The sequence below is a fragment of the Acipenser ruthenus genome, chromosome 1 (genome assembly GCF_902713425.1).
Source record: "Acipenser ruthenus chromosome 1, fAciRut3.2 maternal haplotype, whole genome shotgun sequence".
In the NCBI taxonomy this organism is placed as follows: Eukaryota; Metazoa; Chordata; class Actinopteri; order Acipenseriformes; family Acipenseridae; genus Acipenser; species Acipenser ruthenus.
In genome coordinates this window covers 55340925-55413013 of record NC_081189.1, presented here as the reverse complement: position 1 = coordinate 55413013, position 72089 = coordinate 55340925, and the positions used below count along the sequence as shown (strand labels likewise).

At 37.8% G+C, this 72089-nt stretch overlaps 2 protein-coding genes across 14 annotated transcripts in view; both read left to right on the top strand.

Annotated features, from left to right (window-relative positions):
* Positions 1 to 17217: 17217 nt before the first annotated feature.
* LOC117420826 (SH3 domain-binding protein 2-like) lies at positions 17218 to 59532 on the top strand. Of its 3 annotated transcripts, none has more exons than XM_034034497.2 (13): positions 17218 to 17373; positions 25800 to 25939; positions 26421 to 26523; positions 37851 to 37968; positions 40086 to 40156; positions 48947 to 49035; positions 49814 to 49882; positions 51231 to 51834; positions 55150 to 55261; positions 55423 to 55478; positions 56029 to 56110; positions 56900 to 56959; positions 57594 to 59532. In XM_034034497.2, exons 1-13 carry the CDS (start codon positions 17291 to 17293, stop codon positions 57732 to 57734), a joined length of 1728 nt encoding a protein of 575 aa, XP_033890388.2. In that variant the 5' UTR covers positions 17218 to 17290; the 3' UTR covers positions 57735 to 59532. The 3 variants fall into 3 exon arrangements, with proteins under 3 accessions (XP_033890388.2, XP_033890389.2, XP_033890390.2); XM_034034498.3 differs by lacking the exon at positions 17218 to 17373 and adding an exon at positions 22121 to 22402; XM_034034499.2 differs by lacking the exon at positions 17218 to 17373 and adding an exon at positions 23805 to 24741.
* Positions 59533 to 61611: 2079 nt separating this feature from the next.
* LOC117420406 (alpha-adducin-like) overlaps positions 61612 to 72089 on the top strand; it is a 78180-nt gene continuing 67702 nt past the window's right edge. For 6 of the 11 annotated variants that reach the window (XM_034033844.3, XM_034033843.3, XM_059026235.1 and 3 more), the window contains exon 1: positions 61613 to 61839. The gene's annotated coding sequence lies outside the window, so the exon portion shown is untranslated. Of the gene's footprint in view, positions 61840 to 72089 lie in introns of all 11 variants that reach the window. The other 5 variants (XM_034033841.3, XM_059026231.1, XM_059026249.1 and 2 more) reach the window with 1 other exon arrangement.

Below are 72089 nucleotides of genomic sequence, written 5' to 3'. Positions count from 1 at the left end.
AGGAGCGTCAAGCCAAAACCAGAGGAGCGTCAGACTAAAACCAGAGGAGCGTCAGACTAAAACCAGAGGAGCGTCAGACTAAAACCAGAGGAGCGTCAAGCTAAAACCAGAGGAGCGTCAGACTAAAACCAGAGGAGCGTCAGACTAAAACCAGAGGAGCATCAAGCTAAAACCAGAGGAGCGTCAAACTAAAACCAGAGGAGCATCAGACTAAAACCAGAGGAGCGTCAAGCTAAAACCAGAGGAGCGTCAAGCTAAAACCAGAGGAGCGTCAGACTAAAACCAGAGGAGCGTCAAGCTAAAACCAGAGGAGCGTCAAGCTAAAACCAGAGGAGCGTCAGACTAAAACCAGAGGAGCGTCAAACTAAAACCAGAGGAGCGTCAGACTAAAACCAGAGGAGCGTCAAACTAAAACCAGAGGAGCGTCAGACTAAAACCAGAGGAGCGTCAAGCTAAAACCAGAGGAGCGTCAAGCTAAAACCAGAGGAGCGTCAAGCTAAAACCAGAGGAGCGTCAAGCTAAAACCAGAGGAGCGTCAAGCTAAAACCAGAGGAGCGTCAAACTAAAACCAGAGGAGCGTCAGACTAAAACCAGAGGAGCGTCAAACTAAAACCAGAGGAGCGTCAAGCTCTAATACCATAGGAGCATGGTCAGAAATTACTGTACCACAATATGTACAGGAACAGACAAAAAGGAGTGATTTATTGTCAAGAAAAAAATGTCTATGCAGGAATATGACTTATTAGTTAGGGAGCATGTGAAGTACAGTGGGAATTTTGTGATGAATGCAAGCTGTTGGCAGTCTGGGAATCTGCTCTGGTGCCAATTGTCGATCTGAAGCCATTTTGGTCAAAGAGATAAACAGTTTTAAGTGTATAAAGTGGACCATTTATACCTTAAATATGTCAAAACAGCTATCAGAGTGACCACAGGCATTGGCTATGCCTTTATGAAAAGTGTTTATGAAAAACAAAATTGTCACTTTCATGTAAAACAATGAGCAGTAGTGTAGGCAGCAGTGTGGAGTAGTGGTTAGGGCTCTGGACTCTTGACTGGAGGGTCGTTGGTTCAATCCCAGGTGGGGGACACTGCTGCTGTAACCTTGAGCAAGGTACTTTACCTAGATTGCTCCAGTAAAAACCCAACTGTATAAATGGGTAATTGTATATAAATATAATGTGTAAAAAAAATAAAAATTAAAAAATAAAAAAAAATTTAAAAAATAATGTAATTGTATGTAAAAAATAATTTGATATCTGGATAAGGGCGTCTGCTAAGAAATAAATAATAATAATATAAGATACACGTGTTTGCAGGTTTGTACACTCTTAGTTTTAAAAGGAGATTATCAGAGGAGGTATAGTAACTGGTAAATGCGAGATTGCAAGATTTCATTTAATTGCACTGACGACGACCTGACTGCTGGAATAAACACAATCACACATTGCTGGAGGAACCGATGCGCTCAAGAGATAACATAGGTTAAGCACAAAGATCAAAGGGCCACACCAAGATAACACCATCTTAGGCAGCATAAAGGACCAAAGGGCCACACCAAGATAACACCTTCTTAGGCAGTGTGAGGCAGAACCAGTTTTCTTTACGACACAGACATGAGACTCTCAACAGTGGGTTGTCTGGGGTGATTGAACCCACAAAGAGAAGGAAGGAGGGTGGGGCTGAGGTCAGTGGCTACTTAATCAAGGTGCACTCAGCTCAGCTCACTTCTCTCTTTCATTAAGACTAGTATTGGAGACTTGTCGATCGAGAAGTCCTGGCGGATCAAACCTACAGTATTGCATTATATTATTTTGTTCTTTTATGTTTTGTTTTAAACTTAAGTTTTGCACCGTGCAGTTTGCATATGAAAGTATGATCTGTACTGTTTTGCTTTGAGCGTTCTTTTTGTTTCCGGAATTAAACCTGTATATATTGAATGAACCAAACTAATATCTGAAGAAAAGGACTGTGCATTTCTTTCATCAAGAAAACTACTCACTCTTTAAAAAAAACTACATCAAAATATTTTAATAGTATGGAACAGTCTGGCAAGAAGTACTGCTATCACACATGATATAAACTTTGTGTATTGATTGCTTTAAATTCTGATATTTACAGACCGATCTTTGTTGATAGACGTTACAGTGTTATAGGGAAACATTTATTGTGGGCTTAATATTTAAGAGTGTACTGCTACCACACAAGCAATGTCCACATTTGCAAGTACACCAGATAGTTCACAGGGACCTGTCACCATCTTCTCCCTCCTCCTCCTCCTCCTCCTCCTCCTCATGCACTGGGTTTGCTTGTTCCATGTTGTCACACACCTCCCCAATGTCGGAACAGGCACAGATGTCAGTGCAGCTCAACTCTGCTTTCTGACAGGTGTACCTTGCTGTTTGGCATCTCGTCTTGGTGCAGCCACACTTCACCAAGTGGAGTACAGACTTTGGTGCTGGAAGTTGCATGGTCATGACTGGAATCCACTCTTCCCCTTCTAATTTACAGCCACATTCTTGTGGTGATGGGATCTCAGGGTTTGCCACGGTTTCATTGTTCCAGATAATGGCCTGGTAGTGAGCCCGTAGAATTGCTTGATGTAGTGCATCTTGTGTAGGTGGTAGCCTTTCCGATTGTGCCTGCTTCTTTGTGAACAGCCACCACCTCAACTTCTCCACCTTTGAGATAGATCTGAGTTTGAGGTATGTACATGTGAACAGGCTGGCTGTAGGGGTGACGTCAGGCCAGGAAATAAATGTAAGACACACAGCAACTGTGGTCAAAACTGAGATGCTGTGGCACTCAGTGTTTTATTAACACAAATAAAATAAAAGGTTTGAACAAAACAGCACACAGCACTTTGGGCCAAAATAAATAGACAAACAAAACGGACTTACATTAAACAGTAACAAGTGTTGTGCTGGTTTAAGAACCAGCACGCTTAGCAATTGTTATTTACTCACGAACACACAACCCCGAGTGAGTGACTCGTGCATCTATATATACAGTTGTGCCGGGATTCAATTACTAATTAATTATTCAGTTGAATACCAGCACGTCAACTAATTTGTGCAATCCCAGTGCTCACATACTATTACATACTTTATCTGCACGTGAAGTGATTGTGCAATCCCAGTGCCTAAATACAACTATAGATTTTAAATCACTCATGCTACACAGACCCATTTATTATTATTTGTTTATTTAGCAGATGCCTTTATCCAAGGCGACTTACAGAGACTAGGGTGTGTGAAGTATGCATGAGCTGCAGAGTCACTTACAATTACGTCTCACCCAAAAGACGGAAAACAAGGAGGTCAAGTGACTTGCTCAGGGTCACACAATGGGTCAGTGGCTGAGGTGGGATTTGAACCGGGGACCTCCTGGTTACAAGCCCTTTTCTTTAACCAATGGACCACACAGCCTCCTTTATATCCCGTGCACCACTATATCCACATATACCAGACAACATGAAACACAAAGATACTCACAGGGGCGAGGCCTTCTCCAGCATCTTCTTAGCCAGGTAGCAGGTGAGTTCCATCTTCGTCTTCACATCTGACAGGAGTCGCATCATGGGTACCTTTGTTTGTTGTATCCGTTATATGATATTACTGGCTGGCTTCCTTGCCTCCTGTCACGGGTGGCCGTCTTCACTGACGGTTGAGGCTATCTGTCCTTCCACTCTCAGGAGTCTGTTGTATTCAACTGATATCCCAAACCTATGCAAGGTGTCGATGATTTTCTTGTTTCGAATGGCTTTACGAATGGCTAATCCAACTGCTAGCTGTTGTGGCATTTCACATGTTGACCTCAGGGTTTGTGATTTCTTGTTGCTGACCTGCTGCCGTGGCAGGAACATCGTCACTGTACTGGTAAATTTGGTAAATGTTCATCTGTAACATTTGTAAGTGAACCACCAAATGTCCATTTTTTAGCTTTACTGATTGCTTATCTCAGCACAGAAGCCGCATTGTACAGAACCTTCATGTCCATGTCACTGTCCACATTGCTGTTGTAGTGTGCAAGGTATATTTGTATTTGGACTAGTTTAAATTGTAATAATAAAATGCCTTGTTTGAATTCAAGTAATGTAGAACCCACCTTGGTCGAAATAATCAGACTAGACAACTGAACTGACAACTGCCAGCACCGTCACTGTTGGAGTGCCCCACGCCGTTGCCACTGCTAGCTGCATGTCGTGTGGAGCTAGCTTTTCCACTGCCAGATTGCCCCGTGCTGCTGCCAGGGGAGCTATGGTCAGCATTGCCACCCTCTGCAAAGAAGCCCCAATGGGGCAAAAGTCATTAGGGCTTAGGGGGTAGAAAGCGGGTTGAACGGGCATTCCCTTACAGAAGCCCAGGGGTCATCAGAGGGGTTAAACGGGGACCCCTGACAGAAGACCCAGGATAACCCCGGCAAAAGGAAGTGAGGAGACTGCCTCCATCACAGCAGTGCCCACCAACCCACCCCCCACAATCCAGAGGGGGGAAACCGGACATGAGGGGAGTGGGGTTGTGTTTCAAGGGTGGAGGCGGCTGATTATGGTCATGTGCTGCACTGCGCCCTGCAGACTTTTTGGGGACAAAAAGAGACTAAGGTCGGGGCAATGTAGCGATCTGTGTGTTTGTGTTTTTGTGCTGTATTTCCAGTGTGTTTGCGTACTGTAATTCCTGCTGTAATTGTCTTGTGCTGGTTTTGTGTGCCTTTGTCTGTATCAGTCTTGCAGTGCATGGTCTGTGTCTCCCCTGTGATTGGTCCTGTCTGTAAACCACTCTGTGTACACGTGTTCCGTGTGTGTTCCCATTGGCCCGAAGTGTGTGGCCAAGGACCAATGGGAGGTGTGTGTTGTTCTCCCCTCATCTACATACGGGGGGGGGGGGGGGAGCTAAGCATATAAGAAGACGCTACACCACCATTTTATGGGTTGCTGTTGTTGTGCTGGTTGCATGATTGCTGTGTTCCTGTGTGTGAATCCTGTGTTGCTGACAGCTGTGGTCTCTGGTCTGGGTGCTGAGCGAGCGTCCAGAGAAAGAAATAAAGAGAAAGGATTTGAAAAGGAACAAGCGTGTCTCTCCTGTTTTCTGCATCCTTGCTGAAATGCTACAATACAAAATGTTAAAACGTGTCATTTTAACATGCTCCCTAACCTTTTTTTCTGCCTCCTCGAAAAATGGAGGGAGAGAGAGAACACTGCATGGGGTATATGTAGCATCCCACTCGGGTGTGCATTAAATTCTCATATCACACTCTCTCTCTCTCTCTCTACATTTCTAAATGTTCAGTTTCCGCTAATGAAGAATATTTTACAATTGTGCAGCTAAAAAATACAGAAACCTCAAGTGCCACACCATGCTAGGTGACGAAGAAGCTTGGTATGTTCATTTATAGTTGTGGAATGTGGTGGTAAATGTTTGTAACAATGTTAAAAAAATGTGTTTTAATAGGAAACATTTAAAACTTCTCTACAAAAATTATAGTGTAAGGAAGGTAATAGAAAAAAATTAATAGTTTTTACTTTATTTTTTCTATAGATCTATTTGGGTCTTCACCTCAGCACATGAATATAAGAAATATGTACAGCTATGGCCAACAGTTTTGCATCACCCTATAGAATTAAGACATTTTGCTGTAATGCAGTTGTGGTGTTAGCAAGTGCTTAAACTGGAGTAGGTCTATAAAACCATCTGTCTGCTGATTAAATATGTTCAGATGCAATGTATTCAGACTTTAGACTAATTAGTTGGAATTAAGATATAAATATGCAAAGCAGTGCAGTATCAGTGGTTAAAAGGTAGTTTCCCCTGTCAGCCTTACAAAAATTGACTGTGAATTTAATGATCTTTGGTTTTAACCGATAAAAACCAGTAAACTCCAACGCCCCCCCCCCCCCCCCACGATACAAAAAATTTTACAGAAATAAGAGACCAGTGTGTGCGCTCCCCGTCACTGACTAAAATTAAGGTGAAATAAAGAGAGATAGACATATGTGATAGAGAGAGAAAGGATCAATGTTGTAAATCTCCCTCCCAACCAGAAAGGGCGCTGTGTAAGGGTGAGGGTATGCTGCCTCCTAGATGGACTACCTTGATGGTAGGTGGAAACCGGATGGTGACCATATTAGGGGGAGCATGTAGTTGCAAGTATTCAGGACGACTTCATTGCAGTCAGCTGCGGGGCGGCCCTCTACTGGAGAAACCATGGCGACGGGTTGATTGCAGGGAGGAGTTTGGTGGGTACAAAGAAGCAGCAGTTACATTAGTACCTACTCTTGCGCTGAGATGATGAGCGACCAGCTGGAGCGGTGTTTTTGTTGTTTTGTTATGTGCTGTCTGTTTTGTGTATTTTCACAGAGAAGGAGTAGGAGCGAGGGGCTGCAGCCACTGAACCAGCACAAACCCCAGAGCACGTCCCTCACAGCACGGCACAGAGCACTCACCACAATCCCTGAAGAAAGGAGCAAGATTTTGGAGAATTGTGGTTTAGGAGTCTCTTTCTTTTTGTTATTGATTATTATTATTATTATTATTATTATTATTGAACGGTGTTACAAAATAAATCACAGATATTTTTGGGAGAATCTGGTTTGGACATTGCATTTATTGCACTACGTCACTCGCATCCTGTCACAACATACCATCAATGTCCAATTGTTGTTATTTCTTTACATATGACGTCTTTCTTTTCATTGTCTTTATAACCACTGACACTGGCATCATAAAGAACATTATATTTTTCAACTTTAATAATTAAATTCTCATTGATGTCCATTTCTCAGTGACAGTATGACAGCCTCTCCTTTGACTCTGTCCGAGTAATGATGTGCTGTGTACAGAAACATAGAAGGCTTGCACTGAAAAAACATCAGTTTTAGACAACAAAGCAATTCTATCTTTGGAGTAAGGGGGGAGTTTACATAGCAGCTATAGGAATATAGGATGGTAATGTACACCTCTTCATGGTGACTTTCAAGCCATTCACATTCACATTACCACTAGCTCACACACTAATGTTCTGTGTAATGGGCGGAACAGTTATTCAAGAAGCTTTTTTTTCAAAAAGACCTATTTGTGGTTGCAGATTTACATCCTGTAATTGTTCAATAGAGACTTCCTGCAGCTCAGAGTATATGATGCAGAGCTAGACACTCTACATTTTTTTTTGTCTGCATATTTATTTTTTAAACTTCAGCCTTAACACAAGGGGTGTGAAATGTATTTTTTTCCCCAAATGTTAAACTTTTGAATTCTGTCTAAATGTTATCAGAAATAAGCACGTGAAATATAGATGTTGGCCTTATTGTTTATACAGTAGTAGTTGTACGGTTATTATTTAATATTCAGTAATTATTCATGGTCTATTCCATATACACGTTAGGGTTGTACGAATGTAGTCCTTTACACAGTACTTTTGCAGAAAATGACAGAAAATGAATCTAACACCCCTATGTGGCAGGCTGGCTGAGTCGTGATGTCAGGCCAGATGCAGGAACCAAACAAAACTGACACCAAATACTGCAGTTTGAAACAAAAGACGCGGCGTCACCGTTTTATTTAAATAATACAAAAATAAATAAAAGGTTTAAACAAAAAGAAACTTGCTCACAGAGTGAAATAAAACAGTTAAACAAAAACAAGTCACAAACACAAAAATACTAAACAATACAGGTCAGGCTGGGCAGTAGCCTTCACTGTTCCTGTATTATTATTAAGTTTCCTTTCATTTCGTTTTCGCTCGCTCTCTCCGCTCTCGTTCCTCCTAACACACACCCACCCAGAGCGCAGAGAGCTGCAGGCTTTTATGCAGGTGACCGTCTCCTGATTAGCAATAATTACACAACTAATTAAACTCGGGAGATGGTCACCTTCTGCACAAGGTTTTTAAATTATTCCTGGCAGAGGACAAGCACCAATCTCGCCTCTGCCAGAACACGTTTTAAAATAAAAACAAAAACAATAACAGACACGGCACATGGCTCTCGCTGTCATATTTACACAATGATAATAATAAATACAAATAAATCATACACCAAACACACACAGCTTTCGCCATCATTTAAATACAATAACTAAATCATAATACAGATAAGCAATAACAAAACATACGGTGCTTCGCCGACAAATATAAATACAATAATAAATCATAAAAACACAAATTACAAAATAACACAGGGGCAGAGGGGGACCCCGTTCTAAAATAAAATAAATTAATCAATGTACAGGGCACCTCCCCCTGTTACACCCTACTTCACCCTTTAAAACCTATATGTTCATTTTGCTACACACTTTGTGATCTATGATTATTCAGAATATATATAGACTTACTTTAATTAAAAACAAAACAAAAAAAAAAATCATAGCATTTTGATTTTCCTTTCAGCAAGACCAATACCTTAGGGAGAATATGAAGGCCTTCATAGAAGCTATTAAAAGACAACTCACTATAGCAAGATGTACTAGTAATTTATAAATAAGGAGCAGCTAAACAGTGTTTGAATGCATTAGCACCCACAGTCGTACACAAATTACACACTGAGTACCTTTGATTTGCAAAATTTTGTCTTCATAAGTGTGGACTCGCATGCAGCGGTCCAGATAAGCTGCGTACCTGCTGTTTTAACGCATTAAAAAATCCCAAATATGCAATCAGTTTTAATACATGCGTAAAAATGTGCATAGCAATTTTGTCTCATAGCTTGTCTGCCTCCCCTAAAACTTCCACTAACAACTACATCTCCCAGAATACAATGTTTTCAGTTACTAGGAAACTGTGCAAAAATGCATTAACCAATCTCTGGCTAGCCCTGATGTCTTTGCAGCCAATCACAGTAAGAATAAGAGAAATTCAAAGCTACATAGGTTGAAGCGTAACACCTCAGTCCAGCTACAAATCCAGCTGGAACCAACGTCAGAGGCAACCGCTAAAAAATGCTTTACTCTCTCATTGTTAAAATTAGAGGGTAAGGTACCCCCAGACCCAAACACCTAAACTGACTTCACAACAGCACACAAACTGGCAGTTAATGAAAATGACCACCAGATTTAAAAATGTTACTAATGAAAACAGAGCTGTGTTCCTTGAAAATCAGGAAAATGCTGCCACAAGAAAAAAAGACATTGAGTGACATTTACTAAAACTTTTAGTAAAAGCGTAACTGGAAGAAAATGGAGAAAACCAGTACAGCAAGTCGACAACATTACAGTATACTAGGAAACAAAGACAGGTATTTAACGCGACACAAATATGAAAGTTCAATTTATTACAGTAACCAAACGGACTTCACAAAAACAAAATTTTACGGCAAAACAAAAGCATTACAAAAAACAAGGGAAGGGAAATGGCCATATGTGGCACTCTTTCAAGCTATTGTAAATGGCTACAACTAATTATAACAAATAAAGTACACCAAAGTGTGCAATAAAAAGCCTGTAATTGTATCTCTGGCTTCTGCTGACATGGATCCTCCACCTTTGATCTCGTCATTTATCTGGCCACGAGAATGTATTCCTTATGTTATTATTAGGGCCCTATATTTAGACTTGTTCAACAGAAATTGATTTGTCAGATGGTTCAGTGGCCATATTGGATTCGAAAATATTCAAATGTCTTTCTCTGAAACCGTTTTGCCGATTTATGCAAAACTTTGTATACATAGCCTTGACAAAGTTGTCTATCAAGTTTATTCAAAGCAAGTCGCTACATAAAAAAACATGGCTGCTGCGAGCCAATCAAATTTGAGCTATATATATATATATATATATATATACTGTATCTCTGTGGCACTCAGGGCACAGGTAGCAGCCTGTGCTAGAGTCCTGCAACAGGTCGGGTACCCATGTGTGACCTGCAAAAGCAGGTCGGGTTCGGGTCAGATTGTTAACTTTTTTGTGAGCGGTTCGGGTGTGGGTCAAAAAAATGTAAATTTGAAATCAACAAAAATGTTTTCTGTCCTTTCAGTGTAGTTGTCTGTAACCCTTTTCCAAATAACCTATTAAAAGGTAAATGTACCGGTATTTCCTGCCCTAAAGCAGGAGGTGATTAGGGAGGAGTCAGCTGACTAAGCAGTGTTGTTCTCGCTTGTTTGATATGTCGCAAGATCCTTTTATCACGTCTGCTTTGTGTTATTAAAAATGTATGTGGACGAGGTGAAAAATATAATAGCACTGTTTTTTATATCATGTAGTGGATAATGGTTCGAGAGGTAAATCAGAAGTGTGAAATTAATTTGAAATCATAACGAATGAAAATAATGGACATGTACCTGTATTCGTTGCTTGTAAAACCTCTCATTGTGTTTTAGTGTACAACAGCCACAAAACTGGTACATCTCTGTGAAAGCACAGGTGCAACTCCCTTTCAACTGGTGGCACGAAAGGAATAGAATTTATTTTATAGTAAAGCAAGTAGAGATAGTTAATTTGTTACAATGTTAAAATATATTCAGACCACTAGAGAAAGCTATTACGCTGTGGTAGAGATATCTGTGTGTGATTTCAAGTATGTTAAAATATTTATATAGTCACCATGTACGTGTGATATTTAAGTAGGGTATTTAAATAGCTTTAAAATACACAAAGAATTATGGAAACCATAAAGGTCCAATAAATTAATGTACAGAGTGAGAGTTACTCTGCAGTCATAAATGCAAGCAATCAAACAACATCACTTTTCTAACATTAAAAAGTGACATTTTGTCAAACACCTTTTGAAATGTAAATAATAAATTTTAATTGACTGAGCGAGTGCTTTGCTGACTTTTGATTCATATTACAAAATAAATCAGAGGGAGATCAAGTTGAACAAACACATATGTATTTGATTTGCAGAGTTAAACATAAATGTTCCATTAACAATTACTTTCTCCGCTTTGACTGTCTCGCAGGATGCTGAGAGTCTTTGGGGCAAGCAAGACACCCACACCCACACACACCCACGCTCATTGTGACAAACTCAGAACCGTACTTACCTTTTCTTTATATACTATAATAAAGTCTGTGTAAACCTCATGTATAATTCTGCACTATGTGACAACTTGCAAATGAATCATTTAGCTCACTTTATTTGTGCATTGTGACAGGATGGCTCGCAGTGGTGAGGTGTGGTGACGTCACGGACCAGGAAGTAACTGAAACCAAAACAGTGGATGGGCGGGTGAAGCTGAATGCAATGGCACTCAGCGTGGATTTATTAACAAACCAAAAACAAAAGATTTAAACAATAACAAAACACAAAACAAAAAGGCGCGATGGCCAAACAAACAGAAACAAGTATATTTTTAAATATAGCAATTGTTCTTTTTCCTAGCTCTTTCTCTCCGCTCTCCCGTACTCTCTATACTCAACAACCAACCCCGCAGCATGGACAGCTGCCGGTTCTTATACTCTGGCCGAGGGGTTAACTAGTTGTTAATTATCTTATTACCCCTCGGCCACAGTCTGCACGCGTTTGGTAAGGATGCATGACTGTCAGCTAGTTACATAATCAGTAGCTGATCAGTCATGAATCCTCATGGGGTTTTTAAATATAAATAATAAAAGACGCAGCACTTTTAACTGCGCCGCAAACAAAAATACAAATAATAATAAATAGGGGCGGGACACTCTGCCACACATGCCCCCCCTTGTGCGCAGCACACATGGCCTTTTCGGCCACCTCCCCCCTTATTCCCTAAAGTCCCGGCTAGCAGTCCCGGCGCAGGAACAGGGGCAGCAACGGGCCAAAGGTGGCGGCCACGGTGGAATGTCCTCCTCCCACCCAAACAGCCGTAGCGTTCCAATGGCCCACGCACAGGCTGGCTCCTCTGGCCAAATAAATTTTGGGGGTGGTCTCCAGACCTGCCCCCCCTTCTTCATGGCCGATAGCTCCCCTCCATGGGGCTCCGGCCACCCTTTCTCCTGCAGCGAAATTGCTGCGGGGGGAGCTGGTCTCCTGACCTCCCCCCCCTTCTTCATGGCTTGCAACTGCCCTTCATGGGGCTCCAGCCACAGTATTTCCTGCCGCGAAAGTGCGGCTGGGGGAGTTGGTCTCCTGACCTCCCCCCCCTTCTTCGTGGCCAGCCGCTGCCCTTCATGGGGCTCCAGCCACAGTATTTCCTGCCGCGAAAGTGCGGCTGGGGGAGCTGGTCTCCTGACCTCCCCCCCCTTCTTCATGGCCGGCAGCTGCCCTTCATGGGGCTCCAGCCATATTATTTCCTGCCGCATGGCAGGACTGGTAGCGACCCCAGGCAAAACAGGACCCTCGGGAGGCGACAGCAGCAGCTGCGGACCCTCGGCAGGCGACGGCAGCAGCAGCGGACCCTCGGGAGGCGATGGCAGCAGCAGCGGACCCTCGGGAGGCGACGGCAGTAGCAGCGGACCCTCGGGAGGTGACGGCAGCAGCAGCGGACCCTCGGGAGGCGACGGCAGCAGCAGCGGACCCTCGGGAGGCGATGGCAGCAGCAGCGGACCCTAGGGAGGCGACAGCAGCAACAGCAACAGCGGACCCTCGGGAGGCGAACTCAGGAGGGGAGCCCCTGGCCATGGAGGCAGCAGCGGGAGCTCCACTTCTCCCTCGTACCCTGTAACTGGTGGCTCTCCAGTCGATGCGGAGCAACAGGCAGCACCAGGCGATGCGGAGTAACAGGCAGCCCCAGGCGATGCAGAGCAACAGGCAGCCCCAGGCGATGCGAGACAGGCATCCTTGGGCGAAGCGAGGCAGGCATCCTTGGGCGAAGCGAGGCAGGCATCCTTGGGCGAAGCAAGGCAGGCATCCTTGGGCGGTGCGAGGCAGGGCAGGAGCAGTCCTTCCCATGACGGTGGAGGTGGAACCAGCAGGTATTCACCCTCTGCTGGTGGAAGTGGGAGGGGCAAGCAGTCCTCCCACGGCGGCTGAGGCGGAACCAGCAGGCATTCACCCTCTGCTGGTGGAGGTGGGAGGGGCAAGCAATCCTCCCACGGCGGTTGAGTAAGAACAAGCAGGCATTCACCCTCTGCTGGTAGAGGTGGGAGGGGCAAGCAATCCTCCCACGGCGGTTGAGGCAGAACCAGCAGGAATTCACCCTCTGCTGGTGGAGGTGGGAGGGGCAAGCAGTCCTCCCACGGCGGTTGAGGCGGAACCAGCAGGCATTCACCCTCTGCTGGTGGAGGAGGTAGAGGCAGCTCCTGCTGCTCTGCTCCTGGCGGTGGAGGTGGCAGAGGCAGAGGCAGTTCCTGCTGCTCTGCCCCTAGCGGTGGTGGAGACAGAGGCAGCTCCTGCTGCTCTGCTCCTGGTGTTGGAGGTGGCGGAGGCAGAGGCAGCTCCTGCTGTTCTGCTCCTGGTGGTGGAGGTGGCGGAGGCAGAGGCAGCTCCCGCTGCCCTGCTCCTGGTGGTGGAAGCGGTGGAGGTGGCGGAGACAGAGGCAGCTCCCGCTGCTCTACTCCTGGTGGTGGAAGCGGTGGAGGTGACGGAGGCAGAGGCAGCTCCCGCTGCTCTGCTCCTGGAGGCCTAGGTTCTGAACCTATGGGCTCCCCCCTTCTGGGCGCTGGATGCACGGGCTCCCCCCTTCTGGGCGCTGGATGCATGGGCTCCCCCCTTCTGGGCACTGGATGCTCGCGCTCCCCCCTTCTGGGCGCTGGATGCTCGCGCTCCCCCCTTCTGGGCGCTGGATGCTCGTGCTCCCCCTCTTCGTATTGCGTGGGGCATATGGCCAACGTGTGCCCATATGCCCCACAGCCAGGGCATAACTCCGCCACGAGGTTAATAACACAAACCTCCCAGCCATCATCCCCAACCTCCTCCTGCTGTTGCTGCAGTTGCTGTTGCTGCTGCAGCTTACCTCTCCCCCTTCTCTTCCTGCTCCTTCTCCCTGCCTTCCTCTCCTGGGCCGGTTTCTCCTCCTCATCCTGGAAGGGGCAGATTGCTACGGTATGCCCGTACACCCCGCAAGCAAGGCACCAGCCTTGGTCTTCCAGACCACCGAGGAGGTCCTCCAGTTCCCTGCAGCCGTTTCTCCAGCCTTCCATTTTATTTATATTATTTTTTTCCCAAAACACAAAAAAACACTTTTTGAAAAAAAAACAAACAAAAAAGTCCTTTTCCTGGTCTGGCTCCTGGAGGCGTTGTTTGTCCCATGCAGGACACCATATGTGACAGGATGGCTCGCAGAGGTGAGGTGTGGTGACGTCACGGACCAGGAAGTAACTGAAACCAAAACAGTGGATGGGCGGGTGAAGCTGAATGCAATGGCACTCAGCGTGGATTTATTAACAAACCAAAAACAAAAGATTTAAACAATAACAAAACACAAAACAAAAAGGCGCGATGGCCAAACAAACAGAAACAAGTATATTTTTAAATATAGCAATTGTTCTTTTTCCTAGCTCTTTCTCTCCGCTCTCCCGTACTCTCCTCTCTATACTCAACAACCAACCCCGCAGCATGGACAGCTGCCGGTTCTTATACTCTGGCCGAGGGGTTAACTAGTTCGGCCACAGTCTGCACGCGTTTGGTAAGGATGCATGACTGTCAGCTAGTTACATAATCAGTAGCTGATCAGTCATGCATCCTCATGGGGTTTTTAAATATAAATAATAAAAGACGCGGCGCTTTTAACTGCACCGCAAACAAAAATACAAATAATAATAAATAGGGGCGGGACACTCCGCCACATGCATATAATCAGCTTAGTGAATAAAGCAACTACTGCTTCATTTCTGCATGCGGTGTGGCTTCTCCCTGCTACACGGTAATTCTTGTCATTCACCGCCGTTTAGTGAATGAGGCCCTTTGTGTTTCTCTTTTTCCTGTCGGCCTGCTTTAAACATTGGCTTCCCTGTCACACCTCACTGAGCCTCCTTTTATGCCTTAAAGTGTCCTCCAAAAAGATGACTTGGTCAGTACATGGAATTACATGAAAATGTCCATATAATTCAATAGCTAAACATCTAAAAACAGTGTGATACAAAGTTAGTGGATAGGCAAGGTGTTTTTGCTGAAATCAGCTTTCTTAGTGTTACAATTTGTGTTATAACATTGCAATAATGAAAGAGAAAATAAAATCCAGACCTGACAGACTTTGTAACTGATATTTTACAACAATATTGTAATGATTTTGTTAGTAGTTCTGGAAGAATTAAAAGCAGTAATAATATGGAATTTCCTTGTACTCTTCAAAAACAATTTAAATACTTATTGTAGCAGTCACATAATGTGTATCCTCCTATAAACCATTATATCCATCCATAAAGCACTGGAAATTCAAATGGCCTTTTTTTCTGAAAAGAGAAAATAAAACACAAATGTTACAAGCCAAGAAATAAGGATTTTAAGAATGCAGTGGCCCCTTGAATGAAATATTTTGGTTTTTGACTCAATGGGTGTTACTAATTTACCCTTTTATACATATATACTGTATAAGAAGTTAACAAACAGAACAGCTTATGTCCACTCCCTTTCAACTAACTCAGAAAGCAGTAAGAAAGAAGCCAAGTCTAACAGGGGTGGGAATTGCCTTCAGTGATTGCAATATGTTTATCCAATGTGTCTAAAATACTTTACAGATCTCTTGTAAAAACCCCTTCTGGATTATCTGAACTGGAAGGAAACATTCCACACCCAAATCCCTTATCTCAACCTCCTAATAGTGTCTTTGATGTTTACTGGAAGGAAAAAAACCTTGAAGAAAACAAAAATTCCACTTGCATTTTTAGATCCCTTTGATCCTTCAATTTTTCCTCGTCTAGTTAGTTAAAGTTCTATATATTGTAGACATGATCAGATTTAAAAATATTATAGTTTTTATTAATATTATATTAGGAGTTACTGCCTTATTTCTCCAAACCTCATACATGTGCACAGGTCACCTCTGAAAACAAAATGTTACAGCTCAGCTCATCCAAACCATTTATAAATATTTTAATGGGGAGGCAGCAGGACCGTTCAGCGCTGCGCAGTCAGAGACAGCAGCTGCAGCAGGTGTGGCCCCTGGACTGTGGACTGAGTGTGTTAGTTCTCATTGGTTGTGTATGACTGCATCTGTTTGGTGAGTTTTCTGTGCTCATTTCCATAAACATATTACTTTTTTTGTGATTTTATGTCTAATTGTCCCCAACCAGGTCCATCTGAGCTGTATATAAGAGAGTGGTGGCCTGGTTGGGGTTGTAGTGTGTCTACGGTTCCTGACCTGTGTGTATTGTAAATAGAAGTGCCCGTTTGTTTTATACGCTGACTCCTCATTCTTTCCTCCACCGCCATAATCCGCTACAATACATTATTGTACACACTCTTTTCATGTTGAATTACAGAAAATATATAACTAAAATATATAACTAAAATATATAACTTTTCCATCAACAATACATATTGAATTTAAGAGCACCATCGGTTATTATTAAGTAGTTCTAGAATATTATCATAACAAATACACAAACTGAAAAACAATAGTATTTGTGAGGGTTAGACCCTCACTGTAATATTGAACTACCTGTTATTGTGATTATTATTATGATTGTTATTCTAAAGGCGATAGAGCCGTGAGTTCATTATGTATTTTGCATGCTGTTGATCAAGTGTGTTGCTGTAATTAGATTAGGGTGCTTCCATTAATGAAGTTACCGTAGCTATACATGTGGAACAAGTGTTTTGTTATTGCCATATGTTTGGTAATCTTCCACTAGAAGGGATAATGCTAATTTTCAGTCTTTACTGGTAATAGTTAACGACTAAAGAATATAATGACAATGATAATGATAATAAGTAAGCAATATAACAGTTTATCGGTCGTGGATTTCATGCAGGTTAAACAAATATGTATAAATGAGAAGAAACATGTGTATTGTAAAAGTATGAATGTTTTACTGTTTCCAGGACCATATTTTGGTCAATATCTATCATATGCTCCCACTTAAAGCCACAAAGCTCCTGACTTTGCATCTTCAGTCATTTAAAATTTAACATGATTGTTGGGAACTGCAGATTTAAAAGGCCGCAATGCCTGTAGAAAAAAATCAACTATACTGTGTTGCAAAAAGTCCCTACAGCAGCCGACTGTCTGGGTAGCTGGTCAGGTACAAACCTATGTCTTTCAAAACAGACTCTATCTCTTTGGAAACTCAGGAAATATATGACAGTTATACTATTGCAAGGGTGAGCATACAGTAATAGAACAAATCAGTAACAGTTAGAAGGAAATGACTAGCAATAATGCTACCCCCAGACTAAGACACACCTCCAGTGTCTCACTGGCAGTTGTTTCAGTAATACATCATATATGGGTCTTGTGCATGGCTTGCAATGGTGAAATGCTTGTTTGGATTAATGGGACTGTAATGAATTCATGGCTACATCTGTAAAAAGAAAGCAGTCCTTAACAGTGACTAACAGCAACTTAAAAATGTGTTTCCAAGAAACTGAAGCCATGTAAGTATTCCATTCTACAGTAAGTTTTAAATACTACCTAGTGAAACTGAACAGGTTGTGTGATACAAAAGTTGTTCAAAACTTCAGTTTGCACAGAGATGAGGTGTTTCCTTGTTTATTTTTGTTGGATAATTTCACATCCAATGACTGCTAGAAAAAAAAGAACATGAGATTGGCATAATGGCTTAAAGTATTTTATAATGACATTCACCCAATTAATTATAGCAAGTTAGTGATTCAAGTAGGAGGGTTGTGTAGGAGTAGTTGGCTGATTTAACCATGTGGAACATACTCAATACCTTATTATATCAAAATCATATTACTTCTCTTTGGTATCTACTAATTGTCTTATGCTAATATTATCTGCAGTTTTATTGCATATACTTTTTTTCTTAATGTTAATTACTATATATATTTTAAAGATGTCCCAGTTTTGGTAGGCTGCTCTTATTCAAATAACCACCTAGTATTACTGGAAAAATAATATGAAGCTTCCACCTACACAAAATATCATTATAAAGAGCTGTGACATGGAAATTGTGTATTTTTAGTTACATTTAAGTTTGTGCTAGATATGGCAGGGCTGGGAGTTAGAACCCCCTTATAATGAGATAGGTGTGAAAGTGTCAACTAACCCTGGTCACCTGCAATAAAAGAGGAGCTGGAAAGCCGGTTTTTATATATTAAAAAAATGTTATTTTGTTTGAATATTGTAATATTTGTACAACCTTTGAAGAGGTTATTGTTGTTTAGATACTGTTTGTATCATGTTTTGTTTTCTGTTATCACATCCTGGTGACTTTTTAAAAGTCAGACATTTAAATCACCCCTGTGGTCTCACAAGAGCCCTCAGAATCATATCTAACTACCACATCAGGTACATAAGGGTGTAACCATTAAGGGTAGAGTGGTGGAAAGTAACTGGTGCAGAGTTCTGCTCGAGCCTAAATTTAAAACCCGATCCGAACCTGACCAAACAAATTCGAATCTGACCCGACCCGACCCGACCATCTCCACAAATATATTCCAAACATACACTATTGAAACTAAGTTTGTGTTATATGTTGTATGTTATATGTATTATTGAAGTGGTGCACATGCGTCATGAGGCACAGGTGATGTAAAGTGTATATTTGTATTTAGGCACGGGGATTGCACAATCACTCCACATGCAGATTAAAGTGGGTATTAGTATGGAAGCACAGGGAGCACAATTAGTTCACATGCACATGTACCGTGATTCCAATTGAATGATTGATTAGCAATTGAGTCTCGGTACAGCTGCATAATAGAGTCAGTTTCACTCACTCAGGGTTGAGTGTCCTTGCATTAATTGGTCTGGCGTCACTACTACAGCCAGCCTTTTGTCACACTTCCGTATAGAGTATTTGAGATTTCCATTTAAAAAAAAAAAGAAAAAACCACTCTCAATTATTCATATCTCATTTACTTTCTTTCCTAATAATCAAACACTGCATGATTTAAAAGAAGACAACAACAGGCTTCTTCAAAACTTTGTTACCATAAATAGCCACACATTAAGATGCCCTTGCAGATTTGCATGATCATTTTGGACAAAAGAAGTCATGTACGACTGACTTGGCCCAGCTACAGGACGAATACATCCCTTTTTAGTGTGCCACTGCAGATTTGAATTTCCCGTCTTTTTGCTGTCATATTTCAGTAATATTTTGCAAGATTTGCATTTTACAAAGCCACATGGACTTTTATTATCGCTGAATACAACGTCGTAACTTTTCCAAACAGTGGATTTGACGTACCCTTTCCAGCAACGTAACTTTCCACTGCTACATATTCTCCTGTTGATAGTTTGTTTTGTTTTTTTCCAACAGAGAATCTCTCCTTCGTACACATTTTTGGTTAACTGACATGCATGCTAGAAGTCCTTGCCACTCACACAGCGCTTCACTTACGCAAGATATTTTTAGACAAGCAAAAAAGGAAGCAGGAAGTGAGTTTTAGGAAGCACTTGCACACAGATGAAGAAAAAAATACTTACTTAAAATTACAAACGCCAAAATCCACTCACTGATAACACACTGACCCAACCTGACCCGAGCCCGAACTACAATATACAAACTACACCCGACCCGACACGAACCCGACACTTATTGTCAGGTCCCGTCGGGCTCGGTTCGGGTAGCTTTTCTAAACTGGTGTACCTGTTATACTGAGAGTACATCATTCTGTGAGATCTATTAGGGCCACATGGGTTATTTAAATCTGAGTTTTTCTAAGTCCCTAGGATCTCAAACAGGAAATTATACAAAGTGAATCTAAACAGCAAGAAAGGTGCATTAGTTAAATTACAGAAACTTTGAGAGGATTTTCCATTATATCTTAAACTTAAGTGTTGTGGGTGTCTTGCTCTTGGTATTTCCTCAGAGTTGATGAGAAAACCAAAACTATGAGACAATTTACATGGTTTCCTTAATAAACCGCAAAGCAAATGTGTGAAAGAGAACATTTTCCGCCACAACAGACATTTTGAGCTAAATAGTACCTCAGGTTTTTATCTTATTGAAGTAATAATAACTTTAATTTTAATAATAACTTTAATTTAAATATAGCACCTTTCACACCGAAGTGTCCCAAGGTGCTGCACAATAAAATGTCCACAAATTTATAAACGCTGCAAACTTAAATACAAATAAGATAAAAGCAGAATTTCCCAAATGTATTGGTAAACAGTGTCAGAATAAAAACAAAAGTTCATATTTCAAAACCTAGGAAGCCTAAGAAGAGAAGACAGCTGAAAAGAGGTACGTTTTGAGAGAAGTTTTAAACTGAGAAACTGAACTAGGATTTCGAATGCAGCTAAGCAGAGTTTTCCATAAGGAAGGGACAATGCAACTAAAGCTGTGCCCACCAAGAGTAATACGCTTAGGTGAAATGCATTTAAGAAATGCAAGCTAAGAAGGTCCGTGATGTAAGAAGGACCCTGACCATGTAGGGCCTTGTATGTCAGCAGCAGAATCTTGAAAGTGACACGGGAACAGACAGGTAGCCAATGGAAATGTGCAAGAACAGGAGTAATGTTTAAATAAATAAATAAATAAATTAAAGTGAACATATACTGAGCAAATACCATTCACTAATTAACTGCCTTGCTTATTTCATGTTTTTATGTGTAAAAAGAAACTTGGTTGGACAGCCCTCAATCTTATACATCCCACTTAGGTTCTGTGTATTCACTTTTACAGTTTACATATTTGTAACCTGATGCTTTAATCTAGCAATAAAGCTCCCAGAACATGGACATGACTGATCGGAAGTCCTGCAGCAGTATTTGATAAACAGCTTATCTAGTAAGGTAACAACAACCTTTTTGTATCTGTGTACACATATTTTCTAAACTTGTATAAACCACGCTTCACCTTTAAAATCAGATGACAGAGGAAAAAACAAATGATGAACAAAGAAATACAGCTGCATAATTGGCTTTTTGAGGTTCAATCATTACACCCTGGTGGCAAAAAAAAAAAAAAAAAATGCAGATTTGAGAGAGAGGGTGTAAAAAGCTAAAAAAAAAAAAAATGACTAGCAACATGGAAATAATAATTTGAATCATTCTACCTGTTACTCAAATTCAGATTTTGTTTCCCACAATGTCAGTGGTGAGTAACCTAGTCAAAAATCAATTTTAGTAAGCCTGGTTAAAACTCATTGTACTATACCTTCTGAACCTAGGTGCATGCTAGCTCCTCCCAATGCTCCTTCTTCATGCTAAGAAGTAGCTGTGGTTGTAGTTGTTGCCTACAGGGAACTGGTTTAAATAAGCTGAAACTGACATTTGGTGTGAATCCCATTCAACAGTTCCTCTCAGGCCAGTGTACAGTACACAGTACTAAGTTCATACAACTTTGTAGCATACTACAGGTATGCACTAAGTTCCACGCTGCGTTTTGACCAGTGTTATTTTACATTTCAAAATCAAACAGGTGTGTGCAAAGGGGTTGCTGCATTCATATACATCCGTGAGTGGAATTAGTGGAATTACTAATGCTGAATACACAGGATTGTAACATTAAAACATCATTTCAAATTGTGGTGCAAAAATTCAATTTGAATTGGCAAAATGTCAGAATGTAGTTACATTTAAAGTGAATGGATTCTAGAATGAGAAATATTAGATAATCTAAATGGGATTGGGTGTGTGGAAAAGGGTAGATGCTGTGTAATTTAGAGAACTTTTCAGGGAGCATCTGGGATTTACTAACAGACCACAGGTGATATATTACATTTAAAATAGTCTCTGTGAAGTATTGTGTTTCTCCAGAAACTGTTTAATAAATGAGTAGTGTCCATGTAGTTAAAAAATACTGTAATTGTTATCAGCAAGTTTGCCAGTTTTTTACTTTTGGTTTTGCTTCCTGGAATTCAGTATAAAAGAGTAAGCAGTATAGATTAGTTTAACATTGAACATGATTGTAGGTTTCCCACATTATGTTATTTGAAAGGTTAAGCTACTTTTGTGTAGTTAATGTACTAGAAGCCAGTGTGAGTTTATTGTGAATATAAAGTTCAAAAGTTCAAATAAAGATTAGTAGAAGAAATCAAAACAATTCCCTTTGTGCTCTTTTGCATGCATAATATCTGCTGCAGAAAACAAAACTGAACCCAATGAAAAAAGGTAACAATGTTAAAACTGTTATCAGGGTTGTACCAGGAAGTGATTTTTTTTAATTTGAAAGGCATCATATTGCCATTTTTAGTCATTCCTTCCTAGTTGCAGGTTTGCCGGTTGTAAAGCCTGCATTGTTTGAGAGTGCTGTACTTGCTCAAATTGTTTGAACTCTTAAAGCTGAAGCATGTAGCATATTTCAGTAATTTAAACTGTCATTTAAACACCAAATCATTGCTTTAGATTGGATGTAATTACAATTATCCTTACCTAAGTGGTTATTGTGCTATTATATGAGCTATGTTGTGTGGTGAGGTGATACATGTTTTCAACTTGAAGAGTATTCACCATGGACGTCAGAAGAAAGGACCAGTACCGATGGAGGTGAGGCTAGACTTTCTACTTAGTTTATCAGTGAATGAGCCAGTGTTTATTTGGGGCAAATGACTTTAAGGAAAGGAAATATATTGTTCAGGATTGTGAATGTCTAACTAAACATATAGTAGACATGTTTTAAAAAATACAGCTTTTGTAACTACATAGTATGTTTATGAGGATAATTACTTAAGGTTTGCATTTCTAACTGTTTCTTTGCTTCAATTTTAAATTGCCAACGCACTGCTGCCTATGTTGTTAATACATTATGTACAAGAACAAAAGACAAACAAATTGAGGGGAAACTCTTAACTACAGTAATGCTTTCTTATACAGTGAAACATATATGGATGTTGATAAAACAGTCTGTGTTTCTGCTTGTGGGTTTTCTCTCTGAGATTGGACGTTTGTCTATTGGACCAGGGCCAAAGGTTGATGTAAACTTGATACAGAAATATAATTGTTCTTTTTTGTACGGACGAGTGGGGACCTTTAATTAAAATAAACTAGTTTTATATTGTTAATCCAACATATGTATTCAAGACTGTGATTATTTGAAATTGTACTATGGTATGCAGAACTGAAACAATTGACCTGAACAGGGAAAAACCTTTTTATAGCTGTGAGCAATCTTTAAGGTGACACTATTGGTTGCAGCCTGTGGTGACAAATAATGCCTGTCATGGCACACTTTTTGGTCAAGTGAAATTAATTAGAACAAATAAGTTAATAATCAAGATTTTAGATTATTAAAACATTTATGTATGCATTTTAACATAGCCACCCAAGTTTGTTTTGATGTTTTATATTTTTGTTATCCAGACTTAAAAAAAAAAAAAAAAACTTTGATTCAGGTTAACCCAATCTTTCCTGCCACATAACATATATAGTTTTGGAACAATAAAGGTCATGTTGTAACCAGACATTACACAAGGCTTCCCATGCATACTTCAAAACCCTATACTTTATCACAATAGCCTATGAATGCAAATTGAGGAAAGGTAACTACAATTTGCATACAAACCCAAAGCAAAAACTTTCACGAGGAATAAAATACAGCTCCAGTGACTGAATGCGAATGACTGAGCACTCAGACATCATCAGTGAGAGTTTAAATATACTGTAAATATAAATATATAATTGTATATGTTATACTGACTAAAGCTTTTATAATATAACCTTACTCATGTCACTTGTACAGTATGTGTTGTCTAGTAGTGGTTTCTAAATTGAACAGTGTCAGTTATGGTAATTCACTGTTCTCTACCAGGGAGAATCACAGTCTAATTCAGAGTGTTTGCTTCTAGTTTCCTGTTTATCCATTCTCAGATTAAATAGCTGCAAAAGGACATTCTTTGTCATGTTGGCAGTCTGGGCGGTGCTTTAATTATTTTTACTTTACTCGTCCCAACTTTTTTTTTGGTTTTTACAAAATTCACAAATGCAGCCACAGAGGCTGCCAGAAGAGTAGAAAGCTCCTGGTTTCACGTGTCTTTCTAGAATGATGGATACAAAGTCAGGACCTTGACTATTAGAATTCTTCAACAACAATGGATATAGCTGCAATCTATAGAGCACACAGTGAAAGGGAAGACTAATACAACTAAATATTTGAGCAACAGAACTGCCTTTGCTGTTAGAAAACAAAAAAGCAGCTGTCCCCCTCTCCATGGACTCCAAGCTTCTTGTCTAGGGATGTTGAAAATTTGTCAGTCTGGGTTTGGTTTAATTTAAAGTTTAAACCTAAATCCCTTGGCAGCACTTTAACCATCTGCTCCACCCAGCTTTGAGCTAAAAGACTATAATTTTGTACAAACACAGAAGTATCGTCCAAGCTTTGATGTATTGCATTTGAGTTTTTATCTGGACCTTTTGCATACTAAAGTCAGAAGAAATTATCTGTGGGAAAAAAAAAAACTACTAAGAAGAACTTAGAGGAATGGAAGTCACTGGAAAAGTTGAACAGCTATTGTAAATTTGATTATGTCTTTTTATAGCTGTGGCCAATCTTTGAGGTGACACTATTGGTTACAGCCTGCAGTGACAAGTAACGCCTGTCATGGCACACTTTTTGGTCAAGTGCTTCTAGTTTCCTGTTTAGCCATTCTCAGATTAAATAGCTGCAAAAGGACATTCTGTATCATGTTTGCAGTCTGGGTGGTGCTTTAAGAAGAACAGAAGAAGGGAAGTGACTGGAAAAGTTGATAATCTACTGTAAATTTGATCATCTACTGTAAATGTGATCATCTGTACATTTGATTATGTCTTAAGTCTTTGTTGGAGAAGTGTACTACTTCCTACAGTTCCAACTTCATCATCATTACAGTCTTTAAGATGAAAACGAGAAGGTAAATATTTACCATTATATTTCTTTTGTTGCAAGGAAATTGCTTTTCAACAAGGGGTACCAGTATATAGTAGCCAAGTTTTATTACAGTAACTAAAATAATGTTATTGAAATATTCTCATGCATAAAATTTGTGATCTCTGTCAAATAGGAGATGGATTGTTGTATGTAACTTGTAAATGAAAGGACCAATGGAGATGAACATTACCGATCATTGGATTGCTTTTGGAATTAGTAATTGGGCGGCTTTATTTTATTTTGTTTGTTTTCAGTAAACAGCAGAACCTGAGAAAATAAAATAGGTAGGTTGTTGAGTTGCAGCTATTTTTTTTAAACCAAAATGGACAAAAATGGACAAAATGCACATCAAAAGAGTTGTATATAGTAAGCTGTGGCAAATATCCCTCCCCCCCAAATGAGGGTAAATGACTAGTGGGATTTAAGTTTTTTTTATTTTATTATTATTATTTTTTAATCCGTTCCATTTGATTTTTACCCACGTTTACAAATTATACACAAAATAGATATTCCCATTATTTATTTCCATTTGGCTGCTGCTCGCATGTGGGAGAGCTGTCTCCCTGTACGCTAGTAATTTCCATAACATCAAATTATGCTTCCATTCATTTTTCTTGACCTCGTTAACATGCATTTTGATTAACAAGTTCCCCTTATCTAGTCGTTGAGACAGGAAGTGATATACGTAACCTGTGACAATTAAGCTTTTTAACAAGAAATGCGATTATTAACAACCTCACTGACTCAATTTCAAAGCATTAACGGATTGATTTAATTAACACATTTCGTTTGAAAATCACTTGCTACTAAAGCTGTCATTACTACACCACGAGTTCGATACAGTAACATTGATGTTTGAAAATCCCCCCCCCCCCCCCCTCACCACAGTGGCTTGTTGCAAATAACATTAACAGTTTGAATTTCCTTTTCTCAAAAAATAGTGAAATAAATAACACTTTGACATAACAATCATGATAAATGTGCAATACAGTTTTGGTTATTCAATAAGCTTATTCACAATGTTATTATAATGTTTTGCAGAAAAATGGCCTCAGGGGAGGTAAGCTGGCCAATTCCTATGAAGGCCATAGGAGCACAAAACCTCTTGACCATGCCAGGTGGGGTGACGTTTTCCGGATATCTCCACAAGAAGGGAGGTACACAGATTCAGATTTTAAAATGTAAGTAGCGGTAATTCATGGGGTCATAACCATATTTATGTATAGTGTGTATGCCATTACAGTATTTAAAAATATATAAATATAATATTTAGACATATAAACACTATTATAATACTCTTGTTTTTATTAATTATTAAATTAATAATCACATTAATTTTGTATTTAAACACTACCATAATTGGGAAATACAATGGGGTATATTCTCATAAAAAAGTAGTCTTTAAGTTGTCTCTCTTGTTTTGGAATTGCAATCCATGTTCCCTTCCAGAAAAATGTGCTAACTGCAGCATAAAGATGTGAGAATTTGGTCTAATGTATCTTTTGTCTGTGACATGTAAATGCAAAATGACTGAATTTTTCTTAACCGCATACAATTAAAAAAAAAAAAATTTTATTGGTTTCCACATCATAAACATTTAAAAGCCTTTTGCCTTTATGTCTCAACTTTGAAAATCCTAACTGATACTTTTTGTAATTTCAGGGCCATTACGGTTTGTCATCGTACACAAAGGGTGTCTTTACTACTTCAAGACAAGCACCTCTGATTCTCCACAGGGGGCGTTTTCTTTAAATGGGTACAACAGGTCAGTTGGGTGAATAGTTGTTCTGTGAATTACAAGGATTTCCAATGATTGAATATTAAAAAGAAAAAAGTACTCGATCTTTACAAAGTTTAATAATGTTTCCCCATGTTTTAGTAAAAGCACTTCATTAAATTGACAGTATCTCCTGTATTATAGCTGTTGTATGTCATTGATGTTTACTTTTCAGCCATTGTACACAAGCAGTGCCAGCAATTTAGTCAGCATTTCTTTCAGTTATGTTATTTACATTATTACATTGTTTTTTCACCCATCCTGGTTTAAACATATGGAGAAAGAATTCCATTACCTTTACCAACATCACTAAACTGAGGCTGAATAGTGAATAGCTTTCATACAATGTAGCATAGAACAGCTGTTTCTTCAGTCTCACCAAAGCAGGAGCAATCAAATCACTTTGATAACAGTCATGTGTGAGCTAGTGAAGTCCAACCCATGGCTTCTATACAGGAGATGAAGGTGACACAAAAAGAGAAGAGAAAATGGCGTTAACCCCGACAAATGTACAGGTTGTTTTGAATTAAAGTAATCCATCGCGTATTCGACTGCGGTGGGGCCAGAGTAAGGGTGGATATGTAAAAAGTAATATGTAAAAATAAATGAATTATACACAGCTGTAACGATTACTATATTCACACAGTTATTGTTTTGAGATTCAGCTTTTATTAGGGAGCTCCCCTAAATCCCTGGTTTAGAAAGATACAGCTAATTAATGCTTGTGACAGGGCAGCCATATGGGTGCGTGCATACGCTGCTGAGTGACAGGCAGGAGATCGAGACAGAGGTTGAAGTTGATACACCCCACAGGCAAACAGGATTTATATACACATCAACACACTGAACAGCCCACGTGACACTACCAGCAATGGTTGCGCAAGGAGCACATACAACACAGTGTACGAAAACCTTGCCAAGACATCCCACCTATGAAAATTAAATATATTTTATAATATATTAACTTCAATACATTATCATATATTTCATAATGTATGTGTTGTAATATATTTAATATATTTTGCTAGTGATGGGACTGAAGTGTCAGTTGATTCGACCCCACATGAACCAAATGAAGCAAACAGTGTTACGAAGCAAAGGTTCATGTGGTTCATTTGAACCACTAGGTCATGTGACCCATGAACGGTGTTTAGCAGTACCCAATATGTATTCTTTTTGTCCTGTGCTCACAGTGCGGTTTTTGAAATCAAGATGCTGCTTTTTGTTTTATATTTCATAAACATTTCCATATTTTTTCAAATTAACAACATACACAAAAGGATTAAGTATGTACAAACAGAGCTCTTTATGAACATTATTGGTAAAAATGGAAATGGCAGGGATTCAAACCCACTATTTTCCACCTCTCTACTTTATAGCAATAGCTACATGTGCCACCGAAGAATCTGCTTGTAAGCATGACTCAGAATTTCCTGCTTATCACACCATCTTACACACTACGGGTGCTGAAGTCTCATCAAATTACGCTGTCTTTTATTTCAAGCAACAAGAGCTTGTTTTCGATTGGACAACACTTTTATATTTCTAGTATGATTATTTAAGAAGGTTTTATTGGTTAATCGCATGTATGGTTGACATACATATAAATATATCAGACAATTTCGAAAAAAGCAACAGCCAAGCTGTCTTTAGAAAAAGCACTGAAATGTTCCTTTACACTGAAACGATTGTTTAAATTATAGATGCCCACTTAACCTAGAAGATTAAAAATGAAATTGCTTGATATTTTATGTCAAAAGTGTATGAAATGTCACTATATAACACATTGCCTTCTCTGAGCATTAGTGCAATTGTTCACTTTACTAAGTGCCTGCTCTCTGGAGATAGGAGGCTGTCTTTACTCTCAATGTATTTGTGCAGATCTACCAAGAGATGGCACTGAAGAGCATGAAGCACTTCATGTGCTTCGGCTCAGTGAATCTTTTTGCGAACCAAATGATTCAGAGGGTTCAGTGGTTCAGGAGGCTTCACTTTTCCCATCACTATATTTCGGCATATATAAATTATTGCCATTTTCATATATTTTAGTTTGGAAAAATATATTGTGAAATATAAGGTAATATATTTTTTACATATATTTATACAGAAAATATAGTATACAGAAATATAGTAATAAATATGTTGTAATATATTGTTAAATATATGCAGATGTACAGTATCAATATATTTACAATATACTGGAAAACATATTGTGAAATATATATGTATACTGTAGCAAAGCAGGGTGCTTTAAAAGCACCATTGTTGGGTTATACACAGGAATGAGACACACACTGGATTTACTAAGTGCAAGAACGAGACCCTACCACTGCTGACGGTGACAGAACATAAATCCAGGAACACTCAATAACACACAACACTTCCCAATAAAACACTTGATATAACAACAACAACAATAACACAATAATTAACAGCAATTTAACAGACAATACATTTTCCCCATAACCCTGCAGTCCCAGCGTCCGTTGCGCCTCTATATGCAAATGAGGCACTTGCTACTGTTATCTATCAGCCAAGAAGAACATGCACAAGGAATTAAGGCATATCAATTGGGATAAGACATAAAACCGAGGTCCTATTGTAAATGACTCTGCAGCAGCAGTTGCTGATGCATAGTTCTCCCCATAGTCTCTGTAAGTCGCTTTGGATAAAAGCGTCTGCTAAATGACTAATTAATAATAATAATAATAATAATAATAATAATAATAATAATAATAATAATAATAATACTAAATTGAAGGTAAGAAATTAAATTCTTTGTCTACGATGTCTATCCTCTTTTCGTTTCAAGGCTGCTCTCTAGGTCTGACAGGACAATGTGTAAAATATATTCATAAAATACAAAAATATGAATGATCTTAATGTTAAAGTATAAACAATAGATTCCATATTCATACAAATATCAGGAGGCTGTGTGGTCCAGTGGTTAAAGAAAAGGGCTTGTAACCAGGAGGTCCCCGGTTCAAATCCCACCTCAGCCACTGACTCATTGTGTGACCCTGAGCAAGTCACTTAACCTCCTTGTGCTCTGTCTTTCGGGTGAGATGTAATTGTAAGTGACTCTGCAGCTGATGCATAGTTCACACACCCTAGTCTCTGTAAGTCGCCTTGGATAAAGGCGTCTGCTAAATAAAGTAATAATAATAATAATAATAATAATAAATAATAATAATTTTTAAATCATGAATGGAAAAACTGTTGCCTCAAGGACTTTGTCAGTGTATCATTGAGCAGTAAGGTTGCCCTCAATCTGCACCAGAGACGTTCTTGTGTTAAAGGAGATTCCTCCCCACATCATCACACTTCCACTGCCCCACCGGTTGGCTTGAAGAACCAACAGTCAGCATAACGGTCCTAGGCCAGTGTGGTGACCCTTTACCTTCCAGGATGTGGCCTGTCCCTCACAGAGCCGGTTTCCTGGTTTCTCTGGACTAGTCTGCTGATTGTTGGAGCAGAACATCTCATTCTCCGGGCAACTTCTCTCACAGACAGGCCGCCTCAATCATGCCGATAGCAACCAGGCGATCTTCATTACTCAAGCGGGGCATGGTCGTATCTTTCGTTGTTCTTGCGTTAATTAAAATCATGTCTTTTCAAATGGCTATTTATACAGATTCTTAATTAACTCATTTTTTTGCAATTTTAACTCAGCTCAAATACCAAACATTGAACACCTGGCGTTTTTATGAAATCACATGACTTGAGCTCAATATTTTGTTATCCCAAGGAACAATACTACTCAAACAATCAACAAACCTATATGCTCAATATTTAAAATATAAATAACATTATGTATGTGCCCAATGAGCTACTGATGTAAAACGTAGACTGTTGAATTTTCATTGTGCATCAGTATATATACACACACAATATAGAATGTCTGTTTCTGTGTGATATTGCTTATATTTCAAATATGTTTCAACATTTGTTTCCGCTCATTTATATATTTTGGGATAAGTATTAAATATATGTTAAGTCGGTTAATATATTTTATATATTTTGCAATATATTTGAAGGTAGAAAATAGATTTAAAATTATGTTGCAATATATTTAATTTTCATAAGGGTCACCATCAGTTCAGTAAGCGGAATTCCCAGAAGAGAACCAACAGCCTTTGACAAACTCTGGAACTCAAGCAGCCAACATGTCCAGTCTCCTTGAAATAGCCTTTGAAGTAACACAGCGTTTGCTTTTTGAATATGAAAATAACTTTTTAAATATACTCTGAAATGATCATGTAGTTTACAAATCAAATCTTTTTCCAACTGCATGTTGCGATCTGCGGTACTTTAGGTTAAATAGTCAGAACCTTTTCTAGTGGTTTACTAATCAGGCATGATTAATACATGAAAAAATAAATAAAAATAGAAGCATACCACACCTAAGAAGAACATTTTAGAGGTTTATTGTCTTACCAAGCATTGCAAAAAGATGACGAGGCATTTTTACTTGGTTTAAGGGCTTTTGGTTGCTTATCTTTCATTGATCATAGATAGTGCTCTTATGCCTTTGCTATTTTGTGCAATAATAAACCCCACAGATAATCTCAACCAATTATATTCAGAGTATAGCATCAATATTCTACTTTATAAATCAGCTTGATAAATTCCAGCAATCTAAATAGCAGCTGTAAAATTGTGCAGTTCGGTCTGGTCACAGCTGTTTCTTGTACATTTTATATTTTAAAGGCAACATTTGTTTAAATATTTCAAATTGGTTTATTATCTCATTTGATGGTAGGTTGTTACTGTGTGGTTCAGGAGTTAAAGAAAAGGGCTAATAACCAGGAGGTCCCCGGTTCAAATCCCACCTCAGCCACTGACTCATTGTGTGACCCTGAGCAAGTCACTTAACCTCCTTGTGCTCCGTCTTTCGGGTGAGACGTAATTATAAGTGACTGATGCATAGTTCACACACCCTCGTCTCCGTAAGTCACCATGGATAAAGGCATCTGCTAAATAAACAAATAATAATAATATTGAGTAGTGCCTCTGATGAAGTATTGTCAGTGGAACTAATCTATATTCCTAGTAATCTGTAAACTGTTACTCTATTCCTTTTTAAAATATGTTTTGCATTCAGTAATGAGCAAATTCAAACACAATGGATCCATTACACAGGGGGATAGCTGTCATAAGTGCAGGTGGTGCAGCTGCTCCAGGGCCCATGAGCCTTTGGGGCCCACTCATGCTTCAAATATGTGAAAATGTAAATAAATAAATATTTAAATTAGGCTACGAGAGTAATGGCATTGGCAGCAAGTGCAGCATCCGGGATGGAAACAGAAAGAAAGCGTTATAGCAATCAGCCTTTTGGTGCATTCCCCTTTAAGAGAGACGGGCTGTGTGCGTGTGTCAGTCAGCTGTGTGTAGCAGTGACGTTTCATTACACCAGTTGAGAAAGCTTTGTGTTTTACTCTTTTTTGTGCGATGTGTTTATATGATGGAGCGCACGGTTGCAGATATTGGCAGCGTGTTGTTGCAGCTTGTAAATGCATTTGAATTAAACAAAGCATGCTTCATAAACGCAATGCTTACTGGCAGTTTGTTTAAAATAGCCAAAGGAATATTTAAACCGAGCTGCTTATTGGCTATTGGCAAGAAAGAGCGCAAAGTACCGTGACAGATATTAAGAAAGCAGAACCATGGAGGCAGGGACTTCTAGAGTTAAGAAAGAAGCCATCATCAGTTGACGGTTACTTTACCGTTTGTTTTGTATTATTTTTTTTAAAGCTTAGCGTGGAGATGGCTTATAGTAAACTGCATAGCAACACTGTGTATTGTAGCCTAATTAATCTAGTTTACATTTGCTTACTTTTAAAGCAAAAAATGTCCCCATGTTTAAAGCAGTTTGAGTGTTGTTTTTGTTCACTAACAGATTTATGCATGTGTAAATGTCATCTTCTATAGATGTTCGCAAATCTGACTTTAAGACATATCTGCCTTGTGATGTTGTACTGCTATTTACGGTATATTATTTATGTATTTTAATTTATTTTAATTTGTTTTATTTAGTGTGTCCAATTATTATTTTTCGCACGATTTTCTCCCAATTTGGAATGCTCAATCACCGGCAGCAATTCCCCACGTGGCTTAGGAGACCTGAAGGTTCAGTGGGCATCGTCCGATCCCACGACCAAGCTGATCTCTGGAGGGCAAAAGCCAGACCCGCAGGTGTCCGACTAGCTCACTGGGGCGCCTGGCCAGCAGGGTTGGCTGTAGAGTTATGAGAAACAGTCCCTGACGGTTTTGCCTCCCTAACCCACGGGAGCACCATAGCCAATGTGGCACTCCCGTCATAGTCCTCAGCAAAGACCAGCCTTTTGAACAGTCAGGATGCGAACCTGCGCTGTATGACTCATCCTGCACACCACACAGCTGTGCTTCTACCAGGTGAGCCACTAGGGGACCTACAGTATATTATTTTAATACATTTTCACACAGGTCCTATTCTCACTTGGATTTAGTGCTATTTAAGCACTGGAAGAAGAATCCATAGGGCTATGTGTTTTTGTTATTGCTAAACAGAATCATCTTTCATACCGTTTCATGGCCTGACAGTTTTTCCTTCCAGCTTTGAACATGTCCAAACACACACGGCTCTGGTATTTAAGTATGAAATACCTTAGGAAAAGGGGTCACACATTATTTTAAGGGCCAGTTTTTTAGTTTATTAACTGTTAACAAATGTTGTTCATTTTGAGCTAAGAGTTATACAGTCTTTATAAACTAATGTAACAGGCAGTGTTGTGTGATGCACTGCTGCTACAGATTCTGTTCCCTTTTTAAAGCCCTATTTTTGCTCACATACTAGATGGCCTTGGAAAATTCAGAAACTCGTGCAAACAGAGGCTTCAAGACTTAAGTATTTTTTTTTTTTGGTTTATAATAGCAGCAATTTTACACAGGAATGACCCTGTGTCTTATACAAAGTCCTGTTTTAAACCAGCAACAGTGCAGGTCGCAGGATGGCGCACTCCCGCCGAGGCTGAGCAGGTTGCAGGACGGGGCACTCCGGACATGCAGGCTGTGGACCCTCTGGACGTGCTTCTCCCCTGCTGGCACTGGAGACGGCAACGGCTCCTCCAGTGTTGGCACTGGAGACTGCAGTGACTCCTCCAGTGTTGGCACTGGAGACGGCAGTGGCTCCTCCCTCTCTGGTCTTTGGGCAGGCAGCTTCCCCCTCTCTCTGGCACTGGAGATGGAAGCACAGTGTATAGTGCCTGAGCTGTCCACAGGCGAGGCACCAACCCTGGTCCTCCAGGCCTGCAAGGAGCGCATCCATCTCAGGTGGCTTGGGAGACAAAGGGGCCCATCTCTGGCTTTCGGACTGGCAGCTGGTCTTGGGCTTGGGCTTTTAGGCGAAGCCAGTCATTGGGGTACTCAACCTCATCCCTGTGGTATGCCTCTATGAAGCAGGGGTCTTCGTAGAGGCACACTTCCTTGAGGTGCCCAAACTCCCCGCTCATCATGCCAGTCTTGATTTAGAAACTGCAGTTAAAAGCGCTCTTGTGCACATTTAATTAAACAAAAACAGGAACAAATAAATAGGCATAAGAGCCAAAATAAAAGGTTTAAACAAAACAATACAAAAAGCGACTGTAGGCTGGGCATTCGCCTTCACTACAGACTTCCAAACACAGTATACAGTTCCAAACTCAGGTCACAGTCACCTACACACCAACCCCCCAAACAAATTCTCCTCTTTAATTGCCATGTGCCTGGGGCCTAATTAACCATTAATCATTCAATTAAGGCTCCAGCCACATTTTTACATGTATTTATGGCAAGGAGAATTTTAACCCCCTCCCTGCCAGCCCTATATTTCCAAACACACAAATATACAATTTACCTTTAGGGCAGGGGTGTCAAACTCAATTTTACCAAGGGTCACATCTCAATTTCATGTTTGCTTCCCGGGCCACAAAATATATGCATAATTTTTACATATAAACATGCATTTTAGTGGATACTACACACATATATATATATATTAAGAATTTAATTAATTTGAAACAAATTTTATCTTACCTATTTGCTGTACTAAGAGTGCTCATTTGTTGAAGAAAAATGACACTGTTTTAGTGAGATCAGTTTATCGATGTTAGGAGTCATGTTTTGTGCTGAAGCTATCTTAAGGATGGAATGTAAATGTTCATCATTCACCCAGGATCTTTGAGGTGATTAATTGATCTTCATCAATGAAAACAGCTGCTCGCACAAGTATGTACTTCCAAACATTGACAGGACTCGTGCGGCCTGAAGGCGGAGCTGTGGAAATGTGGAAATGTGACTGGAAGGAGACTGTAGAATTGCTCAGCCCCGGCAGAATCAAACTTCGCTTTCAGTGCGCTACTGCATGTTCCATTTGCATGTGTTCTGGTGCAGCTTCCACATCCACGGTAAATGGATTTGAGAAAAGCTGAAACTGGAATTGCTGCTTTCTAAAATCGGAAAAGCGGCGCTCAAATTCCACGTGCAGCAGGTTCAGTTTTGCAGCAAATGCATCTCCAGGAAAAGTCACACCCGCAGAAACAGCTGGGCATGTTGGGAAATGAGAAAGCTTTCCTTTTTGCATCTGCTTTTCCCAAAGATGTAACTTTAGCTGAAACGCCTTTACGCTGCCATACATTTCTGTGATGACTTGTTTACAGCCTTGCATTTTAACATTAAAAGTGTCGAGGTGTATTTATATCACAGAGAAATCCAAAATCACACAGCCATTGTGTACCTGAAAGCTCTGGCATTTCTCTTGCTTTATTGTGCATGAACAGTTCTATTTCTTGACGTAGCTTGAAGAATCTTTTAAGTACTGCACCACAACTAAGCCACCGTACCTCAGTGTGGTATGGCAAATCTCTGTGTTGTGTCTTAAGCTCCTCTAGCAACATCTGGAACTGCCTGTGATTCAAACCTCTTGCTCTGATGAAATTGACAGTTTTCACAACTGTGGCCATGACGTTGTCCATTTTCAAAACCTTCCCGCATAAGGCTTCGTAGTGTAGAATACAGTGGTAAATTGTAAGTGTCCCCGGGCAATTCAACTCCTCTAGTTTTTTGTGCACTAAAGCAACAAGCCCATTTTTTTCACCACACATAGCAGATGCTCCGTCTGTTGTCAAGCCAACTAATTTTTCCCAAGTTAATTTCATGCTGTTCATACCCTTCTCAAGCTGTTGAAATATATATTGTGCTGTAGTGGTGTCGTGCATAGCGGCAACTTTCAAAAGTTCTTCAGTAATGGTTAAGTCTGCAGTCACACCCTGGATAAAAATTGATAACTGTGCAGTATCGGTAATATACAGTATGTGCTCTCGTCGACTGCAAGAGAAAAAACTACGGAATTCCTTGCTTTTTCAACGAGCTGATCTGAAGATTGGCAGCCAGGTCATTCACTCGTTCAGCTACTGTATTTCTAGAAAGGCTGACATTAGCAAATGCGCGTTTCTTCTCAGGGCATACGATTTCTGTAAGTTTAAGCATACAATCTTTTACAAATGCTTCCTCAGAAAATGACTTTGATGACTTTGCAATTAATTCTGTCACAACGTAACTCTCCTTACTGCCGCATCACTTTCACATTTTGCTCTTTTAAACATGTTTTGCTGAAAATCAAGGCTTCGTTGTAATTCGTCTACTTTTTCCTTCCTGTCAGTTCCTTCTGACTCGCCATACTTTTCTTTATGTTTAGTTTCATAGTGGCGCCTTATACTGAACTCCTTCATCACTGCTATACTTTCTTTACATACCAAGCAAATTGGTTTTTCTTTGTGCTCGACAAAAAAATTCTGTCTCCCACCTTTTTTGAAACCGTCTGCCTTCCTCATCGATCTTTCTATTTTTTGACATTTTGAGAGCTGGAGCTTCACACGTTTCTGACCACTGTATAACTGTTGCAGAAAACAGGATATGACAAGAACAGTGCACGATCATATTTCTAATCATATTCTATAATAGTCAATAGCATAGTTAATACCATGTTTATAGATTGTATTTAAATCACTTAAAACTGTTACCTAAACTAAAGTGTGACCCAATTATGATTGGTATGCAAATGTAATGTATTTGCTGATGTTAATACTCTAAGGCAAATTAGTCGATCCTACATAAATGTTGTAACTTCCCCTAAAAAATAGGCATCAGCTGTGTCGGGGATAAACAAAACTGTATCCAATTTCTAGAGACTTATTAGATACAGTAAGTCCATGACTTCAGACCCCTAATCTGTACTACTAATACTAACTAGGCATTTAAAACCAGTACAAATTTGAAAAATGGACAAATTGACCGCACTTTTCTCTTGCTATAACATGCACTTACCACACAGTTAACACTTTTTCTGTGTTTTTACCATGATATACCGTCGTTAAGTTACAAGGAATAATATTGCATTTTTGTTGAGAGAGTTAACACTATGACTGTATATTTATTGAAGTACATATATTTCTGAACTTGATATCAAAGATCTATAGTAACTACTAAAAGAACTATGAAAAATAAGGAATGAATAAAGGCAGTACATGTATATGATAGTTAAAATAAAATGGTTTAGTATGCTTTTAACACCATTTTATGTAGTACGACTTTTGTACTACACTAAGTTTCCTTGTGGTTTCACGGTTAGCTGACCCCTTTTGAAACAAGCTCTTGTCCCCTTTGATTCGTATCACAGGGTTTTTTGAAGTAAAGGTCAATGACACATGTGCAGCCCAGCAGCATTTTGCAGAAATGGATTGCAGCATGAAAAATTAGTTCAGCAGCATTGCATCTACATTTTTCAAAACCTCACACATCCAAACATATTGTACGGTCTTTTAGTAGTGCCTTTGGAAGTCATTTAGGCCATATAAGTGCCTCTTGGAGTTCAATACAAGATATTTTTGAATTTTTGGAAAAGTACAGAATTTAACCCTTATGGAAAAAACACGTATTTTTAATATATGGTAGAAAAGTATGATCCTTATATTTTTCATATATAGAAATTGGCCACTTTTTTTAATATATTTAAAATATATGGGATATTAAAATATATTTTAGTCTGTAATCCATATATTTATTTTATATGGATTACAGACTAATGATATTTTTTGCACCATATATTTTCAACATATAAAATAAATATATGGATTACAGACTAAAATATATTTTAAATATATTTAAAAAGGCCAATTTCTATTTATGAAAAATATAAGGATATACCATATATTAAAAATATATGTTTTTTTCCATAAGGGCACTTAAAATACTGATAGTGAGACATTTGTTCTTGTTTTTTTTTATTTTCTGTTTGACAGGATAATGAGGGCGGCAGAAGAGACAACATCAAGTAATGTCTTCCCTTTCAAAATTGTGCACTTCAGCAAAAAACACAGAACGTGGTACTTCTCTGCAGCATGTGAGGAGGAAAGAAAGGTGAAAACAAACTCTCTGACTCAATTCACATGTTTCAATACACTTGTTGCACCCTGAACACTAGAAAACAAATTATGGAAAAGCATGAATCAGATGTTTCATAATGACTGTGGAGTTTGACATAATGAAACATTGGGGGGATTTTCCAGTTGTTTTCTACATATTGTTGGCTGGCCTCATTTGATTTAAATGTATTTGTAAGGTAAACTTATAGAAACTCAGTCAAGTAGACACACTTTTCAGCTTGGGCCCCTTTCAGTGTTAAATGGCCAATACTAAACAGAGATACATATGGATTAATAAAAGCCACATTTGATAATATATAATGTACTGTATATCATCAATTACACCTTAATGAGCAGTGAAAGCCTAGGCCTATATGTTGTATATTTTTGCTACAGCATAACATTTTTTTTATATATTTATATACAGTGAATTCTCATTTAAACAGACTCAGATTAGATACATTTCTACACGGTTCCAGCCAAATGTATCAGTTCCTTATTGTAAATTACTTATTATAATACAAATTCACTTAACACGAATTTCCTTTTAGTTCGAATTATTTTGGAGCCCTCCCAGTGAAGAAAAATTTTAATAAAACAAATTGCTCTAGTTTGAACAGATAAGCATAAAGGATATTGGGAAATGTATTAACTTGCATCCAGATTAGTGCCTCTGTAGTGTATTTTACAGAAAAAGAAAAATGTTGCTGCATCATTGTGGCAAAGTGGCTTGCAGTGTACAGGTGCAGGAGTGATGCGGTGCGTAATCAGGAGACAGACTATTGTAATCCACTCAGAACAGGTTTTAATTATAATTCTGGTCTGGTGACCAAACAATAATTCCAGGCAATGCACAACAATGTGTAATGCACTGGAATAAATAAACACGATGCAGTCCCAAATAATAAACACAGTCAATAGTTCACGCACCATACACAAACACGGTGCTGTAGTGCTTGTGGTGGAAAATACAATTAATCATAGTAACAAGTGTAGTGATGTCCGGGTTTGTGCTGGCCTCTGGCGACAGCTCCGGACGTGTTTAGCCGTCTACTAAATAACAAGTAACAGTTAGAGACAAGACAAAGCAAATAAAACACTCACGCACGATATAACACAGGTCCTTCCGGTCGATTCCTTAACCAAAATGAAGGAACAGATTATGTTGCTTCGTCCCCTTCTTGTACCGTCACACATGACCCCTTGGTAAATGATTGCCGCCGGTCCTCCAGGCAGCGGCTGCCACATCGTTTCCCATCCGGTCAATGAGATAGTACACCAAAGCTCCGCCCCCTTTCTAGATGACCGACTTCCTTTTAACCTTGGGAATGAATTGTCAGGCCAAACAGTCCAGGGTACTCTGTTCCTGTTACTTAGCGCCCTCACAGGTAGGGAGGAAGATTTACCACAAAGATCATTCTATTTCTGTCACAATCATACAGAAAATGAAAGATGTTGCTGCAGATTTCCACATTACCGCAAATACATTCTCAACCATTATGAAAAAACAGGATACAATAATACAAGCCTATGAACGGCAAACTGTGGATACAAGTCACCAGCGTTATCGATTTGATCAATACCTGATGTTGAGAATGCCTTTAGTGGATTAGAAATGCCACTGATCAGAATGAGACATAGAGATCGCAAGTGCATTTGTAATGTATACTTTTGAAAAAGTTCACTTCCAGCTATATTGTCAATACAATGCACAATACTTGCACAATAAATTGTTGTTGGCCCACAATTGTTCTACAATTTAAATTTGCTTTCAGTGTTACTGTAACGTCAATAAAAACTGTCACTATGCATTTGGCTTAGACTCAAATAATAGACTGATACTATGAATTACTGATAATACACATTTTTTTGCTGGTCCCTTGAAATTCGTATTATCGAAAATGGACTATTTTGTTTATAATGCAGTAGTATTTTACAATGTAAGTATCACTCACAATTTACCCTGTGAATTATAAAGTGTAATCTTAAATTGGTTAACCATCATAATTACAAAACAGATTTAGAAAAAAGAGCACAAAGTGTGGTATAAACGTACAAGATATTTTAAAGCAATCACTATTAGGTTGATTTTTTTGCATTTCTTTTTTGCAGAAATGGATGTTATGTTTGAGAAAAGAAATTGACTATTACCATGGCAAAATGGATTATCAGGCTCAGCAAAGGTATGGAGACTTCTTAAATATTTAATTTAACTTATGCTCAACTCTTCAACTGTAACTGTTCCGAAGTTCAACGGTTTCTACTTACAGCTGAATATCTTATATTTACATTATATTGCAGGTTTATTTTAAACTTGCTGCATACTTTACTGCAGCACACCATAGTAAAATACCAGCAAGAGCAGTAATAAAGGTAAAACAGTATAAGCATGCCAGAAGCAATGATACCATAGTAACTGGTTATATGGGACACAAAATGAAGTGAGGATGGCAGGGTTTCCATGGTCAAATAAAAATAAGTCTCACCAAAGAGAGTCTATATATATACTAAGATACTCAACTCCACCTTTACTTCCGTCACGCTGCGCACAAAGGGTTATGGGATATTGTGGCAGTGTGCCCCGCCCATGTGTGTGTGGTGTGTTAAAGTTGGTGTATAGGTATTGGTGCACAGGATATAAATGAGTCTATTGATTTAAAATCTATAGTTGTATTTAGGCAAGGGTATTGCACAATCACTTCACGTGCAGATAAAGTATGTAATAGTATGTGAGCACGGGGATTGCACAAATTAGTTCACGTGCTGGGATTCAAGTGAATAATTAATTAGTAATTGAATCTCGGCACAGCTGTATATATAGAGGCACAAAGCACTAATTCAGGGTTGTGTGTTCAGAGAGGAGAGGAAAGGACAGGACAGGCGAGGAGAGGAGAGGAGAGGATTGGATTTAAAATACAAAAAGAAAGAAAACAATTGTTATGCGTGCTAGTTTAAACTATGTAATGTAATGCTATACATTGCCAATGTTACCATTTTCTTCAAAAGTAAAAATTTACTTCAACAGTTTCATGCATTTTTTTATAACATAGCGAATATCTACTATTTTGGGAGTACCTTTCCTGTAATTTGGGTTTCCATGTAGTTTTGTTTTAGGGCATGAAATTCTCCTTCCAATGTCTTAATTAATATTAAAATATGGGTGAGTATTTGTGTTTCAGACAGTGTTTCTGTCTGAGTTCCAATTTGGCAGTGCATGACTATTGATATCGTACAGCTTTCTTAAGTTTTTAGGTTGTGCTGAAGAAACACAAGTGCAGCCTGCCTCATTTGTCCACCAAAGAAATAAAATAAAAAGCAGGAGAAACAAAATAAAACCAGACATAACGTTACACAAATAAAAAAAAAAATGTATTTGCTAAACATTTTTTGACTACATAAATTATATATATATATATATATATATATATATATATATATATATATATATATATATATATATATATATAGTAGGTGCACACAGACGGTAGATTCAAGCAGACAGTAGATTCCAATATAATCCAAGTTTTTATTAAACTCCAAAAAAGAAAGACTTGCTCGCTTTTTAAACAGAAATGACAATCCTGGTTGTGAAACGATGTCAAAAGAAAAGAAACAATTCAAACAGGAATCATAAAACAAGATACAAAAAAAAAAGAAAAAAACAATGTCAGCTTTTCCCCTGGGTTCCACCAGGTCGTTATTGGCTTCCGAATGTCCTCCAGCCATGGGTTGTTTTAGTCCCCTAGCCTGAGGAAAAGCATGAGCCGTCCGTCTCCACTTCTCCGTAGATAATTCCAACAGCACCGGCACAGGAAAGAAAGTATCAGACGCAACGGCAGCACCAGCTTTTCTCTGTTTAGGCCTTTCAGTTCTGGGTGTAGATTACCACCAGGAATTGGATGGTTACAGACTACAGGTGTGGGCCAATTGAGACGAATTCTACCTAACACTATAATAAACCTGATCCCCTCTAACCACACCTTTAGCCTGTTTGCCTGTTAACTCGTCATGGCAGGCAAGTACGCCGACCACAGGTCTATCTGGGTGTTATTCAACACTTTAGGTTAATAATGATATCAAATGATCCAGTCAAAGGGTTTAGTACAAGTACATTTTCAAAATACTGGTAGCAAATCTACAAAAGGCTACCCTACTTGTCCACATTTTCCACTACATAGTATTCTAATAATAATAATAATAATAATAATAATAATAATAATAATAATAATAATAATAATAAATACCTGAATCTGAATTGTGCAGGAACAGTGCAAGGCTCTCACCAGTAGAATGTGATTATATATTTTGTTGTTGTTGTTGTTGTTCTTGGGGCTCTAGTATACCAGTAGTAGAGTTCATCACATTTCTCAGTAGATGCTAATCTATATTTTGTAACTTTCTGAAACTTCATTATGCAAGTCTTGTTGCAAGCTGATGTTATCCCTCTATTTGTCTTGCTGAACAAATTAATGGAACCAAAACAAATCTTGCTCAATGAATTAAGCTGTGCTTTGCAAAGGGCTTCATAATTTATGTTTTTATTTATTGCAAAGGGCTACATTTTTTCATTTGTAGTAGCTTCAGTATTTTTTATAACATTGCTTAAAAACAAGTAAACTATAAAGCACTTTAATTTCAATGGCAATTATTTAAAACATTGAATAAATGGAGTCACATAAAAAAAATTAAAGAAAAATGAATGAAGAGGTCTCTAAACCCCTCATACTGTATACAATGCTTAGTTTATCCTGTTTGGGAAAGAGCTTGCCAGGGCTACTTCCAGAAGATCTCTGTTGTTAATAAAGAATTGCTTGGTACGGTCTTTAGTTATAGTAGAAAGTTACGCCACAAACGGGATCATGACTGCTGAAGTCTCGTAAACATAAGGTAAAGCATTTGGATATGTTTCCATGGCAAAAAAATAAAATACAAAACAATAATCTCAAAACAGGTCAATCTGTTTATACTGTACTTTTAAAAAAATACAGTAAAGTATAAAGTCGAAGTAAAACACTCAGACTGTTGCTGATAAAACCACTGAAATCTCTGCAGTAAGCCATGTAGCTCAATCAACAAAACCTTGGCCAACAATTAACACTAATTTATTTAAACCAATTTTATACACCCAGAAACTCAATCAGTACAATATGGGAATCATGTATAAGAGGCCAATATAAAAGGACAAGAGAGATCCAGAGCGATGAAAATGAAGACTTGTTTCAAGGAATACACATTGTGTGTTAGTCACCCATCAACCAAATTGACAAGAAGCATGGTCTTCGAATGAAACAAATCCACCAACAGTGTGTTTACGTATGCAATAAGTTGAATATACGGACATCTCAGGGTGTTGTGAGGCACGAGATGAGCCCTGAAGAGCATTATTGCATTTATAATCCAGGTCAAACAGTGGATTTGAAGAAAAAAAAGCATAAATCATGTTTAGGGCAAATAATTTTTTTTTTTAAATTAAATATCTTTATAACAATAAAGTTGTTCCATTTATAACGTTGAACTACACACTAAGTTAAGCTGAGTAAATACATTTTAATGGAACATGCAAAAGAAAAGTAGATCTGTATTTATAATATTGTGGGCATTGCCATTGAAAAAATGCACCAGGGGGAGGAGTTGAAACAGCACTGAGTATTTTTCCTCCCTGTCACTGACAGTGCAGACACACTGTATGAGCAGAACAGATGGGAGGATTTTGGTAATTTTTCATGGTATGTGTCTGAGATGGGTGGATAATGTGCAGAAGTGTCTTTTTGTGTTTTTCTGTAGTGTTTACAAACCGCTAAAAATACATTATTTTAAGTGACAAAGTCAGGGTGACTGAGTAAATAAAGAGAGTGATTTTTCTTGTTGTTGCTATCTTCCAGTTCATTTAATTGTTCTTTATCCAAATCGGCATGTTCACTTACTACTTTGGGATTTTTTGCAAGTAATTGGTCACTCAGTTTCATAGTTACAGCTGTACATCTGTAACTGTAAAAGCAAGATGGCTGCTATACGATACTTTAAATTCTGTGAGGCAGTGCAGTGATTTAGAATATGTGACGAGGCTCCAACTGTCCATATCCAGCTAATATATGGACAGCTGGAACCATGCTTGACCAATCACATTGCTTGTTTCACGTTCCATTGCCACCCCTGGATTATAAATGGCCAGTAATATTCCACTAATATTCGGAATAATGAATAATCAGAATATATATTCTGCCATGTAAACAGCATATTCGGAATAGGAAGAGGAATATTCCACCTCTGCATATTTGGAATATTGGAGGTGGCATGTTCTACTAGTATGTGGAATACTAGTGGAATATAAAGCCATGTAAACAGCATATTCCGACTATGAAGCATAACCCATAACAAACACACAATAATAGTAAATACTCACAGCAGTAAACATGATGGCACATGCGAGAGAATGTAGCTACTTTTCGTCTGATGAGGAGACATCACTTTTATTAAGGATTTGAAAATCGTAAAACAGCTTGATGGCAAGAAACAGAGATGCGCAGAAGTGCTGAAAGGATGGCGGAATAAATCAAGAAGGAGGATTTGAGAGAACTGTGTATCAAATTCTTCATTGATGTAAAGTTTTAAAAGCACAGTACTATAAAGAAAAAAGAAAATAAAAACAGAACAGAAATGGGGTGAACCTATCAATTTGTCCTTACTTCATACTTATAAATGATATACTGGGTAATTGCCCTTTGTCTTCACTGACCTGGTGTAGCATGTGAAAGTGCATCCCGTGAGATAGTGCACCCCTTCAGTGCAGCAGCATGCCTTTAACATGTGCACGTCATGCAATGTAAGGGGTGACGATGGAACAAACCTTGAGTTTCACATTTTAAAACTAGAAGAAGAAACAAGCACATATTGTACATTTTCCTCTTCGCAAGCTTTACCCACATCTGTACTTTTGCTGTAGGTGTGTTTAGTGAGTCACACAACTTTTTACTCATATTACAAAATTGACGATAAGTGTATAAAAAACTAGATGTTGTATTCAATGTTTTATTAAGCGTAGCGCTGTATATACTGTAACTAGTAAGTTATATACAGCAATTTATAAAAATTTACAAAACAAAAAGGAAAAATGTAAGGGGTGCACTCTCACAGGAGCACTTTCACACCCGCGTGGTGCGGGCATCAGGTTTGAAGAAGAAAGTTACCCTGACCAGCTGACTGGTCCAGTGGTTAAAGAAAAGGGCTTGTAACCAGGAAGTCTCCGGTTCAAATCCCACCTCAGCCACTGACTCATTGTGTGTGACCCTGAGCAAGTCACATAATCTCCTTGTGCTCCGTCTTTCGGGTGAGACGTAATTGTAATGACTCTGCAGCTGATGCATAGTTCACACACCCTAGTCTCTGTAAGTCACCTTGGATAAAGGCGTCTGCTAAATAAACAAATAATAATAATAATATAATTCTAACACTGTGTCATCACATTATAATATATTACCATCACATACATATTATCTATTTATTCATTTATTGAGAGGAATGGTATTCCTCGCGCCAAGTTATCAGCGAAATGCGAGAACTGCCAGACTATACAGCAAGGATAGTTCACGTGTTTTCAGGGTATTGGCGCAGCAAAAGTAGTTTATGTAGTAACTTTATTAGTTTAAGTACTAACTTTTAATATGTAGTTCCCAACACTCTTTGGTGAAATGTAGAAATAAAAGTCAATACCTGTCATACAGTAAGAGAAATAAGTTGCCAAAGTAAGCTAAAAATGTTCTTTTTTTCCCAACATATTTTTTTTGCAGACCCCAGGCACATTTATCCACGCATATGTATATTATAGGACATCCGGGTTTAATGACAATTAATTTGTTTTGTCAACACGGAAATATACTAGGGAATGCATTTATTTTGACGTCTGTATCATTTATTTTAAACGATGTATTGAGAGTTTAAAATGGACTAATCAAACGGCAAAAAATATAATTTTGAAGACCACTGGGAGTTTTATCCACGCATATGTATATTACAGGACATCCGAGTTTAATGATAATTAACTTGTTTTGTTAACATGGAAATATACTAGGGAACACACTTATTGTGACATCTATATCATTTATATTAAATTATTTATTTCTGTTTTAAAATGGAGCATTTGCCTGCAAATATAAAACGTTTTTTTTATATACTGTAAAAATAAAAAAAAGGTCTGGCATGCGTGGAATTTGATGAAACTATAACCTTCAGTTTGTGTTATACTGTCTATTTGAAAAAGGAATAGTGAAAGTGTAAAGGAATTGCGTTACCTGTATGCTCAAGTAAGTTCAAATATATAGTAAAGGGACTGTATGCCACTTCCATGCAAAGGTCTAACTCAGTGGTTCTCAAACAATTTGTTTTTGGTGACCTCATTTTTCCTAAAAATAGTAAGTATATCATATACAAAATAAAGACAATACACATATGCACTTCTAAATGTTCTCATTTATTTCTATAATAAAACCAGAGTAAACCCTTCTAATAATAACCACTTGTTCTTCAACACAACCTAAAAACTTGGTGGAAACCGAGTTTAAGAAAGTTTCACAATATCAGTAGTCAAGCAAGGCCAGATTGGAATGCAGATAGAAACATTTAAATATTCCCTCCCATATTTTAAATATTCTCTATAATCTGGATCTCTCTCAGGCGAATGTCATTTTTGGCCTGGACCATGTAAATTATGGCCATCTCTTAGTCTGACAAGCCACCACTTGGAACCTTTCTTTCAATTCTAGACATTGCAGAAAGAATGCAAATACATATCACAGTAATGCAGTAGGTTATATAATGTAAAGTAGAAGTTGGATACATTTATACAAGTACCATGATTTGCACTTGCCTAGTCTCAGTACAAAATGTACTTATAATAGATGCAAACGTTTAACGTGCCATCATTGTCCCAGCTTCACTCATTGTCACACCCTGGTTGATGTCATGGTCTGCAATTGTTTCCCACAGTTCATTTGAGATGGAGGTATGCTGAAGTCTCACCAGTCTTGTCTCTCTCTGCTGTCGACATCCATGAGCAGCCATCATTTCATATACACAATGGCATCAGCTTGAAGCTGCCCTGTGTCAATAGAAACAGCTTTTCTTTTTATATAGGCCTCTTGTACATGATTCCACTGTAGTACTGATTGGGTTTCCAGAAATGAATTAGGAATTAATTTGTGTTCACACAATTAGAAGGTTTGTTTTTTGCTATGCATGTGTGTACGAGGCAGCAGTGTGGAGTAGTGGTTAGGGCTCTGGACTCTTGACCGGAGGGTATTGGCTTCAATCCCAGGTGGGGGACACTGCTGTTGTACCTGTGAGCAAGCTACTTTACCTAGATTGCTCCAGTAAAAACCCTACTGTATAAATGGGTAATTGTATGTAAAAATAATGTGATGTCTTGTAACAATTGTAAGTTGCCCTGGATAAGGGTGTCTGCTGAGAAATAAATAATACGAGTGAAATGTGTGATCAGTTTTGCAAATAGATATTTATCTTACATATTTTAATATTTGTGTGAAGGGTTTTGATTAAATGTATTTTACAATTTGAGAAAAAATTGTAACTCAAAATATTAAAAGGAATACAAGTTTAGGAGACACTGTTTCTATGATAATTAATATGTGTTTACTAAAATATTTCAAAAGACCAGTTGCATTTTATTTAGGTGATGGGTTAAATGCAGTATAACTTTGTGTTTTGATTTATTGATGTGAGTGTTACGTTTTGCAAGGCGTGTGAATAGATTTGACATATTCACTTAATTTTGCAAATGTGTGGTAATTTTTGAAAATGCGTGAAGTTTTTTGTTATTTGAGTTTAATAAATGTTTTGATAATTGTTTTAGGAGTATAGGTAGTTCCAGAACAAAACTTCAGTGGAATTAGCTGTAGTAGCGATAGCCTATTGGCACAATTTTTGTATAGCACACATTAATAAATCTATTTTGTACTATGAGGGAGTCTTAAGGAAAGCAAACTTTTTTAATGCGGTGCACATTTAATTTATAGTACATACAATTATTAAGATGTGTGACATCAGAAATATTAGCATAGCCTGTCCTTAATTACCACTGGCACGGCACTTTTAAAGTTTGTTGTAAACCCATGTCAAAATAAAAAAGGACAGGGTGAAGTTTATATTTATTAGGAATAATAGTGCTACTATCATATTTTGCTATTTTTCTTGTAAACATAGCCATTGTTGACTGGTTCCCTAGCCATTACTGTATATATTATATCACTGAAAGAGAAGATATTTAGATGTAGGCACATGGGTAAGGGGGAGCAGAGTAAATGCAATTACTGAAGAAACGTGTACAGAGGGGTAATATAGCCATTCTACAGTGCAGAACAAGTCCTGTAATGAAGGTAACTGAAAGGCTTATTTTAGTCTTATTTGCCCTGTTTGTGTATCCAGCTAGTATAACGGCACACTGTCCTTGTCCCATGAACCACCAGAGGAAGCCTTGTACTCTTCTCATTGAAACAATGGAATTGCAGGTGTTTCCCTTCCTCTGTGGCTGAGGAAAGAGGCCAAATCTAGTGTGCAGCTTCCTCTTTCTTTGATGCAGCCCAATGAGGTTTAAAAATTAAGGTCCGCTAAATGTGGCATACAAAAAAACAACTGTAATGACTCCCTGAATATATGTTGCCAGATTTACATTTGATTTATGACGCTGCTATACTTATATATATTAAGTTATGTGAAATGAATTATGCTAACTCTGCTAAAATACCCCCAAAAACCATCATTTATATTTATCACAGTTTTGTTTTGTTACTTTGTAATAGGATAGCCACCGAATAACTTAAAAAATAAGCCTAGGGATAGTAAGATACTTTAACATGTAACAACAAACAACCCTTCACTTCTGAAGAAGAAGCCTTTCAATATTATTAATATGTTAACAAAACATATAAAACATGTTCATTTTGTTTATCCTTTTTTCTTAGTGTTTCAGGTTTTGACTCGGAAAGCTTTTATGGCTCTGTTGAACGACCTATTGACATAACATATACCCCTGAAGCATCGGACAGTGGTGGTAAGAATAATGTCCTGAAGATGTGTTGTTTCTGAAAAATACATTAAAAAGGCAGTATTGATGGTGGCAGTTTTTTTACTCCAAATTCTGTCAGATGGCATGTCCAAACAAATCCACCACATGGAACTAAAGGCTGTTTTTCATGTAAAGCTGCTGTTTCTTCAGGAGCAAAGTGCACATACAGTATTAAAGGTAGAATACATAGGGTTTACAAAATGAAATGATGACTGATGTTTGAAAAGAAACAGATGTTTTTTTTTCATAACATGGAAGCTCGTACAGGAGCTTGCATGCTTCACATTAAGATGCAAACAGTCCTTCTGGGGAACTAGTTGAGAAAATATAGCTATGAACTATGCTGAGCTCAAACTTTTTAAATAAGTTTCAAGGCTGTCATGAAAATGGAAACAAAACAAGAACTGAAAACCAAGTAACATGAATGATACGTGGGTAAGAAAAATATACAATTTTGTACACCCTATTTATGCTACATTTAGTCTTGTTTGATGTAAACTGCATTGTAATCAGTGCTGACATAAATACTGTAGCCTCAAAGCAGCAACCATTATCCTGCAAGTTTGTGCAGCATTATGTACAACAGTGTATGTCTGTATTGTGTGTATGCGTTCTGCATAAAACAATATTACGATTTTACAATGTTCTGTTCCTCCAAATGACAAAAATAATAACCATTAGTCAACTGCACTGCTGTAAAAAAGTCAATAAAATGAATCGCATAAACTTGCATGTCAAACTAATCACTGGTTTCGTTCTTTAGACTATGTAGAAGAGGAAGATGAAGGGGAAGATGAAGATTATTTGAACCCAGATGAATCACAGGAAGGAAGTAGGCATTTGTTCTAAACAAATCTCTCCATTTTGAAAAGCAATACAGTATATGAACCATAAACACCAGAAGCATGGTATTGTCAACAATATCCATGTGTACCAAGGCCAGTGAATTAAAAAAATACAGGGGTTGTTCTTAGTGCTGATGTTTCCATGGAAATGTCATATTATACATTGCAGATACTGACAAGCATGAACATGTGTGTGGTCTAAAACAGTTTCTCATAGATTTACCTCACGTGTTTCAAACTTAAATAAAAAACAAAAAGGCCTGCCATTTAAATACAGTCACTCTTTGGAAACCCACCACACCAAATTATTATTTTTTATTTACTGGCGCATTTTGATTAGGCATTTGTTTGATCAGTCAATTCTACTAGACCTGCTGTTGCACTGAATATGTTTTCCTAGGGCAACTTTAGAGTGAGCAGCAGTAGGCCTCTTTAATGAGCAGCATTAAACCTATTTAATGAACAGCAGTAAACCTCTTTAATGAACAGCAGTAAACCTCTTTAATGAACAGCATTAAACCTATTTAATGAACAGCATTAAACCTCTTTAATGAACAGCATTAAACATATTTAATGAACAGCAGTAAACCTCTTTAATGAACAGCATTAAACCTATTTAATGAACGGCATTACACCTCTTTAATGAACAGCATTAAACCTATTTAATGAACGGTATTAAACCTCTTTAATGAACAGCAGTAAACATCTTTAATGAACAGCATTAAACCTATTTAATGAACAGCATTAAACCTTTTTTGTATTCTACAATACCGCTTGCACGTGTAAATAGTGTGTTTTTGTTTTGTTTGTAAATAAAATGTGTTTCATTTGAAAGTTTTTTTTCAAATAAAGTTTGTGTTAGATAGGGCAGGGCTGGGAGGTTAGAATTCCCTCCCTGCCTAACTGAATTCCATGTGCAGCATGTGGCCAGGTGTTGATTGACTAATTGATTATCAATTAACCTCTGCCACATTCCATTTAAAAGGGAGCTGGAAAGCCAGTCCAGGGTTGTTCTTTGTCTCAACAAGCTGAAGATGAATTGGCTGGCAATCCCCCATCTACTGCACCTGACCTGTAAATTCTGCTAATGAAACCTAGACACCTGCGGCATTTCAACATCAACCTCTGTTACACCGCTGTAAAACAAACAAACAAAAACATATAAAGTACTGCATGCATGTTTATTCGGAGGAATCTTATACGTGTAGTGATCCAAAAGTCCTTTGCTGTAGAATGAACTTTATAGAAGTACAGAACGTTTACAGAATGTTACCCTATATTACAAAACAAATGATATTATTGATATACAACTTTGTATACCTTTTCTTGTTTCAGATATTTTAAATCGACCTAATGCACCCCCTCCTGCCTATCCTCCGCCTCCTGTTCCACTTAAGTCATACCGGCATGAAACGCCACCTCCTCAGCAAACCACAGGATTCAGGGCAATGCCCCCAAATATTCCACCTGCTCCCAAGAAAAGTCTACCAGAGTTACAATTTCCCAGAAAGGAATCTCCACCATTTCCACCACACAAAAGAAGTGAATGTGAACTACCCAAGTCAGCAGCTGTGATTCTCAGCAAAGGCCTCCCTCCACAGTTACCGATGGTCTCCCATTTGAAGAAGCCAGCCACTGACACAAAAGAGGTGCCTGTTAAACTTCCAAAGTGCAGTCCAATTTGCAGTGATCTTGAGAAAAAGCTAGCTGTGAGCAACAAACCCTCCCATGCCAACTTGCCACATTTTACTAGTATTGAGAACAAGCTTCCTGAAAGCAACAAACCCTCACATGTTACTTTTCCGGAAGCAACACCACCACAAAACCCCAAGCTGACTCTGGGGTGTGAGAAGCCTGGGATGTACAAGCCCCCACTGATGCCCAAACCTCCACCTGCTAGAGTGAAGCCAAAGCCAAAACATCACAGACAATCCTTACAGTAAGTAGTCTACGGGTAAATATTGCGATACAATAATTAAGGGCATTATAAATATACAGTAAAAGAATATATTACCTAACCCAACTTAGCACAATCAGAATAGTGTTATTGTTATTTCAGGTTGTTAATGAGGAAACGTGTGCTTCTTTACAAGCTTCAAGTAAAAGTACACCTCAGGATTTTATTCTTTTATATATCTTTTTGTTTCTATAAATCATTTATAAATCATTTTTAATCTATATCCATCTGTGATGGGGTACACCCTGCCCCATGTTTATTTTTGTATTATTTAAATGCATTTTGTGGTAAAAACGAGGTATTATTATTTATTGTTGTTTTGTTTGGCAGGGAAGGAGTTAAAAAACTTTCCCTGCCAGATATACTCGTGTAGAATGTGGCTGTCTTCAAATTGGCTAGTTGTTTACCAGTTTTAGGAGAGCCACATCAATATAAACAGTAGCTGTGTGCTGGGAAGTGTTTAGTTCGTTTTTGGTCTTGTGTGTACTGTGAAGTTACATGTTGTGTTGGAAGGAGGAGAACTGTCGGGAGTTAGTGTAGTTATTAAAAGCTTTAAAAAATATATATATGTTAAAGTGATGTGAGTAAAAATAAAGTAGATGGTAAAATAAACTTCAAGTTATTTGATACGGTCATCGTTTTTATTACACTATGAAGGAGACATCATTGTTTTTATTACATTATGAAGGAGACATTTCTCACAAGCACACGAGTCAGTGTTCCAAGATACATGAATTCTCCAAAGCTTATATAGTTTGCACATAGCAATCAGACATTCCCTTCATCCCTTCCTGGTTGCTTCAATAGGCTGCTGATTGTAACTTGTCTATCCTTTGACGATTATGTTACTTCCAGGATATAGGCTTTTTTATAGTTGTGAGTTAAGGGCTTTTGTCTATTTTCCTTTGAAGTTTTAACTGTGGGAACGGAATGTTTAGCCAAAGGTGTCACTTCCCTAAGAACACAGAATAGAGTGCACTCCGTTTCACAAGCTACACTTCACCCCTGGACTTCAGTGGACTGTACACTGTGTTTTTGGGTTTGTTTATTTTGGCCAACGTGCATTTTATTTTGTGTTTATTTATTATTATTATTATTATTTATTTCTTAGCAGACGCCCTTATCCAGGGCGACTTACAATTGTTACAAGATATCACATTATACATTATATCACATTATACAGATATCACATTATTTTACATACAATTACCCATTTATACAGTTGGGTTTTTACTGGAGCAATCTAGGTAAAGTACCTTGCTCAAGGGTACAACAGCAGTGTCCCCCACTGGGGATTGAACCCACAACCCTCCGGTCAAGAGTCCAGAGCCCTACTCCACACTACTGCCCCCACACTATTTAATAAAGATGAGCTATCCCTCCAGACATTCCAACTCTGGTCTGAAAGGAAGCAGAGGCTAAGTAGTGCAGAGAACACAGCACTTTCACATGTGCAGGGATAGCGGTTCCTAGATTGATGCGGGAGTCTAGCTCATCCCTCAATTCAGCTATGAGGTCAAGGATGACCTGCGGAGTGAGACGATAACGCTTTAGCACCGTATCCTACGGCATCCCAAACAAAGTGACCCTGGGATTTAATATGCTGGGTCTTCTTCGTCTTGCCCTTCGAATGTGTTCCTGCCTCTCCTCAACAAGAGCCAAGTGTCGCAGCATCAGGAAGTGTACCACAGCAGCCACCCTGAAGCCAATGACAAGTCTCTGGAGGTGTGTGCTTTTATACAGCTCAAGCCGGGGACACACTGCCCGATGCGATCGTCGCATCTCTCTGGCGAAGGTCGCATCGCAAAAAACAGCTCTGAGAGCGGGCATCACACACGGCCCGATTGAAATCGCAGGAAGGGACGCACAATTTGTGATTTTTTTTTCTGATGTCACCTGCCCTGGATGCATAAAGTACAGCGGCAATGGGTCAAATCAATGACAATAGGCAAAAACATAAGGCTAAGACAGTGCTATATACAATTTTGGCTAGATGGCAGTGTGATTGTAAAAACCACATATGACTGGAGACATATCTCTATTAACACACACACACACAACATACATACATACATTCATACAAATTAATAATAAATAAATCATGGTTATAGCAGCAGTTTATATACCGTATTCTGTAAACATTTAGTCTAATAGTTAACATCATAGTATATATCATATACAAACCAATGGAATCCCGTGTGTGTGTGTATTACTAGAGAGAAAATACATGCGTGTCTATCTCTAGTCATATGACTGAACGCGGTGAACTCATTGGTTGCTGACTTTGAGACTTGCGAGTGGGTATGACACACTGCCCGATGCAAGGGAATATTAAACACGTTTAAACTTTGCAAGCCGATTGAAATCGATTGGCCGATTCTGTAAAATGGCATCTCAAAGAGTAACACTCTGCCCGATATGACTGAAAAATCGCGTCGCTATTGATCGAATCGGGCAGTGTGTCCCCGGCTTTAGTTACTCGCTTCTACACCTTGTAAGGGTCAGCAATTGCCTAAGTGCAAGGCAAAATCCTTACATGAAATTATAATGTTTGCGTCTGCTTAGTATCCAGATCCTGGCCAATTCCATGCTCTTTTCTTAATTTGAATGTTATTTTCAATATAATTTTAATGGACTAAAGTGCAGATTTGATAGCGGGTGCAGAACGCCAGGTGAACACCATTCTTTACATACGCCGCATTTTTAGCGGCCGCTAAAATCAGACTTTACGGCTGCTAAACACGATTTACGGCAACATTATAGGGGTTTTGCACCCGGAAATCACTTTGGCGTATCCTTACAGAATCGATATCTTTACTTAGGGAAATGATTCATGTTTTTCACGTGGCTACAAAAGGACCCTTGTTTGCTGAAACAAAGAAAACAGAAAAGTGGTTTAGGTACTTTTTTTTTTTTACAAGGAAGAATGAAAATGGAGCAGGTCTCTGCAAACATACAGTACATAAGTATGGATGTGAAATGACTATCCAAAGCTTAAACGCCCAGGGCAATAATAATAATAATAATACTAATAATAATAATCATCTAGTTCTCTCAATTCTACAGTGCATTCAATAAGATACAGTGCTTATCGAAATGCTTGTCTTCTGGATTAAGTTGCTTAACTTTAATGGTGCTCATTTCCATTTGTGCACTGTTCAGTGAACTGCAGGTGAAATGCAAGTGTTCTAACTGTCTTCTATCAAACTACCCCCCCCCCCCCTTTTTTTTACACATCGAAATAGTGTGCACAATTTTTCTTGTTAGGCTGAAAATCACATTTTCTGTCTCTTTAAGGAGATCTTCAGCAGATGGACAAAGTTTCCGTTCTTCAGTGGATGAAGAGCCAGCACATTTGCGAACTAAATCCCAGTCAAACAATTATGACTCCGATGAAGACTATGAAAAGGTAAGCACATATTGTTAGTTTTATTTCCAATGCTCTGGGAAATTCATTTAGTAAGAACGATGGTGTTCTCACAAAAGTCCTGCAAGAGATAATTTCAGTAGCCTTTTTTTTGATCAGCAGGTGAATGGGTCATTTTATGTTTTTTTTTTTCTCTCTTGCAGGTGCAATTGCCTAACTCTGTTTTTGTTAGTACAACAGAGACAAGTGAGGTTGAAAGGTAAATTCTATACATATTCTATACATTTTTACTAACATTTTACAACCTTTGTGCTTGCATGTGATTATTGACAAATCTCAATACTGAGCCTTAAAGCAGATAGACGTTTTTGAACATCTCACTGTTGACATTCTGTGTTGTCCCATCAGTAAAAATGAGCGTTGCTCAAAACTGACTCAATATGAGGGTGATGTTGGGTACTATTTCTTGACTATTGCTCAAATAAAATTTACTTTAGTTTATACAGTATATCCCTAAGTAGCAGAGATTCTAATTTTCTAAGCTATTTATATTAGTTTGATATTTTACACTACATGTATAGTAGCAAGAATCTTTCTTTCTTTTTTGCTTTAAAATACATTTAATAACATTTTTAGAAGCAACAGTATTTATTGTGCTGAATATATTTTTGTTTTAGATAATTAAAAAAAAAAAAACACCACAAAATTAAGACAAGACTGCCCTCTGGTGGTACATTAAGGGATGACAGTCTATGGTATGTTATGCTTTACTTCTACATGAAGTGGCTGACATTTGTTTATGATTATAGGTTATTTAAAGACACTGATCCAAGAGGTCATCCACAGGATGGATTGTACTGTATAAGGAATTCAGCAACCAGGACAACAAAGGTACAGTTATGTTAATATTTTTGTGTATTGTATGCACTATATATTCGATTTATTACAACAGACAAAAGACTGTTCACTCTCCCAGTGATAAGAAGGTTAATGATTTCTTTATTCTAAATCTCTTGCTTGAGTTTGAAGAGTCATTCAATTGTATTCTTCACCCCCTTCCCACCTTATATTAGTTTAGTAACCCTTTTGTAAATCCTTCAAGATGATGACTAATAAGTATTTAGCAATAGATCTTGCTCTTAATTGTACTGTAATTCTTTATGTGTATTTTTTGTATGCAACTGTAAGTCGCCCTGGGTAAGGGCATCTGCTAAGAAATAAATAATAATAATAATAATAATAATAATAATAATAATAATAATAATAATAATAATAATAATAATAATAACTTTGCAAATGGTACTGTGCCATGCTGTCTGTCCTAAAGACAGTGCATACCAACTTCAAGGTGACTTCAATTGTCCTATTTGGTTAATTCATGGCAGGCCATGTTGCCATTAAATTGTAAATGAGCTACACTTTACTGTGTACACTGATCTATTGCTCGTGACTGATTATTTGCAATGCAAATTAAATTTCGAATATGTATACTCTAATATAAAGAAATAGCTGCTGCTCCACACTTAGATAGAGGGCTGATCTTCGGCAATGTCTGTATCCAAGAGTGTCTCACAATGGACAAATGAAACCCTTGCACTTGATAAGAAATTCAAGTTGTGATATGCTACAACCTGTGAGTTATTTCCATATTGCCATAACACGCTGCTTCTTATTATTTAGGTCTTAGTTGTATGGGATGTAACTACATACAAAGCAAGGAACTTCAGAATCTTTGAAAAGGTCAGTGTAAGATTCAGTATCTGGTTTTATTAACCCTTATTCTAGTGCTAAAAATATCTGCAGGCTTGTGTATATATATATATATATATATATATATATATATATATATATATATATATATATATAATATCTAATAGTGCTAAAAGATCAGGATGCAAATAAGCCATTCCGTCTTAATTAAAAGAGACCATTCTCAGAAAAGCTTAAGACACTGTAAAAGTCTGGAATAACTCTTATTGCAGCGGGAGTGTCTTATTTCCATCCCTGAAATGCCTCATCACACACAGACTGCTGACAATCCTAATTATGGTTGCTAGAGATTGAAACCAATTTGGTCTCAGTCTGTTTCAGATGCAAACAAACAGGACTGCTTTTAAATCACTTTCAAGATGGTCCCAGTAGCAAATGGAAATGTGGCATAAGTTGAACTACAAATAGCAGTCTGTAACCCAGTAACCTGTAAAGACCTACCACAAAAAAAAAAATATGCAAACAATAAAAACAGTATTTGCTTTCCCAAACCATACAATACAAGGATAACAAAAAAGAAAATATGACACATGTAAAAAAAAAAATGTAGAAAACCTCAAATTGATCGCATGCAAATTCTAATTCAATCTTTCCCTGATTTTAGGACTCCAGGGTCTTTCTAGAAACTGACCTGACATTCCCTTCATTAGAAGCATTGGTTGAGCACTACTACAACCATGTTCTACCCAGCCATGATACACTCCGTCTTCAGAAACCGTTTGTACATCAAAATGTGTTCAGTTAGCATTGCTGGGAATTGGTGCCAGTGGTCTGTTGTTCATTGAGCAATATTTGTTTTAGGAAGAACAAAACAAAACAAAACAAATGTGCTCAAAAAGGCAAATTCAGGGCTTAACATCAGTTTGCTGCAAGACTTACAGAGCAAAGTTCCAGAAAGTTACAAAAATGTCCTGGGTGGATTAGCATCTACCGAGAAATGTGTTGAACTCAACCTCTGGTATATTGGGTCAAATAGGATATATATGTCCCTGTGGCAGTCAGATTCAGGTATTTATAATAATAATAATAATATGTAGTGGGAAATGTGGGCGAGTAGGGTAGCCTATTGTAGATTTGCTACCAGTATTTTGAATATGTACTGTACTAAACATTTTGACTGGATCATTTTTATATCAATTAAAGTCTGTTTCAAACCTCTTTTCAAAATGGCCGCTCTAGTGCACTGATAGTGTAAGGATTGTTTCCCACATTGTCAAACAGGTAACATAGCAATAACGATCCATGATGTGGTACGAAACTGAAATCCAGAGCACTTTTTATGATTTTTTTTTTTTAATCGCTCTTCCTGTAGAGAGGACCGATCTTAAACCCCAGTGCACTAGAGCGGCCATTTTGAAAAAAAAGCTTTGAAACAGACTTTAAAGTTATAAGTGTAAAAAGTTGCCAGGTTGTTAACAATGAAAAGAAAAATTACAGGTACATTCTTTAAACAGTTGTAGCAACACATGGAGGCGTGTAATGCTATCGGAACCCCGCTACTTAATCTTTAAGGGGCATTCTACTTTTTTTAGATGTCTTTTGGATCAGATGTTAAAAAAAAAAAAAAAAAAAAACTGTCTTCTTGTGCAGTAAATAATGCAAGGCACAATGCTGAAAATGATTAAAGGTGTGATGACCTTCAGTGTCCTGATTTAAATTATGCTAGAGGTCCACAGTTCTGGCCTGGCTTAAACTGAAAATATATGTATTAGTGCGATTGTATATTGGAGAATGTGAATCCTAAACTTAAAGAAATATCTTGCAGTTACCTTAAAACAATTATAGCTTTCAAAATAATTCCATAAATCTTACCTCTTTTGACCTTCCATTAGTCTCAAATGTGCAGTTTTGAAAGAAACATATGTTTTAGCAAACTTGTATTTTTTATTTTAAAGATGATGTGTTACCTTTTCAAGTTTAAATTTGTCAGAGCAGGTTTCTGGAATTGGAAGGCTAGGGTTCTGGAATTATTTTATTAGCTACATACAATCACTTTAATATCTGCTCATCTTTTAAGGTTGTTTTTTTAATACTGGAATGTAACATCCCTTATAAAAGTTTACTTGGAAAATCTGCAAGGAAGTTTTCCAGTTTCATGTTGAGCCTGTTCCCATTCTTGTACTTTGCATTTGTTTTGAACAATTTGTGACAGTAAATAGACTGAGCGCATGACACAATGGTGCAATATGTTCCATATCTCCTATTTAAAGTTAAAATCTGCCTAGTGCTTTTTGAAAGTAGCTTGTCTGGCTAAAACAATGTATACTCTGTATCTCTTCACTGTAATAAGTAACAAAACACATGTAACAAGTACTGTATTAAGTCTAAAAGAAATGTACATGGAAAGGGCATGCATGCCGTAAATTACACAGTACTTTTATATATCTAAATATAATTACTGAAAGTGTATATTATAAATTATAAATGTATATAGAAAGTCTTAATAGGTCTGACTAACATATTTGTTATTACCATTAAACGGTATAATTATTTACATGTAATTGTTGGCATTGTATATAAAATAAAATATATTCTTGTAATAATTTGGAATACATTATTTAAAGCTGCTACACACCAGATGTGATGCGACAAGTGAAACTATGCAGTGATGCGACAAAACTTTTGATGAATAGAATTGAATCCTATTTTTTGCCATTTGTCGTGTGACAACTAGGGGATTGACCAATCAGAGAACAGCTTCAATTCATGTGGTCCAGCAGGGTGAAGTATCCAAAATGACATAGGAAAAAATAGTACTTGCCGTTGAAAAATACCCAGAGTTTTATGACAAAGATCATTGCAATTATAAGGACACAGATTTAAAAGGTAATACTGTATATGGGAGTCCATTTTGAAGGCACTGGATAAGCCTGTATGTATGATTTATTGCCATATATGTTGAAATACTGTCAGAGAAGACACTCATAATTACTACATCGTGTTGACGAATATGTACCAGTCTTGATCATAGTTTTATTGATCTGTCAGTTTTTCAATCTGTCGCATCGCCTCTCTGTCGCTTCAGGTGTGCATGGTCATGTCGCTGTGAAAGTATCTTGTCGCCCAATGAAAAATCTCAGTGCGTCTGGTGTGTGGTGGTCTGCCATCTATATTTGTAAACACACATCATTCACTGAAACACTGAATACCTCTTTTTGCTGCTTACTACATCATTATGTGCTCTTCATATTGCCTGGCAACACAACATAATCACAGTCACAAGCAAACTGAATTACAACACATTATGAACACATATAGCAGATGCATAAATAAACAACAGCATTGTCATAAATCAGCAGTCGAAGCTAAGCATTGACAAGGAGTCCTCTGCATAGCCCAAATCCAGGATTTTAAAAAAAGTGACAGAGAGAACCCAAAATGAACATCAGTCATGATGAAAGTACTGGGTGGTATATTGGTATAAAGTTTACCAAGGGGCAGGCTTAGGTGCAGCAAGCAGCCTAATTCACTCAAGCCATCCGTGTCGTTGACCTCTAGAGACCTGTGGACTCAACACAGGCCACAAGTTTTATGTCTCAACTTGGACAGTAGTTCACTGAAACAACTTCACAGTTTGGCACAATTGGCAAACACAGCTAGGGACAGGCCTATGAATGTCAGGGAGTGTTCAAGTCAGGATTGGAGAGCGATTACAGAGCGGCCTCATGTCTCTCTGTAGCCAGTGCCATTGTACTAAATTCACTAGGAAGAGTTTCTGACTAATTCTGTGTCAGTGGCAGCGGATAAGTAAAGATAATTTTTTGTATCCATCTCCACTAAGGCTTTGAAATGATTGTGACTGCAATGCTAAGAAAGTGAGGTCAAAGGGTACCAAAACTGATGTTATTTCATACTTCAGTATTAGGTTTCCCCTGTGGCATTCATGACAACAGCTTAACATGTGCATTTTCTAGAATCACTCATCACTACTAGTATAGACACCTCCCTATGTATTTCATTACAACTAAAAGCACTGTAGACAGTCAAATGCCTTGTTAACTTTTTCAGATTTACCATTTAAGTGCTTGGTTTAATAGGTACATTATGTGTACACAACATGTTTTAAGGGGGCTCAATAAAATCATATCTACAGTAAACCACAATGACTGGGGTTTTGGCATTATAATTCAAGATAATAGTCCTATTATCTTGAATTATAATGGTGCAGCTTTGTTTATTAATGCATCTCTAATGTCACAAAACTACATTATTAAACATGTTAATGCTACAAATCTCAATCTTTATTTTATGGAAGATTTGCACTGTTTAATCAAGGTAATATTGATACTAGATTTGAAGATTTGATAATGTTTTTCAGATGAACTATTGCCACTAGTTTCCAAACCTCAAAAGTCTCTCCTTGAGATGAAAGTGAAAAAAATAAAATAATCCACAATTGACTACATTTTACAGTCTGTATAAAACAAAACATAACATGTCGTTGTTTACATAAGGAACACACAAAGAAATGACAGCGGTTTTTTCCTGTTGTTGTTATCACACAGACAAACCCCTCTATCTGTTATGCATGGTCTAAATCCAACACAGCCAAGACACCCCCCCCCCGCCGCCCTTAACCACCCTTCACAAAGATTATAAACCATGCCAAACCCAACCAACATCTCCCTTGCTGGCATGCTTTGTACTTCGAGACTGCTATCCAATAAGGCACGTTGCTATTGAATTGCAGCTTTTAGCGCTGCCGCACCCAGTGAGCGGACAGGGAGGCGGAGCGATCCTGCGAGTAGAGGAAAGAAGAGGGGAAGCTTTCAAAACAGCAGAGCTGAGAAAAACAGAGAAAACAACTCTGTAATAGACAGAATCCACGGTCTTGTTTATAACCCACAAAGGTAAGAACAGATATTAATAAGTAGCCCGGAAATAGTTTCCAATAAACAGCGACGCATTTGCATGTCGTTGGCTGTAGTTTGTATTTATTTAACTCACATTTTGGGTGTTGTATTTGATCAAAATGTACCAGCACGGATTAGCGACTTGCGGTGCAAAGGGGCGTGTGTGCGGCAGACTTATTTTTTAATCATTTTTTTTATTATTATTATTGTTTATTTATTATTATGTTACGGGGAAATATAGTTTGCTACATTAATTCGTGGTAAAGCTAAATAGGGAGGATTTGGGGCCTTATGATGTTTCATCAGTGTTTTTGTTAAGGTTGCTGCAGTTCTTCCTCCGAGTTATGAAAAGACAAGTATTTATTTATTTTTTTTCCTGGTTGCATTTCTTACATATAATTACTAACGCGTCTCTATATAATGCTATGGCTAATGATTTTAAATTAATGCATACACGATTTATTCTCAGCAAATCCCTATTAATCCAGGTACATGCGTTGGCAGTGTGTAACAGTTAAGTATTAGAATAAATTACGGCGGGCTACGGTTTTCTTTTTTGTTGGCTGGTGGGGAAAAACAGCTTTGGGATGAAACGTTAAGAAGATATGAAGTGTGTCACTCAGAATAGAACAATACGATTCTTCTGCTGCTGGTGGTTTTGGACCCCAAGACCTGCTTTTTTTCTGCCTCCCTATTTTTTTGTAGTATTGTGTGACAGGCAGGATTTTTCAATCTTACTGTATTTATTTATTTTAGTTTAAAATAAGCTTTTTGTATGGTAAGGTGTACTGTATCACTTTAAAACCAAATGTTTAATAATTAAACACCCACAGGAACAGATACACTCACGTTTTGGCGTTTATCATTGAAACACAATTAAACTACACTGATTTAACACGTATATTTATTTTTCTTCCAATACTTACGAATTGGAAGAAATTTGTAATGCTTCACCTTGATCAAAAACGCATTCAAATAATTGTTTTATAGGTAGGTAATTATGAACACACACAAAACGCCAAAATAGCAGTCACAAAAGGAAATGACAGACAGCTCTATATATATATATATATATATATATATATATATATGCATTTACATTATATTTCATTGTATATAATTGTTTTCGGTCGGATATGTAAGCTTTAGACACAATTTTCTTCATTTAACAGTTAATTGCAGGCTATTTTAATGTAACTGTGTGGTGTTGTCTTGCTGTGCCATTTGTTAGTCAAACGAAAGTATTTACTTGTTGACGCGCCAGTGCCTTGTAAACGTTTACATGAACCACATAACCCCCTACCCCCGGTAAGTGAGCCGCTCAGAAAGCACACTGAGCTGAGTTTAAACGATTAACGCTCTGCTACACTAGAGCGCTGTGCGACTTTTAAAAATGGCGATTAATAATTCTTTATTAGCAAGTTGCGATGTTATTTTGGACGAAATGTCAAGAGATTATAGTCTATATATTGATTTACTAAATTCAGCTATCTCAACGATAAATGATAACATCGAACATATTTACCACCAGCCCTAAGAGAGGGTGTGCTGGACCAGCAACCAGCAATGCTGCTGTTGAGAATTTCGTCAAGGAGATTGTGCCCCGTTACACCGATTTTGAATTTGAATTCAAATCACATTTCCGAATGCAGAGGGACATATTTCAGGTATTGTAATGTAGAGAGTGACACGGGAATGAAACTTCAGTCCTGTCCCAGCCTGTCCTGTCAAGAATGTTCCTGTCCCATCCCATCCCATGAAAGTAATCATTTCCAATCCTGGCCCATCCTGTCCTGTCAAAAAAATCCCGTCCCATCCCATCTCGTGATAAACAGAGATCAACTATTATTTACACCCCAGGGAATTATGCACAGGAGAAAACAAAATTATGCAAGGACAAATACAAAATTATTTAACATTAAATCCTTTGTATTTGTTTATAAATTGAATTAAATATAACACTATTGTAACCTTGTTTAGAAATATGTACAGGTATTTTTTATTTATATAGCACACAGCACATTTGGCTTTATCATTCCTTGCACAAAAAAAGTGACCCATCAGTTGTAAATTTTTTAAAACTAAATGCAGTTGTTAAATAAGGACTTTTCAGCAAAATTACCCTGCTGTGAATTAGATGCTCACAAGTGCAAAAATATATATATATTAAACAAAAGTACTGTGCAATGTAACAAAAAAAAATATGTGCAGTTATATTGGGTAATTCTCATAGTATGAGAAGAAATTGGCGTACGAAAGGGTGGTCTGTTTTAGATAACGGTATGTTTGCAGCGGCACAAGTTAAGACCCAGTCACGACAACATCCAAGCGCTCCCGTTGTGTTGAAACACGTTGAAAGTGTACGCTGCATGTGCGATTTTCCCTGCGATGAAGCTTTTCTTTAAATGCTTCTGTGATTTGCAATGGTAAATTCTCTGGTCCAGAACAACGTTGCACGTTTTGCAAAAGAGTTTTCCGCCATCTTCAAAAACCTGTCCTGTTTTATTTGCAATGTGTGACTTGTATCGTGGCGTTTTCTGGCAAAATCGATCAATACTCCCTTCGCTCTCAGCGTGATCCGCCATTTATAACGGTCTTAAGGGTTATGCGGCAATGCTTGATCATACGTTTTATGCGTAAAATTACGCGGGCGAGTAATTGCGTAATTCCCTGGGGTGTAATTATTTGGAGGTACAGATATTTTCGTATCCATGTATAAAATCAGGGTTTATAGGGTTTTTCTTTAAACACTACCGGTGTACTACTAGTAAATTGTATTTAGTTTTAGTTTTTTCAAAAAAAAAACAAAAAAACAAAAAAAAAACAGTGCAAGCACAGGGTCTTTATAAGCACAATGTGCAATATAATGTAATATATAAATTCGGTAATATAAAAACAACTGTTTAGAGTTTTGTGCGGCGGTTTCAGTTTCTAAATCGGTTACTAAGCAACTCGGCTCAGAGATTTTAGTATGTCAATCCCTTACCAAAAAAATAAGCCTGCCGCAACCTGCTGTTGGCATATACTAGCAATATTGCTGCAACCCTCCCGTAACAGGTTGCAGCAAATTCACAATTTACCATGCAAATTAGGTTGCTGCAACCTTTCTCTTGCAACTAGTTGCAAAATGGTTGCAAAAACTGGTAGGTTGCAGCAACATTGCAGCAAACTCACAATTTATCATGCAAATTTGGTTGCTGCAACCTTTCTCTTGCAATCAGTTGCGAAAAGGTTGCAAAAACTGGTAGGTTGCAGTAATATTGCAGGAAACGTTTGTTCTGCTTTATTTATTAATTATATGGCTATCTTAAAAAAAAAAAAAAAAAGAAACACCACAAAAAGATCTGCAATGTATTTCTTTTATTTAATTTCTGTAGATCATAAATGAACATACACTTTACTGTATATACTGAAACACACATACTAAGATTACAAGATTATGCAAACCGAGATAAACAACACTTAACGGAGATAACAAGCTCATACGCTACTAATATATACACTATATACTAAAACATACTATCTCTATTTTGAGAATACATTATACTGAGATGAAGGCTACTGAAACACATACGCTGTACTAAAATTACAAGCTCACTGAACCGAGATACACGATACACTGAAATACTGTACATACTGTACTGAGATTACAAGCTCATACATTGAAACACACTCTATACTGAGAATACTTTACACACTCTATACTGAATACAAGCTCAGTGGAGGCTTTGAGTAAATTGTTGATGCTCATAACATCCATATATATATTGAATACATAAAGTCCTTGTGCAACTTCAAAATTTCTATAACTTTGGATGAATACATGACAGAAGGAAACTAGCATATAAGTATAATTCACAAAGTTTTGTTAATGTTGCGATAATGTTTTTTCATTTTGGCAACTAAATTCAACTCATTCTAAAATTGTGTTGAATGATTTATCATGTAAGATGATGTTTAGGTTGAAGCCTAGAAAATGTGTTAAAACCTTGTGAATGATGATTTCATATGCCGTTTAGTTTGCTTTTGTATCTTACGTACATCCAAAGTTATTTAGCATTAAAGTTGTACAAGGACTTTATGAACACCTGTAAAGTGTATACATCTCAGTACAGAGCGTATATTTCTCACTGTTTGTGTGTGTATATATATATACACACACACACACACACACACAGACGTGCTCAAATTTGTTGGTACCCTTACAGCTCATTGAAATAATGCTTCATTCCTCCTGAAAAGTGATGAAATGAAATTAAAAGCCATTTTATCATGTATACTTGCATGCCTTTGGTATGTCATAGAATAAAGCAAAGAAGCTGTGAAAAGAGATGAATTATTGCTTATTCTACAAAGATATTCTAAAATGGCCTGGACACATTTGTTGGTACCCCTTAGAAAAGATAATAAATAATTGGATTATAGTGATATTTCAAACTAATTAGTTTCTTTAATTAGTATCACACATGTCTCCAATCTTGTAATCAGTCATTCAGCCTATTTAAATGGAGAAAAGCCGTCACTGTGCTGTTTGGTATCATTGTGTGCACCACACTGAACATGGACCAGAGAAAGCAAAGGCGAGAGTTGTCTGAGGAGATCAGAAAGAAAATAATAGACAAGCATGGTAAAAGTAAAGGCTACAAGACCATCTCCAAGCAGCTTGATGTTCCTGTGACAACAGTTGCAAATATTATTAAGAAGTTTAAGGTCCATGGAACTGTAGCCAACCTCCCTGGGCGCGGCCGCAAGAGGAAAATCGACTCCAGATTGAACAGAAGGATAGTGCGAATGGTAGAAAAAGAACCAAGGATAACTGCCAAAGAGATACAAGCTGAACTCCCAAGGTGAAGGTACGTCAGTTTGTGATCGCATCATCCGTCGCTTTTTGAGCGAAAGTGGGCTCCATGGAAGAAGACCCAGGAGGACTCCACTTTTGAAAGAAAAACATAAAAAAGCCAGACTGGAATTTGCTAAAATGCATATTGACAAGCCACAATCCTTTAGGGAGAATGTCCTTTGGACAGATGAGTCAAAACTGGAGCTTTTTGGCAAGTCACATCAGCTCTATGTTCACAAACGAAAAAATGAAGCATTCAAAGAAAAGCACACCATACCTACAGTGAAACATGGAGGAGGCTTGGTTATGTTTTGGGGCTGCTTTGCTGCGCCTGGCACAGGGTGCCTTGAATCTGTGCAGGGCACAATGAAATCTCAAGACTATCAAGGCATTCTGAAGCGAAACGTACTGCCCAGTGTCAGAAAGCTCTGTCTCAGTCGCAGGTCATGGGTCCTCCAACAGGATAATGACCCAAAACACACAGCTAAAAGCACCCAAGAATGGATAAGAACAAAACATTGGACTATTCTGAAGTGGCCTTCTATGAGTCCTGATCTGAATCCTATCGAACATCTATGGAAAGATCTGAAACTTGCAGTCTGGAGAAGGCACCCATCAAACCTGAGACAGCTGGAGCAGTTTGCTCAGGAAGAGTGGGCCAAACTACCTGTTTACAGGTGCAGAAGTCTCATTGAGAGCTACAGAAAACGTTTGATTGCAGTGATTGCCTCTAAAGGTTGTGCAACAAAATATTACATTTTCATTTGTTTTCTTATTTACAATATTATGTTGAATAAAAAATCAAAAGCAAAGTCTGATTTTCTATTAAATATGGAATAAACAATGGTGGATGCCAATTACTTTTGTCAGTTTCAAGTTATTTCAGAGAAAATTATGCATTCTTTGTTTTTTGTGGAGGGGTATCAACAAATTTGAGCACGTCTGTATATGTGTGTGTGTATATATATGTGTGTGTGTATATGTATATATATATATATATATATATATATATATATATATATATATATTTATTAAATAAATAAGTGGGTGAATTATGTCTTAAACAAGACCACCCTTATTCAAGTTTACCATGGTGAATTTATCGTAGTCTTTTACTTTGGCTTTACCTTACTTTTAACATGGTTTCCTACTGTTTTAACATGAGTTCAGTGATCTTTTAATATACAGGACTGTAGTTAACCATTTCTTAGAAACATCTATTATGGAATATTCTGGTATTCCCATGGTACAGTACAATAAAGAACAGTGAAAGCATGTTGAAACCATAGGTAAAGTTAAATTAAAACCATGGTAAAAATGCAAAAACACAACTATGATAAACTTCAATAAGGGCAGGCTCCTTCTGTCATCCAAGTTTCTGATTTTGAAAATTTGTTTCAGTAAGGTGTTAGCTATCTTTCATTGAAGCATTTGTTAATTTCTGATCCACTCAGCCCAGTTTGTTAAAATTCACCCACTAATATTCATACACTGTATACAGAGATTGGTAGCACGCATTGATTCAGTCAAGCTTCTAAATACTACAACTCATGTGACTGATTACCGATCTCAGTATAGTGCAAGTATCTCAGTATACAGTGTATGCATCTCGGAGTACCTAAATCTCAGTAACCTCAAAGTGGCTCCTCCTACCATACGTTAAGATGTTTCAGCATCCTTCTGATTCTGTCTTTGAATATTTGTTGCAGCACGGCGATAGGTTACCATCTTTTTGAAGCATCTGTTTATTTCGGATCCACATAGCCTTAGGTTGTTCGAAGCATACACTATAAAAAAGGAATTTCTTACCGATATTGGTGCAGTATATGTGTAAACAAAACAAAAAATATTCTGTGCACTGGAATGCTTGAGTCTTCACAAAGGTGCTGACCAATATCAAGTAAGATAAATATGTGTAAGAACCTAGAGTAATGTAAGATCATGTTTGAAGAATAGCAGTCAATGCAACTTTAGTTATTGGTATGGCTTACATGTTTCCTCAGTCTAAGTCCTGCAGAGTTTGGGTTGTAGGGTTATCTTAATGAAAGAGTATACCAAGGTCTTTCATTGACATTGATGCACTGACACTGCCAAACATATCCCAATAAATCTTCATGTAGACTGTGAACAAATCTGACTTTTGTCTGTCAGAAACACTTACACTGTAGAGTAACAAAACATCTTTGTATTTCTCCTGGAGCACTGATATTCCTCCATGGAAAGAGCAGTCATCTGGCTGCATGAAAGCATCACATAGCAATTTCAACTGACACGTAGCTTTCTTCTCTTTTAAGTTTCCCTAAGGTAACTTTTAGCCAGGAAGTTGGTACAGCAAGAATAGATCCTTCTACAAAATACTGGTAATGGGAAGGCATATGTTCACCCAAAGGAATCATTTTTTAGAATAGATACAAGGAAAAAACAAACAAATCTAAAATAGTTTTACAAACATTACACCATATTATCAATATTTTAATCCTGAATTTTAAATGTAGGCCTATGCCATTTATGAAAATAAACTCAGTTACACTTGTCAATGACCATGCCTCTTGTTGGCTTGTACCAAGTTGCGCCTTCACTTTCTTTACTAGTTGAAGCGATTCCTAATATTAATTAAACACAGATGTAAATTAATTTGCTGAAATCAAAGACTAATTCTTTAGAGGTCTATTTTATGTAATATATGGATTTCTTTTCACCCATATCATTTTCATACTTTGTTTCTTTTGTAATGTACGTTGACTGTGAGATTTTATCAAAGATTTGTAACACATTGTGCATTTCAAGTTCCAGAGTAAAACTAAAAAGTGTGTTTGGTATGGCTCAAACTTCCCATCTTACATGAGTACATGTATGATCAATTCTTACAGTCTAAAGTTAGGATATCTTCCTGTCTGGTAGTGATGAAGCAATATATACCAGTTGATCCCCAATAGTAAAAGAAATTACTCAGGAGACCTGTCAGAGCACACATGAGGTTAATACATTTTTATAATGTAATCTCACAGGTAAGATAAAATGGCAACACAATGCATGAAAATGGCATGTGACAGAGAGCTTTGCAATATTTTAAAAATGGCAATCTTTGTTGGTTAGTACAAAATCCAGTATATATTATGTACTGCTGGAAGTGATTCTATCTTATTAATATGCTTTTAAATACATGTAAAATACTTTAAAGGGCTGTCATACAAGTACAGTGGTAACAAGTCTTCTTGATTTAGTACCAGTGCAAATGAGCTTGGCATTTATTTTACCCACAAAACATGTTTCTGCAATGGTGACTTGCAAGAAGGGCAAGATGTTGAGCTTTACAACAGAAAATATTTTTTTGTGGGGTGGGGAGTAAAATCAAATAATTGACACAGTAAATCAATGATAAATGATATTTCTGTGATCATTGTGGTTGCAATTCAAAATTGGAGGTAGTGGGAAGAATTACTAATTAATAATTACATTTTATGTAAAAAAGTTAGGGGATTCTAAGGGGTTATTTTGGTAATTAAAAGTTGAGGGAACTTTATAATTAGGACGTGAACAAAAACTATTATTAGGGGTGGGGTGTTGCTGTGTGGAAAAGTGATCAGTTGAGTAATCAATTGTGAGGGAGTAGGGGAGGTGGGATTTTTTTTTAAAATTAATACTATAAGGAACATGCTGTATAGCAGAAGGGGGTGAACTGGCTATTTGGTGCAGCTGGAAGGTCTTGTGTGTCATTCTGTGCAAATAATTGCTTTGCTAAGTTTTGTGCTGTAATTTTAAATCCACTTTTTTGGCAGATCGAATTCCTATAAAACCAAGTAGAAAAGTGAATTAGAACCAAATAAACTAGCATTCAAATCAATCAGCATTTTCTATTGTCGGGTTATGGTCTAAGAAACTAACAAATCCAGATGGGCTGACTTTTTTGTTCTAAACATTTATGTGTGCACTACTTTACTTCCTTGACAGGCACCTATGCTATAATATGGAAAATAAAAAACAAAAATGCAGAACATACATACATATGGGTCATGAGAACTCTGTTACAGAAAATGAAAAGCAGGGGGATACACCAAACGGATGCATTAAAAAAAAAAGTAGTCATTTTGAAATGTCGTTGGTTGAAAATATTCGAGGCTTCACTAAGGCGACCAGGTAGGCACGAGATTATGTGAATATAGTGGCACGAGACAAGGGGTACCTATATGAGCCCGCGCTTTCAGGTGTCATATAGGTATGCTTTTCAGTCAAGAAAAAGTTTGTATCAAAATACCTCTCTTTTTATTTATGTATTTATTTACAACTTACTATTGTATGTAGCCTATCCTTATTGCTTTGGATAAATTAGATATTTTGCTGTGACTAGACCGAATATCATATACTGTATGTGTCAGGTGTATTTCTGTAATTGATTTTAATTATGCTTGATGGTCAGCCCGAAAAAAATGGAATGAAGAGTAGAAAGATCGAACATGACAGGTACGCAGGAGAAGGTATACTGTGCTGTGAATGAGAGCATTTATAGATGTTTTTTTTTTTTCTGACATTAAAAAATAAAAAAGTTCCATGGATTAATGTGAATTTTCAGTATATTGAACGCTATGAGACCCTCTAAAGTATTAAGCGGTTATGATAATGGATGGATGGATTGAACGCTATGCAGTTCCAATAGATATGGCATTATTTATTTCAGTAGCCTATATGACAGCTGATTTTAATTAGTTTTGTAAATGTGTAAAATATAGAAATAGTTTGTTTAGATTATACAAACGGTGGTATTAGACATTCATAAAACTATAATCAATTTATAGAATGGGGGGGGGGGGGCTTTGACAATTAAGATAGTTACTAATCTTTTTTTATATGCTAGGTGTCATTAGGGATGACGGGAAAAGGAAAGCAGATAGCCTTAGCCGTGAGAGACCGCAGTCATACAAAATATATCACACACAATTAGGTGAACACCAGCATTTGGATAGTTGTTCATGGATGAATGGCGAGTGTAGAACTGTTTTATTTAGTTTAATGCTCTATGTGAGCTCTGTTATTTTTTTTTATTTTGGATGCAGTTGTAGCCTTTGTTGATTTGGTAAATCCCTGGTTATTTTGTATATCTATCAGTAGTAGGCCTATATAGTATACATTGAAGTCTGAAACAATTTTTTTTTTTTTTTTTTTTTTTGCTCAATTACATAATTATCACTAGGAGATCAACAAAACTTGCTACACTTGCGCATAATTTGCAATGCTGGTAATGTTGCATACAAATTATGGCTCCATTCCCCCAATTACCATCATATTTTATGGGGCAAAAATAGAACATTTGTTTACACAACATACTTTTATTTAAATCTCTACTAAAAATATTTTATAAAAATCTTCCTGCTAACATATAAACCAGAATCTTTGCAACCTTTCTGCTAAC

Excerpts from the sequence above, each read along its gene's own strand:
- LOC117420826 (XM_034034497.2), top strand. The coding sequence starts at position 17,291 with ATGGCTACATCTGTAAAAAGAAAGCAGTCCTTAACAGTGACTAACAGC. Across the intron at positions 51,835-55,149 it reads CATCACAGACAATCCTTACA|GAGATCTTCAGCAGATGGAC; the intron begins GTAAGTAGTCTA and ends TGTCTCTTTAAG. Across the intron at positions 55,479-56,028 it reads GAGACAAGTGAGGTTGAAAG|GTTATTTAAAGACACTGATC; the intron begins GTAAATTCTATA and ends TTATGATTATAG.